The 72,089-nt window shown below is 36.3% G+C and overlaps 3 protein-coding genes and 1 pseudogene across 3 annotated transcripts; 2 read left to right on the top strand and 2 right to left on the bottom strand.

Moving 5' to 3' along the window:
* Window positions 1-23,350: 23,350 nt before the first annotated feature.
* Window positions 23,351-31,611, bottom strand: LOC143597371 (protein FAR1-RELATED SEQUENCE 5-like). The gene is made up of 5 exons (XM_077075887.1): window positions 31,578-31,611; window positions 25,267-26,074; window positions 24,910-25,168; window positions 24,252-24,821; window positions 23,351-24,111 (listed from the first exon to the last, which is right to left on the bottom strand). The coding sequence occupies exons 1-5, from the start codon at window positions 31,609-31,611 to the stop codon at window positions 23,473-23,475; spliced, it is 2,310 nt and encodes a 769-aa protein (XP_076932002.1). The 3' UTR covers window positions 23,351-23,472.
* A 1,093-nt stretch (window positions 31,612-32,704) lies between these two features.
* LOC143597372 (putative pentatricopeptide repeat-containing protein At3g15130) lies at window positions 32,705-35,494 on the bottom strand (annotated as a pseudogene).
* Window positions 35,495-39,207: 3,713 nt separating this feature from the next.
* Window positions 39,208-52,171, top strand: LOC143597374 (uncharacterized). Its single transcript, XM_077075889.1, has 34 exons — window positions 39,208-40,081; window positions 40,470-40,614; window positions 40,746-41,006; window positions 41,090-41,257; window positions 41,557-41,772; window positions 41,997-42,091; window positions 42,298-42,469; window positions 42,652-43,064; window positions 43,152-43,275; window positions 43,367-43,462; window positions 43,575-43,646; window positions 44,569-44,706; window positions 44,846-44,999; window positions 45,072-45,427; window positions 45,520-45,983; window positions 46,072-46,392; window positions 46,493-46,714; window positions 46,816-46,906; window positions 47,195-47,272; window positions 47,376-47,666; window positions 47,824-48,021; window positions 48,109-48,591; window positions 48,668-48,829; window positions 48,911-49,228; window positions 49,304-49,386; window positions 49,480-49,584; window positions 49,662-50,247; window positions 50,334-50,435; window positions 50,505-50,648; window positions 50,721-50,892; window positions 50,996-51,111; window positions 51,184-51,269; window positions 51,349-51,448; window positions 51,547-52,171. The coding sequence occupies exons 1-34, from the start codon at window positions 39,243-39,245 to the stop codon at window positions 51,610-51,612; spliced, it is 7,437 nt and encodes a 2,478-aa protein (XP_076932004.1). The 5' UTR covers window positions 39,208-39,242; the 3' UTR covers window positions 51,613-52,171.
* Window positions 52,172-53,833: 1,662 nt separating this feature from the next.
* Window positions 53,834-57,565, top strand: LOC143597370 (potassium channel KAT3-like). The gene is made up of 5 exons (XM_077075886.1): window positions 53,834-54,021; window positions 55,709-55,924; window positions 56,004-56,145; window positions 56,573-56,890; window positions 56,975-57,565. Exons 1-5 carry the CDS (start codon window positions 53,834-53,836, stop codon window positions 57,374-57,376), a joined length of 1,266 nt encoding a protein of 421 aa, XP_076932001.1. The 3' UTR covers window positions 57,377-57,565.
* The last annotated feature ends 14,524 nt before the right edge of the window (window positions 57,566-72,089 follow it).

Below are 72,089 nucleotides of genomic sequence, written 5' to 3'. Positions count from 1 at the left end.
AATTATACTACTTGGATAAAACATGGAGAAGCCGACACTAATATTCCAACTAATTATGTTAATAATATTGTGTTTGCCTCCACCTGCATTCCAACTAATTATGATAATAATACTGGGCTTGCTGACACCAACATTCCGACAGATGCCTGTGAAACTGTAGAAATGGTAAATGCTACAAAAGACAATTTCAAAGGCGACAAGAAGTATCAACAGTTTCTAGAACTACTTAATGACGCTGAGAAGCCCCTGTACAAAGGATGTCCTGACTTCACCAAGTTGTCTGCATTAGTACAACTACTCAACTTGAAGAGCAAGCACGGGGTATCTCATAAGTTCGTTGGTGAACTTCTGAAATTGTTGAAAAAGATGCTACCTAAAGATAACGAAATGGTAAATAATATGTATGAGGGCAAAAGGATAATGAAGGCAATGGGCTCAGGATACGAAAAGGTACATGTGTGTATCAACGACTGCATTATTTACTATAAGGATTACAAGGATTTGGAAGCATGTCCAGTTTGTAACAAGTCAAGGTGGAAGGTGGATGAGAAGACTAACAAAACTTACATAAACACGCCCGCTAAGGTACTGTGGTACTTTCCCATTATTCCACGATTCAAGCGCCTCTTTCAATCAAAGACCACAACAGAGAATTTAACATGGCATGCCACGAGTACCAATAAACCCGATGTTTTACGCCACCCATCAGATTCACCAGCATGGAAATCCATAGATGACAGGTACTCCGATACCATCGGAAGCGATCCAAGAAATCTTCGTCTAGGGATTTGCACTGATGGGGTCGACGTACATAGAGGCAACAGAAACCACAGTGCCTGGCCTGTTTTAGCAGTCATTTACAACCTTCCACCTTGGATGTGTATGAAAAGAAAGTTCATCATGCTTTCCTTATTAATATCCAGAGTGACACGAAACAATATTGATGTGTTTTTACAGCTTTTAATTGACGATATAGCATCTTTATTTGAGGTCGGGGAGACAACATATGATGCATATAAACAAGAAATGTTTACACTACGTGCAGTTTTGTTATGGATGATTAATGATTACCCTGCTCTTGGTACACTATGTGGTTGCCCTTACAGTGGATTCAAAGGTTGTGTAGTGTGTCGGGGCGACACTCAGCGTGTTCGACTTTATCACACAAAGAAGCAGAGTTATGCTGACCACATAAGGTATTTATCACATGACCACCCTTTCAGAAAACAAACAAAGACGTTCAACGGAAAAGAGGAGATGAGAACCGCTAAAGAGCCTATGACAGGGGACGAGATATACGACGAGGTCAAAAACATTAACAATGAGTGGGGAAAGGGATCTGAATCCCTAAGTGGGAGTAAGAGAAAAAGGGACAACACAACGCCGCAACCATATTGTAAGAAGTTCAACATATGGTACCAACGGCTCAGCTATTGGAAGTATTTACCTGTCCAACATTGTATTGATTTGATGCATGTTGAAAAGAATGTGGCAGAAAGTATTGTCGGGATGTTGCTGAACATTCCCGGTAGGACAAAAGACGGATTGGCAGCTAGAAAGGATTTGGAGTTTTTAGGGATTAAAAATGAGTTGCAACCAAAAGCAGAAGGCAACAATACAGAACTGCCTGCAGTATGCTTCACATTATCAGCACAAGAAAAAGACATGTTTCTTGAAACATTCTATAAACTGAAGGCTCCACTAGGGTATTATTCTAACTTCTCTAGTTTGGTGAATCTTAAAGAAAGGAAGCTACAAGGCCTTAAATCACATGATTATCACATCCTTATGCAACAGCATCTGCCCCTTGCAATACGGTCCATCATGCCAGAACCAATGAGAAATGCTATAATCAGGCTTTGTTTTTTTTCAAGTCAATTTGTAGCAAAGAAATCATTGTAGAAGAGCTTGATAAGATGCAGGAAGAGCAAATAGTTACACTGTGCATGCTGGAGAAGTACTTTCCTTTATCATTTTTTGATGTCATGGTTCACTTAACCGTGCACCTTGTCAGAGAGACAAAATTATGTGGGCCACCATGCTTTCGTTGGATGTATCCCTTTGAAATGTGTATGAAGGTTATCAAAGGGCATGTGCGAAACAAAACTTATCCAGAAGGGTGCATTGCTGAGTAGAACATTGCGGAAGAAACAATCGAGTTTCTGAGCGAATACCAAAAAAACATCAAGAGTATTGTTGGTATTCCACATGATAAAGGGGAGACAATTACTGTCACAGGCGCTAAATCAGTTGAAGTTTCTCCTGATCTCTTCAAGAGAGCACATTTCTATGTGATGCAGAATACTCTTGAAATAGCGTCGTATATCGAGTAAGTATTACTAACATATATACTCTAAATTATATATATATATATATATATATATATATATATATATATGGTGCAGTTACCATACGCTAATGCCTTAACGTACGGTAGATACGCGAGATGCTCAAAGGCAAAAAATAAAGGAAAAAACCTAAAACGCTCAGAAAACTTAAACGCTCATGTATATATATATATACATACATACATACATACATACATATATACATATATATATATATATATATTAGTTCAGAATATACCATACGTTAAGGCATTATCGTACAGTAACTGCACCCATATATGTGTGTGTATATATATATATATTAATTCATAATATATTATACTCCTACTTGCAGACAACACAAGACCTCTTTGAAAAACCAAATGCCTGGTAAACGACAAGCATTGCTGGAGAAGGAACATACTTTAAAGTTTGGTGACTGGTTACGCGACAAGGTAGATCAATTTATTAAGTCTCTATAATTTTCAAAAATCTTTTATAGAGAGACCTAATCCTTGTAATGAAATTCAGGTTGAAAGAGAGCTAGCGGGCTCCCCAGGTTCTAAATCGGAAACCGTAAAGTGGATTGCACACGGAGCACACCGCAACGTTTACAAATACGACTCATACGACATCAACGGTTTTGAATTTCGTACAAAATCTCATGATGGTAGAGTTTACCAAAACAGCGGGGTTGGTGTAGAGGCGGATGACATGCACATCAAAAAAGACGTGGTGACCTATGGGCAAAACTTTTATTTTGGGGTTTTGCAAGAGATATGGGTCCTAGATTATCATACTAAAAGAATTTCGGTCTTCATGTGCCAATGGGTTGACCGTAAACATGTCAAACATGTTATTCTTGGTTACACGTCGGTCGACCTAAACAAATTTGGCCACAAGGATGATCCGTTCATATTGGCCTCGCAAGCACACCAGGTGTTTTATGTTCAAGATCAGCTGGATAGAAAAATAATGTTGTCTTCATGACTCCACCCAAGAATTATAGGCATTCGTATGACGAGGTCCATGAGGAATTTAGTACGGTAACTTTCCCTCAGGAGGGTAATACATTACCACTTGTACAACCAAATCAACTGCTTCGTATTGAGTCCCCGGATGATTACTGGAGGCCCGGGAAAGAGCCTACAACTATTCGTAATGGAGATTGACACCGATGTCGGGGTTGTCGACCCAGCAGTTATGTTCGTTTGGCTAGTTAGATGTAAATATATGTTTAAATTTAGTTGTGATACACGATATCACCATTCTTTACTTTGTACTTATTAATTCAAACTAAAGAAATATTGGTTGTTTTTAATACTATTACTACTTATACAGGCCGGTTTGTTGAATTCATTTCATCTTCTGGCTATTTTGGTCAATTGGTGTCAAGTTCAAACATACATCATGTTACATCGATAAAAGTCACAATTGACTTGTAGTGTATTATAGTAAGATCAATAAAGTCATTACACTCATAACTGACTCGTACTATATCAAAGTTACATTAATACAAAGAAAGCCCAAAAATGCATCATGTTGTCTAGGGTGTTCATGGTTCGGTTGGAAATCGCGAAACCGCCTAAACCGGCCATCGGTGACAGTCATCATTTCTCGTCTGATGGTTTTGTTTCTTGCACAACCTCTATTTGGTTATGTTTCAACATACTTTCTAACAGCTGGTTTCCTGCAAAACATTATCAACTCATTTTATAAAAAAAAGACCATTATGCCCTTCTTTTCACTAACCTGCATACCAAAATTGTACCCTCCATACTCAGATCTTTGAACAAAACATCTGTGGGTCTTAGACTTTGAAGAAGCCTTTGAACAAATAAAATTCAGTTTTGAAAAACCCCTTCCAAACTCAATGCCACAAGTTGGTAAATGTTTTGTAAATACATCTGAGTTGCGGGTTATTTTAGCGGAAGACTTTGGTTGAATAAAATATTAATTTATTTGAAAAATTCTCGGATAATAAATACCCGGTGTTTGATTTATAAAGCTTTTTGAAATACCGTTTTCAATATTTTAATAATTAAAAAAAACTGAGCCATCATTACCTTGCGAGCATCTAACTCCATGAATGTCTTGCTACTTGTACTAATCTGTATTCCCTGAAATGTGGGGGAAAATACGTCAGCTATATGCTGGTGAACACGTATAACTCTATAAAACATTTGAATGACGATTATAATACAAACATAGTTTTTTTGACAAGCTCAGCGGAAGCATTTCTACTTCCGGTATACACTGCCCTACACACATAACGGTATTCCCCGAGCCAAACGACCCTGATCTGAGAACTGGTCTGATCGTTTAAGCTCGCGGCTTCATTGCCTTTGATTGATTGATTGACCTTTTACAGTTATGTTTGGATCCAGACACATGCGTATTCGGTCTGAGTTGATATTATTCTCTACTTTGTATTATAACGTTTTTATTCATTATATCATGTAGACATTGATTGACTAGTTAAGACAAACACTCGTTCGTCTCATTGAGTATGGATATTTTTTGACTGATTGAAAAGGTTTGAACGTATTCACCTGTGATTGTCTGTTCTGAATGATATGATGATTTCGTTTGAAACCTTGACTGTGAATGAATGATTGATTGACTGACTGATTGATTGATTGATTGATTGATTGACCTATAATAAAATAGGTATATAAATATCCGGATCGTCTCTTGACCCGGCTATAGACCTTTAGTCTGGTTTAAATAGCTTTAAACCTTGATTGATCATTTGTTTGATTTAGACCCGTAGTCTTTCTGTTTATTTACCAAATCATATGATGAGTTTCTTTTTCATGAAGAAACATCTATAATCTGTTTCTTCTTCAATAAGAAACATTCATTGATTGTTATGCATGTAAAATCTTATGTTTCTTACACATGAAGAAACAATGTTTTAACTATATTCTTTGTATACGAATGCTATGTTTCTTAATCGTGAAGAAACTATATTATCTTATGAATGTAAAACTGATGTTTCTTAATTGTAAATAAACACTAGTATAATCCTTTGTATGTTTAAAGCTTATGTAAACATATTTATGATCAAGGTTTGGGCTATACCCCTGACTATGGTCCAAGCCATATAATATAATAATAAAATAATGACTTAGGCAGAACCCCTACCTTACACGGGTATTCGGAGTCTGATTACTAAGATTGATTGAGCAGCACTTCTACTTTCTAATGCATACTAGAGCTTAGACTGTCGGAACCTTAGAGCTTGGCACGAACTTCAAGGTTGGCACGCAAAACGAGGCGACATATGTTGTTCGTCGTGTCGTGCACGTATTTCGAGATATAATGTCGGGTTATTTTGGGTGGCACGCACTTCGAGGTATCGTCGGTGTATGGCACGGATTACGAGGTGACGATTGTCAGGCCGGCACGGAAACCGAGGTAGTGAGAAAGTATAATTCTAGAGAGAGAGTGAAAAATGTGTGAGAAATGAATGAGCCGTAGCCCACCCCCCCCCCCCTTTATAGGCTGATTTTGGGTCCCATCGCAGTACGCGATGGGTCCTCTTCCTTGGCCGTCGCGTACCGCGATGCCACCATTTCTGCATGGGCGCCACGTGGCCTTCCCTGCTGCCACGTGTCACCAGAGGGTGATGTCACACCCCCATCTTAGGCCTAGGCGTGTGACTCGATAGTTGGTACCACTTTTGTATATAAATCAGAGTTACGATTGTTAGCGGAAGACTTTATAAAATATAAGGATTAAAGTTGTAAAATATTTACATTACAAAAGTCGAGACAAAAGTCTCGATTGTATTTACTTGTTTATAAGTTTAACAAACACATCATATTTTATATTCAAACAAAATTATCCGAGCCATCGGATTCTTGAGCCTTCGTCCCTTAGCTCTAATCTTGGTTACCTGCAAAATGTTATAAAATACGTCAGCAACGAATGCTGGTGAATATGCTGACGCAAAAACATTTTCTTTTACTTTGTTACCCCTCGAGGGTTACGCATACCTAGGCCCATCTTGGCTTAGGAATAACAAAGTTAAAACAATATCATTATAAACTCGAGACTCTACCTAGGTCACCCCAGCAAGACACCGCAGCGTCCCGACGTACTTAGGTACCATAAATATACACAAGGTCATTCTCACTCGAACATACTTTGGTTCGGCCCATCGTGGCTGGAGGTCGTGACCAGGCGTGGTGCGATGTGCCCACCGCATTTTACCACATATGTAAGGATCCAGACAAACATATACTACAGCCTGAGGGCTAGGCTTTTACTCTTATTCATAATGTTTTTAGAGACACTTAGTCTCATGTAAAGTTTAACACATAACACGTTTATTTATTTGAAAACAAGTTTCTAAAGTGGGGCGTATTCACCTTTGATCGGGATCGGTTTCCAACACCGTCCTTGCGTAATCTTTCTTGCTATCTCGCACCTATAGTACGAGTATAACTTTTATTAGTCGGATATACAATCTCGCTTAAGACCTTTAGTCTTATTATCTCGATGAACCTTTAGTTCATTTTTACTTTAAAACCTTTAGTTTTAAAAGCAACATTTATAAACCTTTAGTTTATTATAAAAACCCGACGTTTCTTCTTTTCTAAGAAACATATTCTTTTTCCTTTTATCATATAAGAATATCCTTATTACTTATATAATAATCATAACAAAGAATTATATATAATTCACACATATATATATATACACTCCCATATTTCTTTCTTTATTGCTTTTCTTTGTTATATTACTTTTCTTTTTATAAACATCGAGTATAATTCCGACTTAGGGCATTAAGCCTTTATAATATTTTATTATTATTTTAGTCGGGTAGTAAGCCTTACCTTTCCTCGGCTTAATATTTCCTAGATACTCAAGCAGCATTTCTACGCCGCTTAGTCTTTTCAACACTCGCTTTGATCACCACTTCACTTCGGCACGCTTCTCGAGACACCAACTTTTCACGGCACGCACTTCGAGATGATTGTCGGGACATCGGTACGGGATCACCTTCTTGATCGGAAAGTCGTCGGGGAGTGGTACGAATATCAAGGTATGGCACGTTTATCAAGGAATCGGGGCACGGTTTTCGAGGTGGATCGTTGGCACGAATTTCGAGGTGTAGTGAGAGAGTAGAGAGATGATTGTAAACTGATTTTGGGTGTGGTTTATGAAGACCCCGGACCTTGCTATTTATAGGAAAATCTAGTGTCCCGTCGCGTACCGCGCTTAGGCCCTGAGGACCCGTCGCGTACCGCGACGAGGTCTGATGACGCAAACAGGAGGTCTGCCACGTGTCGCCACGTGGCAGACGTTGGACGATATACCACGTGTGGCCACGTGTCGGGACACGTGGCGACCGTTGTGCCACATGTGGACACGTGGTGAAAAGGTGTCAGGCGTGTCAGGCCACGTCATCGCGGTGCGCGATGACGTAGGCTCAACAGCGATCGCGTACGTTGTTGACTTCTTCTAGAACGTCTGACCCAGTCCCATCGCGTACCACGATGGGGTTGTCATTTGTCCCGTTGCGTACTGCGATAGGACAAGAATTCAATTTTTTTTATTTTAGCCCTTGGAGTTTGGAAGTTGGCAGAATTGATCCCTAAACTTTGGAAGTTGACATTTTTGGCCCGAAATTTCCGTGATGTTACAGGTGACACGTGTCCCTGAGTCATCACGGGTCATCGCGTACCGCGATGGCCGTGTTCTTGGACTCATTGCATAGCGCGATAGGTCCCTATATACCAGTTTTCATTTTCGGTCCCCTTGTCTTTGATAGCTTGTCATTTCTAGGCCTAACTCCCATTGTCCAAAAATACTAAGGCGGCTCTCAAGTGGCTCGCGGCGATGCGAGCGTGCAAGTGCGCCATCAAAGCGCCACATTGCGCCCAAAGCCCGAGCCCGTGTGCGTGCGCGTCGGGTGCTTCGCACCCTCCGCTAGGACCACTGGGTGCATGCTAGACATATAAGAATATTATTATGGAAAATCTCTTCCTTATAAAGAGCTTCCATTTCTTTACCACTTTCCATGTGGGATGGGTTTTTAATTTCCTTATTTGTACCCATGTGGAATGCTTCCACTTTCTTACATCTTTCAATGTGGGATGGAATTTCCTTATTCCATATCCTTAACATAAGATAACTTTTTTGAATTTTCTCATTACTCATTAGAGAATAATTGATCCTTCAACTTTACTTAGTTGTTAAATTTTGACCAAAATTTTGGGGATGTTACAGTTGTTGAGTGTATAACTGCATACTACCTGTCAAAATGGTTTCCACACGCTTTGGAAACGCTCACAAGCTACTATATCTTGGAAATATATATCACGCTAGTAGTACGCTTTAAATAAACTATATCTTACTAGATAGGCAACAAATCAACTTAACTACATTAAATTACTGTCTCAACTACCAAAAATTAAATTTTAGGTCTATTTTGTTATTCAATCACACTAACATCTATTTTAAAGTTAATTAAAAAAACTACATCCAATACGCTTTACTTACACTTAAATAAAAATATAATAATAACATGCAGTTACTGTACGCTAATGCTTAATGTACATTAAAAACAAAGGCAAAAAACCTTAAACGTTCAGAAACCTTAAACGCAACATATGTCATTTGAAAAGACAACATAGTAGCCTGATTAAATATACACTAAAGTCTCAAGATATTATGAGTTCATTTCAATATTAATAAATAAATAAAGGTATATTTTATTAAAAATTACTTTGTAATTAAACTTTGGTTTTATTTCGATTCAAATACCTTTTAGTTAAATGTAGTATGTTAAATCGAAGTAATAAAGTTTATTCTACTAATTTCATTAATTAAGTATAATTAAAATAATATAGAGATAATTAAAATTGAACAGATTAATTTTAATTTTATTACATAGAAGTCATTCCCTAATTAAAATTTTATTAAAGACAAACGCTCAGCCAAACGCTCAAAAAATGGTCTTCGTGAAAAAAGTGAAAAATTGATCGATTAACCATCCAAAACTGTTTTTTTCGGAGAACAAATGATTGATTGGATATGTATATATTGACGATTCCGAGATGTTTGGATCTGATTTCATGGATCGATTCGTGAAAAAATAGATTCGTGTACGTTAATGTACGTTAAACGTTAAGGATTAGTGTATTGGATCTTTTCACTACAGTTAATAATAACATTTACAATAATAAAATTCACATAACATATTAATACCAAAATATAATAACATTTACAATAATAACATTTACATTAATATAGAAAACCAAATTACATAAAACTAACTCCTGGCATCTGATTGCATATCGGAATCTACATCGATATCCATCGGATTCGAGGCTTCTGGAGTCCTGCCATCAGATTCCGTATCTGAATCTACATCCGGATTCTCTTCTGGAGTATGAGAGGGCATGATCCTCTCGTACATGCCATCCGAGGTGTACGTGGAGTCCTTAAGCCTTTGGAGGCGAAGGTTCACCTGACTACGGAATGCCCCATAAACGGACACAGCCTTGAAGTCCTCCAAGTCGTTCAACTCAATGTACGCCACCTCGATTCCCGGAACTACCATATCAATGCTGAAATAATCAGCAGTCGTGTACCCAAGCCACCTAACCATTCGGTTAACTTGTTGGTACGTGAAGGTGTGAGGGTGGACATAGTCCACAAACCTCACCCATTGATTCTTCCGGACGGCGCCAGAAGAAAAGTGGAAACGAATGGTGAAAAATGTGGGGTCGTAGTAGATAAGGGCATGAGTACCGGGTTTACGTACGATCCATGAAGAAGCCATTATCGGAAATAAATCGGAAGTAGATTGTGATTGTGATTGTGGATTGTGATTATGATTGTGATTGTGATTGTGATTGTGGATTGTAACTAGTATTTAAACACCATCGGAACCCGGCGGTACATCTCCCTGTCAATTTGAAATTGGCGGCTCAAGAAACTGTAAAGGCAATGATGACGTCGCCACTCGTCAAATAAACGTGTGGCCATTAATTACATTTGGACACGCTTAAAAATATTTTAGTGTGACCATTTATCACCTATAGCCACACATAATAAGTGTATTTGTGACAATAAAAAACTTAGAAAAAATAAAACTAACTTACTCTTTGGTCACACAACCTCGTATAAGTGGCCATTAATTACATTTGGACACACTTAAAAATATTTAAGTGTGACCATTTATCACTTATAGCCACACATAATAAGTGTATCCGTGACAATAAAAAACTTATAAAAAGCAAAACTAAGATACTCTTTGGTCACACAACCTCGTATAAGTGGCCATTAATTACATTTGGACACACTTAAAAATATTTAAGTGTGACAATTTATCACTTATAGCCACACATAATAAGTGTATTCGTGACAATAAAAAACTTAGGAAAGGTATAAGTAAACTACTCTTTGGTCACACAACCTCGTATAAGTGGCCATATATTTTAAGCGTTTTAGCCACATTACTAATAAATACAATGGTTGTTCGTCATATTTCGCCATTTTATTAAAAATGTGGCTAGAAAATGTGACATTAGGTCACACAATGTAATATAAGTGGCTATATCTTTTATCTTTTAGACGCATCTCTTATCAATACAGTAGCCGTTTGTCACATTTGGCCACACTATTAAAACATGTGGCTAGTTAAATGTCATAGTTTGTGGCTAATGCATGTGTTTTTGGTCACATGTATCAAAGATCAAACAAACTATGACTGTAGGTCACATATCGCCACACGTTTTTATAATATGGCTAGTTTTTGTCACTGTTTTTCTCAAAGTGTGGCGAAAAGTGCCTGAGTAGGTATAGAATGGTCACATGAAGAATAATATGTGTGGCCAAAACATTCTAGAAGGTTTTCAAACATGGTCAAAGACCTTTTAGCCACACTTTGAAGCCGAAGTGTGGCAAATCGCCCAGACCACATGTGTGGCCGAAGGTCGATATTCACGTAGTGTATTTAGAACTGCGTTTATGAGTAAATCCAACGTCCAATGTAGGGCACCGTTACCGGGGCCTTACAAGTTGGTACCAGAGCAAAGTTCGAGAGATTTAAGCATCCTACATGCTTAGACTCGAGCAGAAAATGAGATTTAAGTAAGAAAAAGAAAGAAGATTCCAGTTCGAGATAGCCATGTGTCACTCAAGCAAGCTCAGTAACGGTAAAGTATATGGTTGAATAATGAATGTTAATGTTAGCTTAATTGCTAAAGAAAGGATATATGTATGTAAAGATATGATTTTTCTGATTGTTTGATTGATTAACTGTTTAAGAGTAGAACCAGCACAAATAGACTCATAAAGGGAAGTGTATAGGACACGAAAAGTAACGTGATCAGCTAATCACACATGGCAGGATTGAAGAGGCTGGCATCCGAAGATTGTCATGATGTTTTGAATGTTATAATTTATGTTATGTTTTAAAAGACAAATTATGGATATTTGTAACGAATGGTTGATGTTTTAAATTATTCCCGCGAAAGTTTTAATTAACTCTGATATTTAGAACTGCGTTTCTAAGCAAATCTAACGTCCAATGTAGGGCACCGGTACCGGGGCCATACAGTTAGGGTTTTAAAAATTTGAGTTATCTTTTTGTTTAACAAAACTTAAATGATTTCGAAAGGTTTTCGACCCGATTTCAATGTTAGGTATAAAAGAAATGTGTTTTATTAAAGTTTAAGAAAACGTAGATGTGTTCTAAAGGTTATTTAACCGATGTTAATTTTTAGGTTGTAAAAATTTGGGTCATCTTAAAGTTTTAAAAAACAGAATTGATTTTGAAAGATTTTTATACTTAACGGAAGGTTAACAAGACATAATATATGTTGTGTGGTTTAAATACTAAATTTTTAAACTAAGAGATACAGTTACAGTATTTCGTAATGAAAATGTAGTACTAAGATTATAAACTTTAGGTTTAAAAAATAGTAGGGATTTTTTATGGTTTAAGAAAAGTAAGATTATGTTTGAAGGTTTTTGAATAAGTCAGAAGGTTAAAAATTTATTAAAACATAAAAACAAACAACATACCATATCTGTTGGGGATTTGTTTCCTTGTTTTTGCTTATTATAAACTCAGATCATTGAGTTGTTGTTAAATTATTATTGAATAGTTTTTTGGATTAGCTAAGGAAAATGAGAGATAACACATCAAAGAAGAAGTACTTCGTAAATACAAAAGGAGTCGAAGCAGTTCGAAAAAGACAAGGAAGGAAATTGAAAACAGCTTAAGTAACCCAATCTATGTTAAAAGCTCGAAGACGAAAGGATGTGGCACCGGTGGGATTAAAGAAAAAGGTATTCAAGAGTTTAATGGTACAATAATTGAGTTTTTTGATGGAATTTAAAGCTTAGATAAGTGTTAGATTTAACTTTTTTTTTTTAATAATGTAGGGACTGTGAGAAGGGGATTTTGGAACACAGTTCGAAATCCAATTTTTATTGATTCAAGCAACCAGAAAAAGAGTCAAAACAAGGTGCGAAAAGAAAAGCAACAGAAACAAGATTCCGAAACAGGTAGAAACAGATATTATGAGTATATCTTTAAATTATGGAGTATTGGTTTGATGTGTTGTGTTTTGAAGCAGATTTTGCAGAAAGTGAAGAAGAGCAATCCGAAGAAATAAATGAACAAAGAAGCACTACTAAACGAGGGAGGGGAATGAAGTTGCACAAAAACATGCTTTCAGGTAAAATTTTAAGTTTCGTTGTAGTGTTAAATGTTTTAATTAATGGTATTCTAAATTGATGAAGATGAAATTTAGGTTGTTTGGAAAAAATAATGTAATAACATATGTTATTTATTAAGTAAAACATATGTTATTATTTGAAGAGTATTTTAGTTTAACAAATGGCTAAAAGTTAGAAGACAAAGTTCGAGGGTATAAAACAAAAAGAATGATAAAAAGGTTAAAAATGATAATCAAAAAAATCAAAATTAAGATGAGTTCAATAAACAAAACATTAAATATTAAAAAGGAAGGGAAAATGTTAACAAAGAATCTATTGAAAATATGGTAATAGTAAGTGGTTGATAATTTAAACAACAGATTCAGACAGTTAAGAGATTGACATAAAGAGGAAACGCAAGGCAGGGAAGAGAAAACAAACAAGTACCTGCTAGCATGTGAAGTCTAACAGATATTTTGTAAAATATGTGTCGGAAATTAAAATAAAAATAATGAACTTGTTAATACTAACAGGGTATGAGTCAATAGATTCTCAGGAGGAACACTCAGCCGGGGAGGACACAGGTATATTTTGTTAGCTATCAAATTATAAAAAAAAATTATGAAGGGTAGAAGAATTTTTGTTAAGAAGAACTAAATTTAATTACAAAACACGTGAGAGGGTCAAGTGGTCAAGGAAAAAGTTTTCGGGGAAACTAAAGAGAGATTGTAAAAAAGATAAGGCAGAAACGTCAGACGAAGAAAAGAAGGAAAGGTGGCACGGTATAAGGACTATGTCATCGTCGTCTCAGTTATGTATGTGCATAAAGGACTTAAGAAAGAATCAAAGGGAAGGAGTAAAGAAAATGGGTTTCGGGAGGATGCTACACTTTAATATTGACGGGATCCCAGCAAAGTTAGCACATTTTGTTGTTGACAGGTTTGATCCAGAAAAAATGACCATTGAGGTTGAGTCGGGGGTATTAAGGTAACCAAAAAGGCAATAAGGAGATTGTTTGGAATACCCTGTGAGGGTAAAAAATGAGAATATCAAGTATCGTGAAGAATATCACAACAGTGTGGCAGAATGGAGAGACGGATATCCAGGAATACATGTTGCCCCAACAGAAATTGTGGCAAAGATAAGGAAAGTTGAGGACAAAGATACGTTCATGTTCCGTCTTGAATTTTTAATGTTGTTCTTGTGCATTATGGGGACTGCAAAACTCAAGGAAGATGTAGAGAGGAAATATTGCACTACATAAGTAGAAAAACAAATTTCAAGAAAATCGATTGGGGTTCTTATGGTATGGAATGCTTGAAAACATGTAAGCTTGGATGTGAAAGATGTAATGTAAGCAAGTACTTCTGCAGGCCACTGACAGTTTTAACGGTAATTTGTTAGTTAATTTAATAATGTTTGAAAGTATTAACACATTAACTGGTAGGAAAATATTAACTCATTAATTTTGTTTAACACAGCTTTTATATGTTGAAAGCATGGACTTCAAAGAAGTGTGTTCAGATGAGAGTACGAACCCAATCAAGTTTTGGACTAAGGAGTTGCTGAGTTCAAGAGTTAGAAAAGAAAGGTTAGCTTGAGGATTCGGAGTCTGGGAGAAAAACAAAATAAGAAAATGGATAAAGGATGAGAAAGGTGACGATGAAGAAGTTTTGCAAGTAAGAAGTTACAACTTTATAACATATGTTATTTGTTAAATAAAACGTATGTTAATTTTTATTCTGTTTTTCTTGTAACAAAGGCTAAGGTGAATGAAGCAAAAGAGTGTCTTGAAGAGTTTGAGAGTGCAAAGAAACAAATGGATAAAATGTTAAGAAAGCTAGTAAAAAAGAAAATACAGTCGGACGAGTTTGGGGAACTTTGCAGCCGGTACAGAAGTGCATTAATGGTAAAGGTAGTTGATGGAACAAATGGTGATGAAGATAATACTGGTAAGTTAATTAATAATATTTTGGATGACCTAAACTGTGAAAGTAAGATATTACAAAAATAATTGATTCGCTTATAAATCAATACTAATATTGTTTTTTAAAACATTTGAATGAAAAAAAGAGTATTATGAGGAGGAAACATATGTCAAAGAAAAGGAAAATCTAGGAGACGCAACTGAAGTAAGCTTAGACAATGACCAAGAGGAGGATAATGTCAGCGGAGGTTCGTGAAAACGGAACAATAAACAAATTGAAAAAAAAATAGCTGATATATAAAGTCTTTCTCAAATAAATTTATTGCGGAAGATAAAAAAGGAGAGGATAAGGAAAGAGAAGAGGATGAGATGGGAGAGGATATGGAAAGCAAAAGGAAGATTGACGAAGAGGCAGAATTGGAAGACACGGAGAGCAAAGATGATGAACATGTTGATGAAGAAGACAAAGAAATTGGTTTGAGTGAAGACGAAAACATAGACGAGATGAATAGCTTTGAGAAATCAGAAGATGAAAGTAAGTAGTCATTCGTATTAAAGCATAAAAAACTTAAGGTCAAAAATACATATATGTAGGAGAACATGACGTGTCGCAAATACATATATGTAGGAGAACATGACATGTCCTATGTATGAAAAAATTGTGCCCAAGTGGAAAAAATGATACGGACAAAATGGAAGTGGAAGATTTGGATGTCAATGGAGATGATAAAACAACAAGAGATGAGAGTACTATGGATGATGATGATGATAGGTTGCCAGTAGATGAAACTGAAGACCAACAAAGGGGTAACAAAGGAAGAACAAAAAGGGGAGATGTCGTTAAACCAAAGACAGTTGGTAAGCCCAAAAAATACATAGTTGTTGGTTACATTTACAGTTTCACCTAATATGTATATCAATGTTGCAGATAATGAAAATTTTGAAACCGATGCACCGTATTTCAGTCTAGGGGTTTCACAAATTGGTAATAAAGTAGAATTATTTATTACTTACTTATTTTGAAAAAAGAGTAAATTAAAACGATATTACCAACATATTTGATGTGTTCCTTATGTGTTGCAGCAACACCAACAAAACTGATGATCTGGGGAATTATTCGGCTAAAAAAGAAAAGGAGATTGACAAAACAGGTATTCAAAAATATATTGTAGTAATGAAATAAATGTAAACTGTGATATTAAATATTTGTTTCCATTGTCGTAGACACACCAAAAAAGACAAAGAAAATTGTGGATGTACAAACACCGTCGCCGAAAAAAGTAACAGAGGAACAAAAAAAAGGTACTAAAACAAAGTGCATATGTTTCAAATGTGGATTAACAACCTAAAATGTTGTTATTGTATATGTGTGGTAGCAACACCGACAAAGAAAAATGTTGACATAGGAAGCTCATCAAATCAACCAGTCAAAGATGATCAAAGGAGAGGTATTAAAAAATCAGTTATAAAAAAAACTTTAGAAAAATCATTTTCATATGTTATTTTTTCAAGGAAAACATACGTTATATATTGTTGACAACGTGTGATATATGTAGTTGAGCCGATGAAAAAGGGAATAGATCCAAGCAAACTTACTTCTGAAATGGAAAAAAGAAGTCGAAATCGAAGGTAGGGGGAGTTGGAGGGAAAGCTGAAAAAATGTCAACAATGAGTGGGGTGTTGGATATTGAAAGCAAGAGAACGAATTTGGAAGATAGAATATAGGACTACGTGATGGTTGAGGACGGAAACAGTGAAGAAACAAATCGGTAAGTTACTACAAAATAGTGATTGGGTTATTGTGGTGTCCGTTTTACTAACTCCAATGTTAATGAATTACAGAAAATGGGGGCAGAAAATTGGAGGACTGCCATCGGAGTAAGTGCACTGTTAAAATGGGTTTTTTAATTGTGTTCTTTATTAGTTGAAAAAACATAACTACTAAAAATAGGTATTAACATGCATTAAAATAATATTCTCAACGAGTCATGGGCTGAAAGCGGATGTGGAGGTGATTAGGAGTTTGAACTACGAGCAGAGGATAGACAAGAACGTTGTAAACTTGTGGTCGGCAGTATTGAATGAGAACAAATCTTTCGAGACAGAAAAAACACCGAGAAGATACTTCCTAAACACAGAAGTTATGGTAAGTGTGTAATTGTTTTAAGGTATTTATTCCATATTGGTTTATTTTATAAATGTAAACAATACTTACTGATATGAAAACAGGATGAGGGGTTGATAGGGTCAGTGGAATCGGAGTAGAATGTGAGAGAAGCAAAGTTCGCCCAAAACATGTACATTTCAATGAGGTCAGATCTGAGTATATGTAGTTTCAAAAACATAGACTTGGTTTATTTCCCAGTCATGGAACACGATGAGTATTTTGTGGTGGTTTTCAATCTTAAAAAGCCGTCAATTTTCACAATTGACCACTTCCCAAACATGTTTCTGTTGGTAACAATACGGGACAATGACGTCTTCGAATTGAAAGACACCGCGTACAAACTGGTAAGAATCTAGTTAATTAAACAAAACATATGATAATTAATTTAGTAAAAATTAAACAAAAAATTGTAAATCTGTTAATTAATTTATTAACGTTTTATAGAAGAACATGTTTGTGAGATATTTGGAGTCATGGAATCATCCAAAGAGTCAGGAGATTAAGGGGAGTAACATTGAGAAAATTCAAGTAAAGTGGGCAATCACAAACCACACGACAGAAGGTGGAGTGATGTTGATTAGGCATATAGAGACTTTCATGGGAGAGGTAGAAAACTTTGAAGCCGGGTTTGCTAGACAAGGCATGAAGAAAAAAAGTCAGCTTAAAAGTTTAAGGAAAAAATATTATCAAAAATTGTTTTGTCCGACTTAAACACTCTTAAGAAAGAAGTATGGATGGAGGCAGGAGGTAAGTGAAAAAATCCCATGACTTCAGTATGCTTTTGATTAAACTTGTACATTTTGTTTTGTAAAACTTTAATTAAGGGTGTGGTAAGGTATTGTGGTCTCTGAACATGATTTAAGTAGGGGGTGTTGGTAGGGACAAAGACGTTACGGATGTGACGTCTGTTTTTGTGGTGTATTTTGTGTTTTAGAATATGACGGTGGAGACTATGATAGGTAGTAACTGTGGGCACCTTATGTTTATATCTTATGCTTTAATGGATGGTTTAATATGTAAATTGTGGAAAAAAAGTGTCTTTGGAAATAGATATTAGGTGCCTTCTTGTTGGACGATAAAGATTTAAAGTACAGTACAATACAGTACAAAAGTGTTGGATGTGACACTTCAGAGTGGTACTATAGTAAACCCCCTACGGGCGGTCGTCCGTCGTCGTAAAGTAGTCCCCGCGAAGCTTTGGGTGGAACACGTGGAACAGGAAACAACCTGTCATACAAATGTGGGGGGTGGGGAAAGGTAGACTTACTTTATTGAACACGTTAAGTGGTACAGAAGTAGTTAGTTAAACATGTGATAATTGACCAAAAGGTATGGTAGGTTGACCATACGATTTCGGTAAAACAAATTTTTTTGTTAAAATTCGAGTATGTTTATTTACCAAGAAAAAATGAACTCATATTTTTGTCAAAATTTTTTGTTAAAATTCGAGTATGTTTATTTACAGTAGAGAAAGTCTGACAAAAAAATTTGAGAAATTGGAAAAACTAGTTTGTTTGGATACACTTTGATTGTGGAAAAAGACTTTTATGTATACAATTAGTCAAGCCCTTTTGACGTTTTGGAAATGGTAAGTCAGTGTGATATCTATGTTAACATATGTTTTAAGGTATAATAAAACATATGTTATCACGCGGAACATATGTCTTTAATTAAAACATAACATATGTTAATCATGTTAAAATAAATTTATAAAAAATATGTTATCCAACGTAACATATGTTTTTAAATAGAACATAACATATGTTACCCATGTTACGAATAAGTTTTTTATAAGAAATAAAAAATCTTTCTACCTAACGTGACATGCTCTAGTTGAAAACAAAAAAAAATTCATCTAAAAAGTAATAGGTCATCCAACGAAAGTTGTAGTATCTAGTTGGTAAGATAAAGGTTTTTTTATACGGGATACCTTTTATGGTAAATAAATTTAAAAGTGTATTCGGATTCATTAAAGTTTAAAAAAAGATGAATGTATACTAACAGCTGGCATTTCAAAAATAAAATCTAAAAAATATAACCTACAAAAAAAAGAAATATTAAAAAAAAGATTCATTCTTATCCATGTTAAGTTAAAGGTTTTTTTTATACGGGATACCGTTTAAAGCATATTAAAAAAAGAACGACTGAAGTTACTAAAAAGTGTATTTTTAAAGTATATTGTAATAGGGACACTATTATAATATCTTGTACTTTAGGAAGTACTTAAAAATGTATTTTTATATAATCACAACCATGGGATATTACCCAAAATTCATTATATCTATTCTTCAACAGTGGCCCAGCTTGACATATTGTACTATCTTGTACTTTAAGAAGTTAGATAATATTATTTTTGAAGTTGGTATTCCTTGTAGGGTCACACTTACCTCGTTAACAGGTCTCCTACGTAGGATAAGACATGTCAAGTAAAGATAACCTACTATAGTAGGATAAGACAACAACACAACAACACGTATGTACGATGCACGTTAACCAGGAAAATTAACTTTGACATAACAACATCATTTTACAAGGGAACAGACTAGTCATTATAGTAAAGTTCTTTTGAAAAAGTAAACTGTGTAATTACCCCAACCAAACTAAAACTAAACTAAAAATAAGAGAAACAAAAACAACAAAAATAAAGTTAAAACAACAACAAGAATGTCCCTTTTGCGAATTTGACGTCGCAAAACTTTGACATCATCTTCAAACTTGTTTTTTGATTTCAACAACCCGGGGATGATTTGCTTTGAACCCACACATGGGCTGATCTAGCCAAACAAAATAACCACACTTGTTCTCCTGCAGTTTAAAAAACACAAAAACACAAGATAAAAAAATACAAAAATATAGTGTGTTTTACATAATTATGCAGACAAAAGACATAGTATACCAAATGAGGACATGAATAAAAACGGCGACCAGGATTCAAATCCGTCCAAGACGTACGTAAGGTGGCAACCTTATGGCAGTAGCAAACATACATATTGGTGAGTCTGAGTTTTGGAATGTGCTTTTTGATGGCAGCCGAGTAGAATGTGTTTTTTGGAATGTGCTTTTTGGATGGGTATTTAACAACTCCAACCCAGTGTGTGGAGAATAAAAATTTTATAATAATAAAAGAAAATAAATGCAATAGAATATGTTAGGAGGGAAAAGTAGATAGGTCAATTAATTTGTAGGGCCTTGGCTGTAAGGCCCCGTTACCGGTAGCCCTACTTTCGTGTTGGATTTACTCATAAACGCAGTTCTAATATCAGAGTTAATTAAAACATTCGCGGAATATAAAAGCTTTCATAAAACATTTCATAACAAAACACATCTTGTCTTAAAACAACATCTTGTCTTTCAAAATAAACAAAACATTAAACTTAAACGTCTTGAGTCTTCCGATGCCAGTCTCTTATTCAGTGCCACGTGTCTCCTCAAGCGAGCTGCCTCATCCTACTCACCTGCGTGCATACTAAAAGTCAGCTACGCTGAGTGAGTTCTAGTTAATCATACATTATACAATACACATAAACTTATATTCTTTCATTCATACTTTCATACTTTCATACTTTCTTTTGTATTAACTTGCTTTCATATCTTACGTTATAGAGAGCATTACGCCCTACATTCCTCGAATATTATTAGGGCTCGATACCCTCCTTCCTCGAGTATTATTAGGGCTCGGTACCCTCCTTCCTCGAGTATTATTAGGGCTCGGTACCCTCTTTCCTCGAGTATTATTAGGGCTCGGTACCCTATTTCCTCGATTATTAGTAGGGTTCGGTTCCCTAGTTCTCGAATATTAGTGGGTTCGATTCCCTCTTCGTTACCATACAACCATACATCATACCTCGAGTATTATTAGGGCCCGGTACCCTCTTCGTAACCATACAACAATACAACCGTCCTTTCCTTCTTTTATTAACTTTATCACATTCATACACATAAGTATACATATCATACTTACCTTATACAGAGCGTTACAACCTGACAGTACGTGCAATATCCGAAGATCGTTCACGTACCATCAAGCAATCATTCATGCATTTCACATTATTCACATAAGGCATACACTTATCTCTTAGGATAAGCGTATTAACAAACATATTGAGTATGCACACAGCCCCGAAAACATAACACATAAATGGGGCTAGAAACTCACCTGAATCCTGTTACGCTCTCCGTTAATAGTTATTCCCTTCTTGAGCTGTGCACGGCTAACTGTATAATATTTACACGTATCAATTAACTACTACTATTACTCATGTTGTATTTCTATCTTTATATGACCCACAACGAACGGGGGTCCGGGGGCAGCGCCCCTGGCAGCGGGGTCTAGGGGCGGCAACCTCTAGCAGGGTCCAAGGGGCAGAGCCCCTGGCTTCCATTAACTGTCTTAACACATTTTTCATTAGGTTTTTAATTTATTTTCTAATCGAACTTGACTTTAGGCGAAGTCAAACCTTAAGCGAACTTAGCTTTAGGCGAAGTTAAACCTTAAGCGAACTTAGCTTTAGGCGAAGTTAAACCTTAAGCGAACTTAGCTTTAGGCGAAGTTAAACCTTAAGCGAACTTAGCTTTAGGCGAAGTTAGCATTGAGCGAACTTAACTCAGGCGAAGTTAATTAGTTAGGCGAACTTGCTTGTAAGCGAACTTGCTTGCAGGCGAAGTTCGCTTGCAGGCGAAGTTACGCAGCAGCCGCCACTGTTCATCCTAAATCCCCAAAATCATCATCATTTTACCGAGAAATCCATGGGTATGGTATTTGACTAACCCGCGACCATTCCTATGGTCGTTTTTGGATAAGGTTTGACCCGAAAACACGTAACGTTTGGACCTTTAAGTTCAAAAACGTTCAATACTAGTTTAAGGGTTCATTTAATCGAGCCTTCTCCATTTTCGGGTTCATTACACTCGTATTTATCATCAAGTTTACAACTTTATGTTTCGTTTACACCCGATCTACTCTCGTTCTAAGTTTCAAGGCTAAACGTTAATAAAAACGTAATCTTTAAGATCAAAACGTACCTTTTCGTGTTTGTTTGGCTTAGTCACAGACCCTAGATCTTGTATTTATCTTGCGTATTGAAGGATCTATCAAGAATCTCGTTTACTTGGTCTTGGATCCCACTCTCGCTCTCGGCCGTATATAGGTGTAAGTATATGTGTGTGTTTTTGAGTGTGTAGAGATTAAGATGGATGAAATGAGGTTTAGGGTTTTATGGTGGTTTAGGGGGATATTTATATTCCCCAAGGCCCATGGACCTAAGGCCCATTATCCTTAACCCATCTTAATTAAATCCAAGTCCATGATCTTTTCCATATTAGAAGTTAGTTAATATAATTAAACGCACGACAATTTAAAGCAACTTTCTTTATTTATTATTAGAATATTTAGGATGTTACATTGGCACACCCCAATATAGTAAAGTAAGTAGTGATCAGACTTAATTCATGTGAAGTACTACAATTAAAAACAAGATACAATCTAAACATGGGAGAATGAAAAAAAACTACAACAACATAGTAAACATACATTTTCATTACGGACCACCTAATACATAGAGTACATAAAGTTAGATAGTTTCAACCATCTAAACTGAGGGTGTCACAAACTAACGAACAAAGTAGAAACGTTTGCAACAGTGACAGAAGTAAAAAGACGGTGTCGGGTACGGAAACAGAGTGGTGATATTAGGGAGGGGATTGTCAAAATCATAGTAAAACATCCATTCGTCATCATGATGTTGACCACAGGGACTTGAATTTCTTATGCAACTTTGCTCAACTTTGGGCCTCTCAACCTTCGGGGTTTTGTACTTAAATCTTCAACTTTAGGTTCAACGAAATTTGGGTGAATTTTGTAGGAAGGTAGGTTCTCTCTTTTGACCACAGGTTTATAGTGCATTCTGGAAGATGACTCTATTTTAATCTTAGAAAGAGGAACTAATATACGTCGAGGTGCAGGCGTGATAAAAATTGGAAAAAGGGATGTTGTAGAAAACAAGAGTTCAACTATCTTCTTCTCCTTTATATAATGAAAAAGGTGAGGGAGGTTAGATGAAGATTTGATGTGTTAATAAATATGGTGGTAAATGTAAGTCCAAAGGTCAAATGGTTGTTAAGTCCCAAACATTGGTTATGTCCTTCCTTTTTTAATAAATTTATTAAAAAAAAGTAACAAAAAAGGGAGTTGAAAAAAACAAAAAAATAAAATAAAACGGAATAACCATTAAACAAACTTGCAAATGTCATACATGATCCTTAGGTAGTAATTAAGAAAGAGCATGCTAAAAGATTATAACAAAATAAGAATCAAAAACTAACATGCCTTCCTATGAAATTTATTTATTAACCTCACCATGAACTACCTAAACATTGTCACTACTTACTGGCTCTGCCAAAGACTTTTTCTTCTTGTTCTTGGGATTTAAAGGACAATTACGAGAATCATGATGAACATGCTCACCACAAGTACGACATAACCTTGCGACTTTACCTGCCTTCTCGACAATTTTCTCCGACTCACCCATCACTCGACGAACCTTGCCACATCCTTTTGTCCGAACAGCATCCCGATTCTCAATAAAATCATCACCTTCGTTGACATTCCCAATAATTTCTTCAAAAACAGATTCGTTGTCATCTACGACATCTGCATTTCTATAACTTTTTTCAAAGAACAAAGACTTTAATTCTTTTATCTTCATAGCAAAAGAGTTTAGACCTTCAGAGTCAACCCTCAACATGTCAACACACTGACTTACCATCTCCAAAATCTCAAAACGTAAAAAACTTTGAGGATTGGAATCCACACTAAAACGATTTGAAATTGAGAAAACACTTCTAGGTAGAACATCCCGTTTCCACCTATCACGTACATACTTCAAGGGGATCTTATCAAATTTTTTAATTCTATAAACACAAAACACATGGCGGCATAAAAAACCAATACGAGTGAATTCCATACAAGAATAAGAGGCCGAGTTGTCAGCAGGATCAAAGTTAACCTGTAGGATAAAAATAAAATGTATGATTATAACATATGTTAACGTAGACTTCACTTATAACATATGTTTTTAGGTAAACGTATAACATATGTTAACAACAAAAATTATGTTAAAGTGACCAAACTTGATCCTTAACGTACCAGAAAAACGTTGGTTATGTCCTTCCTTTTATCCAAGTGAGTCACGGAATATAAAACATGAGCATCAACGGATTCAGTATTTGTAACATAACAACAATACTTCCCTTTCATTATCTCCTTTCTAACGTCATTAAAGATGGTTTGAGTGTACAACTCAAATGCATGTTTCTCTATTTCTTCACCAGTAGTACTTTTAAATGAAACAGATGAAGTCTTGTACTCACAACTTCTATGAGAGTAACGTTGACTGTATAGTCTAGACTCCATACATAGCATAAATTGGACAAGAGTGTTAGCACTAGTTGAGTTGACTTTAAATGTTGCATTAGAGCTTTCACAACAAGATGTAGTCTTCATCAAACAACAACAAGGGATCTTTCTAAAATAAGCAGGAACCCAACGATCACGGATCTCAAACATATCATTCAACCACTCGTTGTCTTGTAAACCAAACTTCTCAATAAGATAGTGCCATCTGGGCTCAAATGTATCATGGGTGATAAACATATTCCAAACCAAACGATGTATTCTAGAATGAACGTTAGTATTCTCAATAACATCACCAGATACCTAATGTAAAAAGAAACAAAAACATATCAAAAAAACAAAACACGGATATCATCAAAAAAGTCAACGGTCAAATTTAAAAGATAATAACCTTGGCCTGAAATTTCTTCATTATGTGCCACATGCAAAGCCTATGACGTGACTCAGAAAATACCTGGACTATTGCTTGCCGCATAGAAGGATCCTGATCACTTAAAACTAGCTTGGGTTGTTGGCCATGACAATTAAGAAAGGATTGAAGCAACCATTTGTAAGAGTCAATAGTCTCACTACTGATCAAGGCAGCTCCAAAAGTAACACATTTTTTGTGGTGATCTACGCCAGTAAAAGAAACAAATATCATTTTGTACCTGGAAAAGTAAAATTTCTTAACACTTAAAACATATGTTTTAAAGATAAAGGTACATAATATAAGTGAAAAAACAAAACGTGAAATCAAAGGCCTAACCTATTAGTCTGATAGGTGGCATCAAAAGCCAAAACGTGACCAAAAGTTTTAAAATTCAATTTGGATATCTCATCAGCCCAAAAGATAGATCTTAACTTGCCATTTTCAACTATAAAATCAAAAAAGAATTCGGGGAAACACTCATAACGATCTTTCAATCGGTCAATAAATAATTGTGAATCCCTATCACCTATGAAAATCCTCATTCCATTATAAAAGTTCTTGAAATCATTAGGTGTACCTCTAACGTTATGATAACCACCCTTTATTGAGACAAGTAAACGATGAGCAACAGTAGGACCAACTCTATTTAAACTCATCTGGTGGATAAATTTTTTGATTAAGAATGAAAGCTTTCTAGATATCTTAGTCAAGTCACGGTTAAAAGTGTCAACAAGACAATGATTGTGATCTTCTACAAACATAGACAAAATAAAGTTACATGTTTCATGACAAAATGAAACACCTACGTGAGCCTTGCAATCAGTTACGGTAAATGTCTTTTGCCTGACATACATTGATGGTTCAGACATGGAATCAAAGGAACGTTTGCTTTGGGGGGTACCGTACTTATTACACCTCAAATACTTGTGTGTAACGACATCTTTCCATTTATTAGTCTGGCCTTTGCGAATTGAAAAACCAGATTCTTCAGTGTACTTATAATACATAGTAACAATATCTTCCCATGATTTAAAAATAGTGCCTTCAACAGGTTTTAAATTGTTATCAGTCTTTGGACGCCCAAACTTCGAACCATTAGGAGAATAATAAACATAATAGACATCCTCTTCTTGAAGAATTGTTGGTTCTATGGAAACAGGAGATACCACAATAGTTTGGCCTAAGGATGTTTGGTTGCTAAAGACATTCTCTAAAAAAAATAAAAAAATCATTTAAATATAGTAGACATATGGAAAAATAATGCTTCAAAAATAAAAGATTTTAAGTTATAAAAGCATGGAATAAAAGCATTAAAACAAATGGAACCCTTAAAACAAAACCATTTATAAAACAAATGGATTAGAGGTCCCTGGATTAGAGTACTAAAAACTAGACTTACAACAATAATATGACTTAATGAAGTACTACCTTGACTGGTGGGACTAATTAAGTGGTTCAGGAAAGTATTTGAAGTAGACTAATCAAAAGGTATGCTAAAAACTTGACTGCTTGGAGTAGTTAATGTGATATCATCATTGTAGCCGGCTGGAACATCCATCACAATAAAGGAAGAGTGCGTGAAGGAAGGTGGATAACATTAATGGTGAGTCTTAAAATTGTGTTTATAGAAGAAGAAGTAAACAAATATAAGGGAGAAGTATGAAATGACATTCTAGTGAACTATGAAAAGACAAGAAAGTATAAGAAAATATAAAAAGATATTCCAACTACAATAAAATAAATAAAAAAATGGGGTGGGGTACAAAGGGGGACTTCACTCAAAGTGTTTGTAGAAATAAATAATATGTGTCATCAACCAAACTCACACCAACATCTCATTCAGATTTCAAGTAATACATTTTACTCTACCACAACACAAAAAAATATACAAAAAATGTATCCCGCCCCAAGTACACCTCCAGAGGATGTTATTGAAAACAAAAGATTTTTTGCACTAAATCCTACTAACAATGTGGTTGACCCGGCTAACCAGCAAGTAGAAACTGGAATCGTGCAAGTTGAACCGAATGGTGGGGTTAACAATCAGCCACAAGTACACGGGAACCCACATGAAGACGATCACCCTCCACCTCCACCTCCACCTCCTCCTCCTACTCTCCGACCCACACAAATAGTACCTGATTGGGCGGAAGGGTACGTAACAGACTCCGGGGCGGAATACGAACCACCAATCCACTCTCCTCCACCTCCAAAACCAGAACCAGATGGTTACGAGTCTGAACCCGACCCCTTTTACGATGTTAGTGATTCTGACGAGTCATGGGACTACTACAATTGGGGGAGAAAATAAGTTGTGTAATGTTTAATTATGTTGTATTTTTATTTTAGGTTTACCGTTTAATTATTTTTAAGTTAGTGTAGGTTGAATGTTTAATGTAAGTTTGTTTAATTATGTAGAAGAATAGTTTAATGTTTAATTAAGTTTAATGATGTAACTCGACTCAAAGTTTGGTCTGTTTTATAATTTGGTAGCCTGGTTTTACATTAAACCACAATTACCAAATAATTAAATCTCCAAAAATAGATACAATCTACCATAACGAGAAAAAACATAAAACAATATACAAAAAGGTCATATGTTAATAAGCGTGCTAAAACATATGTTAATATGTAGAAGACATATGTTATCATTTGAAGGACAAGTCAAAACATAATAAAAACATAAGTTATCAAGTTATCATAATATAAATGTCATACAACATATAAAGACCATACTAGCAAAATGTGACAGTAGATAGGGGAATACAGAAAAATAAAAAAAAACAACAAAGAACTAGAAACGAGCACCAGATTAAAACTACAAAATACAAAAGACTAAAACAAACAAGCATTCCTCACCCATAAAATCTTTAGGTGATATATCAGGATTGTAATGACCAAAAAGGTTATAAGGTACTAGGACTGACTAAAGCACACTGCCAGAATAAGCATTCCTCACCACCCATCAAACTTGGATAAGAGTGATAATCATCACATAAAAAACAAAAACAAAATTCTTGGGGATCAGGAATTGGAGAACCATATATAACCGAAGTTGTAACTTCATTAGAAACTTGATAAACATCGAGATGGTTGACTGCGGTGATCGGATTAACTTGATGAACAACTGGAGCAAGGTCAACAGCTATAGGTACGCCAGGTGTTGGATTAACTTGATGAACAACTTAAACAACGTCAACAGCTATAGGTACGCTAAGTGTTGGATTAACTTGATGAACAACATGAAAAACATCAAAGCACACGAGGGGGTCAACACTGGAATGATGAATATCTAAAGAATCAAATGCTGTTAGTTGATGTTCTTTCTTTGAAGGAGAAAAGGCTGAAAAATCTAAGAATCGCTTTGCTTTGGGAGACATACTTGAAAACCGGTAACCTGGAAGGTATCAAATTGAAATTTTCTGATGATGTTAAGATATATGAAAGGATATAAAATTGGTGATTTGACAAGATGAAAATATTGAAGCACGGAACACAAAAAGACTAAAATACCCTTATACTTAACAATTAAATATATCCAGTGAACACATGGCAACACCACAACCACTCATTTGAGTTTCCAGGGTTTTCTTAACTGGAATAGGTTTTCTTTTTATATTTTTCCTATATATATTGGTATGTTTGAGTCTATCTATATCGTCTTTATTTGAATTGGTTAGAAAGGCGAATAGAATTCGATGGCTTTACTTCACACACATATATATATATATATATATATTATCACTATTTTAATTCAATATACTTCTTTTTTATTCATAACTAACGTGATAGGTTCAAATCTATATGTAAAAGATTTTATGTGAAACCCTTTTTTCTTTCTAAAACAAAAAGGTAACAGTTTTAGAGTTTGGAGTTTGGACAATCTTAGATGCTCAAGAATCAAGATGGCATCGTTCAACGACGTTTTGTTGGCTGAGGTAGCTTTGGTTTAGAGTTCTAAATGGTCCACTCTTCCACGTGTTCAAGAGCATAAATAGCGTTGAAGGCTTCACACACCCAAGTTAAGCATGATGGTGGGTCTAGCCTCATATTATTTCAAGTTTCAACCATCCATTTGAATATTGATAGATACTTTAAATGCTTATAAAACTATAATATTAGTTTCTTATATATTTAAATGGAATATATTTCTTAAAAAAGCAATCTTTATTTTGTTTTTTCATTTAATATTTAATATAATAATTAATATTTCCTTATATTTTATTTATTTTTTAATTTAAATCTTTTGTTATCATAAAATGTATTCAAAATGTTCAAAACCGCGAAAGTCTTCGAGTAAATTCAAATTAATAAAGAAATTTCATCAACTTATATTTTATTTATTTTTTAATTTAAATCTATTGTTATCATAAAATGTATTCAAAATGTTCAAAACCGCGAAAGTCTTCGAGTAAATTCAAATTAATAAAGAAATTTCATCAAGTCTAGTGGGAGAAGTTTTCAAGTCAGCATTACCTTACTTGATTAAACCAAACGTATTAAAAGTAGCCTGTTAATCATTAGGCACAGGGTTTCACCTCTAATGTGACACCAGTTTACAACACATATTTCTATGGGTGAATACATTGTAGATTAAGGTGTTGTTTGTTTTTTGAAGATAAAAATTGTTTGCAATCTAATTTCATCTGATTTAATGTCTGCAATTGAAGATGTGGTCTGAAAGTCTGCAATCTGAAAATATAATACTGTTTGTTTTATAAACTGGAAATCGTCTGCATAAGCTGAAAACTAATTACCTATCATATATATTACAGTAGATAAAAGTCATTTAACGTTTGTAGACTGCTAAAATAATTGGTAGTGGTATACGAACTATGGAAGTGGGTGGTGGTAGGCGATTGTGGTAGGCGGTGAACGGTGGGTGGTGGTGATGGACGGTTGTGGTGGTGGGTGGTGGACGGTGATGGTGGCCGACAATGGGTGCTGGTGGTGACGAACGGTGGTGGTGGGTGGTGGACTATGGTGGTGGTGGATGGTTGTGGCGGGTGGTGGTGGTGGTGGCAGCGGACGGTGGGTGGTGGCAGGTGGTGGTGGCGATGGACGGTGGGTGGTGGTGGATGGTGGTGGTAGTGGACGGTGGTTGTGGTCGACGGGGGTGGTGGTGGTGATGGACGGTGGTGGTGGTGGGTGGTTGACGGTGGTGGTGGCGGACGGTGGGTGGTGGTGGTGGTGGAAGTGGTGATTGGTGGTGGTGGCGGCAGACGGTGGGTGGTGGTGGACGGTGGTGGTGGGTGGTGGTGGCGACGGAAGGTGGTGGTGGGTGGTGGCGGCGGTGGACGGTGGATGGTGGGTGGTGGCGGAGGCGGACGGTGGATGGTGATGGTGGTGGCGGACGGTGAGTGGTGGTGGTGTTGGACATTGGGTGTTGGTACTTGGTATGATGTTAAGTAGTGTGAAGAAGTGTGAAGATGGTGAAAAAATCTTACTTTTTAAGAACATAAAAGCAGTTTTTAGATTTTTTTTTTTTTAAAAAACAAACAGTCTTCAAAAGCTTATGTCTGCACGTCCGCAGACATAGGCTCCTTACAGATCTTATAAGCAAAAACAAACACAACCTAAGTGATTCATCTTCTCTTATTTAACTTTCATTATATTTATTTATTATTCTTCAGCTTTAAGACCCCTAATATGCATGTCTTGTATGTATTAGTTTTACTGCAGACCATATAATTTCATGTATTACACAAATTCAAAAGCATCATGGGATAAAAGAGCATTGCCCATTGCTTAAGTTACTATGTTCAACACTTGTAAGTTTTAACCTATGTACTTCATAAATATAACCATCATATAACATATGTGAAGGGTAAAAAACATTCATTCTCTAAAGCTTATAGGACATTTGATGTACAAACAAAATTCACCATGTGAATCGTGATGATAGCTTAATCACTTTTCTGTTGTGATGGTCTTGCTAACAAAAACTCCTAAGATTACATGCAAATTGCAAAGTCAGTCCTGAGATTATCTACATGACAATGAAATTATCTAAGGGTTGTGATCAATTAGTGTAGTTAGAATATATGGTTTCGTCACCCTATTCCATTTTCAATAACCATTAGCAGTAGAAACTAGAAAGGGATCATGACTCACGGACCATAATATGTTTCACCAATGTATATATTTATTTTCTTCCTTTTTGTGTTATCTTCAACTAGTTGGGAAATATAATGTGTATATGTATTTCACCAATGCATTAAAGATCTTAATTTTAATATCTTTGATCACTTAGAATCTTTTTTAAGAACCGGTTTGGTGAACCCCTTTGTATAAACTATCAAGGGTCTTGTTTAAATTATGTTTGCCTTTGGTATATGGAGTATGCATCGTTTGAAAATGAGTATAAAAAGGGAGGATCAGATTTAAACGTACATGTAAAGCAATATTATATTATTGGGATTTACCAATTATTTATTTTCGTACTACGTTTAACAATACTAAAAAATCAAAAAAAGAAAGAAAAATTATTATGTTGACAATCATTGCATAATCAAACTAAAAGTATTACAAGGATATGATATTATAAATTCTAATCAATGATGTTATTCGTGCGTGATTTGATATTTTAAATTAAAGTTCAAAGTTTATTTGAAAAGATGATCCGTACTATATAAATCGTATTTAATCTAAGCATTGACTAAACGTACACTTTATACTCATTATACTTATACCCTCTATTGACGTGACTTAACTTTACATATAAACAAACGTTTGATTTTTCTTTTAAATTATACCATTGAAAACAAACTTTTTCATTGTGATACGCGTTTTATTACATTATTTAAAAAAATAAGTTTAAGACCAAGTGTTGCGGGTGAGGAAGGTGCTCCACCCACCTACCACATCACCCATTAACCCACGAGGCCTCTACAGTAAGTCAGTAACGTCCAATAGGCTCAAAAAGTGGGGTCCATCCTTATTTCAGTCAATCATCTATTTTTTTAATATCTAGTTAAACCGCAACACTCTTGTTAAAAGGTTGGTTAGTTAAAGCTCACTACTGCCTACGTGGTTGTGACATAATATTTTAACTAACCAAACCACAAACAAGATATGACACATGAGCGTGTCGACGGGGCCGACCCAACAGTAGAGGCAGCCCAAGCAAGGGCTTTGGGCCACCTATTTTCTAAGACCCCAAAAAAAAAGACCATATCTATCTGAACTTCTATATTATAGGCTATGAATTAATAAATATGTTTAGCCCATGCAAATAGAATTTTCATCGAAAATGATATGTTTTTTTTTTTACTTATTTTTAGGATGTGAGTCGTTTGACTATTCAAAATCCAAAATCAATATCCATAATCATCTTTCCTTTCTTTAGAATTTTTATCACCTTTAGTGTGAATGCTCATTTTTAGTTTTACATACCATAGATAGCCCATGCCCCTTTGTGTTATTTTATATATAGTAAACATATCTATGGTAACAAATAACTTCGACTTTTAAAACCATTACACTAATACTTAAGTCGTTATTATGAAAACTGCTACTACAAAGGCTACACTTGCAGATGAAAACTGTTATTATGATAAATCGTATTTTGTATCAATTACAATATGTTAGCAATTTTAAACGTCTAACAATCCAATTTTAAACGCACAACCATATACGGTAAAAAAATAACACTTTTTTGCACGCAAAGGCAATAACGAAGCTAAGTAAAAAAGAGTCCCCAATTTTTCATTCGCTTTAGGCCTCCAAAAAGGTTTGGCCGGTACTTCGTATCGAATAATTCACAGTAGTGTATCAAAATATAAAAACACAAGTACAGGGAACTCAACATTTATTTATGTATAATCTTAAACCAAACAGGGCTTGATCCATTCTGCATTCCTTAAGCTAACCGAACCAATAAAGAAAATAAAGTGGATTGAAATAGTCAAATGCAGATGATGACTTTTGCCCTTTATCCATTCTGAAGGTTGCTAAATGTATCATAATGCAGTGATAAGTATCCCCATGAAGAAGACAGCTTAAAGTGAAATGACAATGATACCCTCACAATGCAAATCCAGTAATAAAATTTAAACTGATTAATGATTCAACACCACATTCTATCACCTTTATGCCATTATTTTTGCTGGTCTCATGAAAAAGCTATCAGCAAACTTGCCCATGTATTCAATGGTGTCAATCGTTGCAGGGCAGGTTGCATCTGGTTCTGGATCATCACAGATAACAAGACACCCGGCATCTTGATCCTGCAAGCCTTTTGCCCACATCATCTGTGTCGGTTTCTTTTCCAACATCACCAATAATCACCACAAGAACACTCCCCATTTTCAAATTTATGAAATCTATTTGCATCTCTTACCAAAAACACTTTCTTTGATATCTTTGACAAACCCTTTATAAACTCGTGACAATCTCCACACACTCTTAGGTTTTTAAAAATCCGAATCAACCTCCTCTCGTCGTTCTCGTCATGAACCAAAACGATCCCGATCGCCAACTTTTCACTATGAACCCTCAAGCTCTCTTCCCTTGATTCCTCCTCCACATCATGCAATGAAAACCGCACTTCATAAGCATAATGCACTTCTTCCTTCAATCTTTTCTCAATTTCCTTCAACTTTTCATGGATTCTTGGTGTTAATGGATGTCTTTCATCTCCGTTGTAGAAAAAGTGGATCGCTTTATCAACCTCTACCCAACTTTGACCACCAACTTTCTTTAGCCCTTTGACTTTGACCGACTTTCTAACACGTTCACTTTCTTTCCAGAAGCCAGCATTCGCATATATACTTGACATCATCACATAGTTTACAACACTTACATCATCCATTTTTAAAAGTGTTTCACCTACTTCACGCCCCATCTCTAAATCCCCGTGTACTTTGCAAGCACTAAGCAAAGTTGGCAAAATACCTGAATTAGGCTTCACGGGCATGTTCTTGATAAGATCTCTAGCCTCTTTCAAACGACCCGATCTACCGAGGAGGTCAACCATGCAAGCATAATGTTCCACGTTCGGTTTGATAGTAGGGTCGTTGCATAATCTAGAAAAATATTTGTTACTCTCGTCAACTAACCCAGAGTGACTACAAGCCGAGAGTATAGCCAAGTAAGTCACTTCATCGGGGGCAAGATTCTCCAACAACATGTTCTCAAAGATGTTAGCAGCTTCTTTCCCCAAGCCAGGTTTTCCGTAACCTGTTATCATGACCGTCCAAGATATCACATTCCATTTGGGCATTTCGTAGAACACCTTATCCGCGTCTTCTATTAAACCACACTTAAGATACATATCCATAACTGAATTTGACACCGACGTGTCTAGACCAAACTGGACCTTTTTCATGTACCCGTGCATTTGTTTCCCTTGTTCAAGAAGAGCAAAATCAGCAAAAACCGCCATCACACTTGAGAGAACAAACGCGTCAACCGGGATATTGCTCTTCCTAAGCGCCGCGTACGACTCCATAGCCTTTGATAAATTCTCATTTTGAGCATAGCCTACAACCAGTGTTGTCCAAGATATCACACTCTTCCTTTCTACTAAATCAAACACCTTTTGTGCCTCAAATAAACACCCACATTTTGCATACAAATCTATAAGCGAACCCGCAACAATTGTTTGCTTTGACAACTGAAACCCTGTAGAAATCAAAAAACCATGTATTTGCTTCCCGGCCCACAATTCCCCTATACCCGCACAAGCTTTTAAACTGCTCGTATAAGTAAACTTATCCGGAAATTTCCCTTCTGTCCGCATTTCTTTAAACAAAACCAAAGATTTATTACCACTATGTCTACCCGCATACGCTGCTATCATTGCATTCCAAGCTATCAAGCTTCTCTCAGGCATTTCATCGAACACCTGGCCCGCATCATCAACTCTCCCGCATTTTGAATACATATCAATCATCGAATTCCCCACCACATTAAACCATTCAAACCCACTTTTACAACACCATCCATGAATCTGCATACCATTTTCACAAACACCCAAAAAGCCACAAGCTTTAAAACTGGTAGAGAAAGTGAACTCATTTGGTTTAACAACTTTTTTTTTTTTAATAAATATTGATCCTTTTATATATAACACAAACCGAACTACATCTGGATAATGGGTAAGCGAGCAACAAGCTGCGCCGCTATCCCCCTTTTGAATCGCAAAGCCTATTCTACTAAATATAAATCCTTGGTTCCTCGGGCTCTGCGAGTCACTATGGACCACCTTTTGCACCCGCTCCAAGAAGCGAACCGCCTCGGGAGCTAGGGATCCAAAAGCGAGCAACAACAGACTTTGCCATTCTACATAACAGCATTAACGAGCTTCTGGCATCACCCAGATTCAAATACCCACACATAAGAGACGTCCAAGTAACGTTTCTTTGAAGCATTCCGTCGAACACCTTGTGTGCAGTCTCACACCTGCCGCATTTTCTGTACATGTCTATGAGGTCGTTGTTTATCATCATGTCAAACCTGTAACCCATCTTTAGAGCTGCAGTGTGGACCTGCAAGCCTTGATATAGAAGCAGGTTCTTTGAGCAGACTCGAAGAGCTGAGCAAACATTTGCCTCTCGTTCATTGTGAAAATAACCTTACATAAAATCAAACGGTTGCCGGTTGGTAATAATTTAAAAAGTTGAACATCAATGTAATGTTCGTATAGGGGGGTTGGTAGTTCAAAAACAGAACAGGAAACCGAAATCAAGTTTAATTTTGGTTTCGGTTTTTTTTTTTTTTTTTTTTTGATTGAAAAAACCGAATGGTAATCATTGGTCGAATGTAGTGAATGACAACTTAAATAACCAATGTTTATTATTCGGTTTTGAATATGAAAATCAAACGTGAATGTATTATTACTTATTAGTGTTCTAAAGTGAGATTTACTAGGTTTATCAAGCTTCGTTTTAATGATTTGTAACAAAATAAATAAATAACTAAACAATAAAAAAAATTAATATGGTGATCAGTGGCGGACCCAGGATTTTTTTCCACTGGGGTCCCCTTTTTTCGGTGTTCAGATTTTCACAACCAAAGGTTAAACTTTTCGGGTCGGACATCGCTCGGGTCGGGTTGGGACAGGACGATGAAAACATAACGAAATACAATATCATAACAAATATATATGTAAATAACTCACAGATTTTAAGTCAGCCCTAAAATTGAAGTTTCGAACTTTATTTTTAATGATCCTTGCTTAGTTAGCCCTAAAATTCAAGTTTTAAACTTTATTATCAATGTTCCTTGTATAATTAGCTCAAAAATTCACGTTATAAAATGCTCTATATCATATTATGTAGTGTTGAAGTAACTAATTTCTTACAAAATTAACAAATTAGACAGCAGCCACGTAGTTTTCATTTGGATTTTAAAAAAATGAAAGATTTGGATTGAACCAGAATTGAATTCATTTGGATTTTAAAAAAATGAAAGATTTGGATTGAACCAGAATTACAAAATTAACAAATTAGACAACAGCCACATAGTTTTCATTTGGATTTTAAAAAAATGAAAGATTTGGATTGAACCAAAATTGAACACAGGACCTCTTGGTTATTAAACAAAAGGATTTACCACTACACCAGTGTTTCTTTTAACATTATGGGGTCAAACTAATTTTTCTTATGGGGTCCTTGCAAAATTTAATATGCCGAATCTATTAATTTTTTAAAAAAGATTGGTGTCCGGGGACCCCGACCCACTCCATGTGGGTCCGCCCCTGATGATGATGCAGATTTAAAATTGCGAGCTTCACACCCAAGGTATATGTGTTGCAATAAGAAAATTATGTGAAAGATGGTAACCAAGGGCGAAGTATAGTTAGGGCCTGTGTGGACCCAACCCCCATGTTTTATTGCGCAGTAGTGTAAATTACTCGTTTTCATCTTAAATTTTTTATACGTAGTATAAATTTAGCCGTTTTCGATCGAAAATTTGAGCCCCCCGCATTTGTGAATTTTTAATACATTTTGAGTCTCACCCGATATCTTCGTCTAAGCTTCGCCACTGATGATGACATGATATGGTATCACTCTTGAACTAATTGTTGGAGTTTACACTTGATGATACGCTGTATGTAGTAGATTTACTGATAAATGTATAATTACATGATTAAGTGAGACTCATTAAACATTGTAGCTAACTTTACACACCCATATTAAACATTTTTATATGAGCATGTGAACAAGGGCGGACCCACATAGACTGGGTCGGGGTCCCCAGACCCTAATCTTTTTTTTAAAATGTAGACGATCCGGTATATAAATTTTTTCAATGATCCCATAAGAATTATTAGCTGGACCCCATATTTAATGGCAAGGCTGATGTAGTTGTAAATCATGTTACTTGCCAACAAATTGGTCACAAGTTCAAGCATTATAGAACCCGTTTTTTCATATTTTATTAATTAAAATGAAAACTACAGATTATGCTTGTTTATGCTTGTTTATTGGGTAGTTTAGTAAAGTATAATTGCTTAAGTCTAGTTTTTGGATGGTAATTGACTGTATTTTTATTTATTTATTTTTTTATTTTTATTTTATTTTATTTTACTAATTCTTCTTAAAGTATTTGCATTTTTTGTTCAACAGAGCAACTTATGACAAGCTAATTGTTCCTGCAGGATATGCATTTTTGTTCCTGCATATGCATTGTTATGCAATTTTTGTTGTCATTCTTTTCTTATGTTCTTTATGATCAATAGAATAAATTTAAGTTTGAAATATATTAATGCATGTTCAAATGGTGCCATGTATTCTTTGTGTGCTATGAATTTGAATTCAAAATTTGTGACTTAGTTTCTTAAAACTTGATTTTTATGGCTAATTACACAATGATCATTAAAAATAAAGTTTAAAACATGAATTTTAGGACTAACTTAGAATTTGTGACCTAGTTTGTTTAGTTATATTTTCATCATCCCGACCCGACCCAAAAGGCGACCGACCCAAACATTTTAACATTGGTTTGTGAAAAATCTAAAAAACAAAAAACATAGGACCCATAGGGAAAAAAATCTGAGTCCACCACTACATGTGAAATAACTTGCTAAGTTGTGAAAATTGAGAAATTATCTTATGTTTTAAATTTAGGTTGTGCATGGATATAAGTATATAACATCAACACTATAGCCCTACAATGAATTATCATATGCTTAGGTTGATAAGTGTGATACGGCGCATTTTGCATCTAAAGAAAAATGAGACTTTTAGGTATCCTGGTCTTATGGTGGATACATCCTATGTCGTATTTTTCTTTTGTTTCAAAAAGTAAAGTATGTATCATTTTGGTTTACTGATTATGAATATCTACTTTGAGGTTATATATCTCACGTCACTAATTCAACCATCTTATTTTGTATATAAATCCTTAAATTCAATTCGTAATCATTCTTTTTACCATTTCTTTGTATACTTAATTAAACTTATAAAAGGGTATAATGACACACGTGTTACAAAATAATAATCAAACCAAGAATAAATACCGTCTTCACACGTGTCACAAACAATAGTCACACGCGTATAAGAGTATCTTAGATACTGATCACGTAAGCATCGTCTTCACACGTGTTCGCATTAATGAATCATTTAAATGAAAATTGCAATCTCATTTTTCAAAAACAATCTTAAAAAAATTAAAATTAAATGAATTCATACCTTTATACACTTGACAAAAACTTAGGCCCCGTTTGTTTTTTTAGAGATTTAAGTCTGAATCTGAATACCACATCTGAATGTTAAGAGGTGGTTCAAATGTTTGAAATCTGAATCATTAAGAGGTGGAGGCTAGAGACGAAACTCTAGTCGTCGGAGATGGAGCCTAGTCTCCGGGTTAGAAGTTAATGGAGGCCGGAGACAAACGTATGTTATTTTGGGTTAAGAGGTTTTCAGACCCACTAAAAGCTCTTACTGGTTCAGATGCTATTAAGACGCTGAACCTCTTAATGCTAGAAAAAAAACAAACAACCCCACGTCTGATTACGTCTGACCGAATCGGACGTTTTCCTCTATTCAGAGAAAAGAGGCAGAAACAAACAGTGCCTTAATACTTACTCGTTTTTCCTAATTTGCCAATTAACATATAAAACAAAGCAAAGGTTGTTATTACTTATTACATTGCAGGTTTTCATGAGTAATATTATTATTAGGTTACATATTTTACTAATAAAAAATTATCCGTATTTGATGCAGTAACTACTAGTATCGCTAACTATATAACCCCAATTCAATATTCTTCTTCTTTCTTCAACTGTATCGCTCATCCTTAAAATATACAATTATATACACCATCAATCAATCCAGTTAAGAACTTGTAGATGAATCCATAGCTCCATGGATTCAGACGCAGGTATGGAATCCGACCTGCTATCTCGTCTCGCAGCTAATCATCTGTTTCTAGGTCAAATCGAACCGTTCAGAGCTTCAATCATCGCTCTACGATCTCGAAACCCTGACCTAGCTCGCTCAATTCTTCAAACGGTTGTTTCTAATGGCGGCCGTTACGATACTATCCTGTTTGGTACTAGTTGTTCTCCGGCTTTGTTAACTTATATGTCTACTCTAGAATTACTTCAGTTTAGTGACTGTACATCCAGAGTCTGGAGCTTTGATTCTGCCGTGTTGCGTTTGCGTGCCGAATTTGTGTTGTATGTTCAGATTGTTGTGTCTAGGGTTTTGGAAAGTAAGGGGGATAGTGAGTTAGGTGTTAATGCTGCTGAAGAGTGTTTAAGAGTGTTGGATAAGATTTTGGAAGTAGGTTTCGAGAGGTTAAGGCCGGATTTAATTGAATCGGAAACGAGAGAGAGTGAGGGAGAGGGGAGTTCTGGTGGTGGTGTGGATATCGAAGAAGGGGAATTGATGTGTTTAAGAGGAGTGATTTTGGGAAATGATGTTATTTTTGAGGCGTTGTGTGAGAATATAGAAAAACAGGTTGGATGGGTTCAAGGGGATGATGATGGTGGTGGTGATGATTCGGGTTTGGTTGGGTCTCCTGCTGTTCGAGAAGAGGGTAGAGATGAGGATTTTAAGGTTTTTAAATTGATACAAAGATGTGTTCAGATGGTGCATTTGGAGGCCGTGAAGGAGTGCTTGAAGGAGGGTGACGTTAATGGAGCACTGTCTCATATTCAGTTTCTTCGTTTCGACTACGGGGTGGATGAAGCTGATTACCGGTATGCATGAGCCATGTGGCAGTTTATTTTAAGATTGACCTCCAGATTTACAGTTTTTATGTACGTCAATACAATTTGGATTTATGCACCTTGCTAGATGTTTTCATACTCTTCTTAGTTATGACACTGCAAAAATGCTAAACATGGTCAAATATTGTATCTCACTGAGCTATAAGTTATATCGACTCACCATTTATATATAAAGCCTTAGTTAACTCAAACTTGGATAGCACCTCAGTTAGTTCATAGCTCTTAGTATGCTGATATATCTTGGCTCAGTTCTTTTTCTTCCATTTCACAGCAATGATAACTTAAATAAGTAGTAGTCTTTATCAACTTACTTTTTTGTTGGTTATTTATTTGTTATTGTCTTGTGATGTTGAAATAGCATGGTTTTGCAAGATCTCCTTAAGAGGGTTTTCTCAGGAATGGTAGCCTATGATGACACTTGGCTTGCTACTCGAAGTAAACTCTTGTCAGTATATGAGAAAGCACTTTCATCAAAATCCTCTAGTCTTGTTCACATGATACAGGTATGAGGCTGGTTTCTACATCTATGTGTTACAGGCTTGCTTTAATAATCACACGCATTTCTACAATACATTTGTTTGCATACATGCCATGCACATAAATGATGTGTAATTACATCATGTGCCTTTTGCAGTCCATTCAGGAGGAATTGCTCTCTGATGAGATAGAGTCACATAAAGTTTCAAATGGCAATCAGATTCCACCTCCTCTTGCACGGCTTTTAATTCAACAAATGACACCTGGTGACCAAACATCATCATTGAAGTTGGCAGTCTCTGCATGCATGAGAGACATGTATCATTATGCTCGTATCTCAGGACTGCATGTACTTCAATGTGTAATGGATGTTGCTCTTTCTGCTGTAAAGAGGGAACAACTTCAAGAAGCTAGCAATGTATGCAAAATTCTTCAAACTCATAGTTTGTGTTAAGACCAAATCATTCTAATCTGGTTTTATGGCATTGTATTTTTATATAGATTCTTTCATTGTACCCACAACTTCAACCTCTTGTGGCTGTTATGGGCTGGGATCTTTTGCCTGGTAAAACAGATGTGAGAAGGAAGTTGATGCAACTTTTGTGGACTAGCAAGTCGCAAATTCTCAGGCTCGAAGAATCTTCTCTCTATGGTAATAAATCAGATGAGGTATTGTTTTCATTTCCAAATTTAATCACACAAACATATATATTTATAGGGGAAAGTTAACGTACAAATGAAGTTAACGTGCTAAACGTGAAAATCAAGTAGAGTAATTTTATATACAAGTAGAGTAATTATGTAATTAATCTACTTGTATATATGATTACTCTACTTGATTCTCAAATTTAGCACGCTAATTTCTTTTGTATTTGATCCAAACCCTATATTTATATATATGTATATAGATATATTCTTGCTTTGATATGGAATAGTTGGTATCGAGTATAACTTGTTAAGTTTGACAGGTGTCCTCTGTTGAACATCTTTGTGACTTTCTATGTTACCAGCTTGATCTGGCTTCTTTTGTTGCATGTGTCAATTCTGGACAATCATGGAGTCTGAAATCATCATTACTCTTGTCTGGAAAAGGGCATACGGAGCTTGAAAACCAAGATTTGCAGTTGGACCCGTTTGTTGAAAACCTAGTTTTAGAAAGATTATCGATCCATAGTCCCCTTCGAGTGAGTTTGTAAACTTTATTGTTTTCATAGCACTTTTTTTCCCTGAATTTTACATTTTTCTTCATGAAATTATATATGTACATCAATATGCAACGAGTTATTCATTTCGCTTTCACATTAGGTCAAAATTACTTGTGAGCTTTCGGATATATCTGGTCCAATAATTTAAAACTCTTATTGTAATTGTTTGATGAGGTGTTAGTTTACTTATCTTTTTTGTACAGGTTTTGTTTGATGTAGTTCCAGACATAAGATTTCAAGATGCTATCGAGTTATTTAGCATGCAACCAATAACATCTAATTTAGCAGCCTGGAAGAGGTAGCGCCCAATTTCTTATATGGTTTAGTAAACTGAGTGTCTGCCTCAACATTTTAGGGAGTATCATTCTCATACAATGTACTTGTTATTTCAGTTAACTATTTGTGTATATGGTAGTTGAATCATAGTGATAGTGTATGCTCAATCTCTACATTCGAAGCCTATGATATCTTTGTTTGCTTTATGGTTTTGCTTTTCATTCATAGGGTGAAAGATGTTGAACTAATGCACATGCGTTATGCGATGGAGTCTGCTGTTCTTGCTCTTGGATCTATGCGTAATAGCAAGAATAATGAAGTGAAAAGCTACCAAATGGCACTTTGTTACTTGAAAGACCTCAAGATTCACTTGGAGGCTATCAACAATATTCCACGCAAGGTTATTTATTTGTCCCCTTTTCCGTTTAATTGAAAAACGGCAATATTGCAGGCCAATTCACCTTGACTATATTCTACATACTGAATATGTTTTAACCCAAGCTGACCTGTGACCCAGCCCACCCATCTGCCATCTCTAATTTTCACAACCCAGGCTAATTATAACCCTTTTCAATGCTGCAGATAATGATGGTGAACATAATCATCTCACTTCTGCATATGGACGATCTCTCTAGAAACGTATCATCATTTCCACTACCTACCACACATCCTGACACTAGTGAGGAAAATGGTGGTCCCTGTACTAATGAAGACAGCAATAATATGGTCATATCATTCACAGGGCGGCTTCTTAATATATTGAGGCAAAATTTGCCATCATCTGTTACTGATCAGGAGATTGCAAATGATGGAAATGTCCCTACTGATGGAAAACAAGCTCTAGAATGGAGAATTTCAAAGGCAAAGTCTTTCATTGAAGATTGGGAATGGCGGTTATCTATCTTACAAAGTCTTCTTCCATTGTCCGACCGCCAGTGGAAGTGGGAAGAGGCATCAACCGTGTTACGTGCCGCCCCATCCAAGCTGCTGAATCTGTGAGTTTGTGTATAGATAATTGAGAGATTGTTTATACCATTTTATATACAAGCTTGACCATAGTTTATTGCTTTATTATTATTCAGTTGCATGCAGAGGGCAAAGTATGACATTGGCGAAGAGGCCGTTAACCGTTTTTCCCTACCTCCAGAAGATAAAGCAACTCTTGAACTTGCCGAATGGGTGGATGGAGCCTTTAAGAAAGCATCTGTATGTACCTAACCTCTTAGTGGATATTAGTCGCCACTGTTTTTAAGTTTTTAAGTTTATGCAAAAAGGCTATATATTTGTGATTTGCTAGGCTGCGGATGCTGTTTCTCGGGCTGCAGATGGAACTTCTGTGGTCCAAGAATTAGATTTTTCTACTCTTCGTGCTCAGTTAGGTCCTCTAAGTGCGGTATGATATTTTCCTTCTGTCATCTCTATCTCATTTTCTGTTTCTTTGTTTTAAAGTGGATACATTTTGTTAAATGCCATGTGAGAGCTTACATTTTTATGTTTCTTGCCAGACTCTTTTATGTATCGATGTAGCTGTAGCATCTTCAAGATCTTCAACTTTGTCCCAGAAGCTTCTAGATCAGGCAAGTGAAAATTACTTCTTCCGTTCTACAAAAGAATAGTTGTAGGCATTATAATCCAACCGCAGGGGCAGATCTAAGGCATGTGTAGGGTGGGCCGGTGCCCACCGTCTGCCTGCCGGAGTGCCGTGTTTCTAGGTATGCGTTAGTATATAACGGGTCAATGGTTAGTGAGTGCCCACCGTCCAAGGACAAAATCAACCCTCTCAAATTACTCTCTGTAGACATAGAACTAGAGACTAAAAAAAGATTGAAATTATGCAGGGGTATTCCGGTGGTGTGCTCAGTCACTGATATCGTTTAAAAAAGTGTTCGAAGAAGATGACCTAATTGATTTATGATATATTGGGCCTTTTCTAATTCACAGCCCAATATGTTGTCTAGATTAAAAATACATTGACTTGGTCAAAGAAAAAACAAGTAAACTCTAGTTAATTTAGTATTACCACACTGACTGAAACTGCAAATCTTATTCCTAGACTAGATAGCATGGAAATTATCATTAGGGAATTTGATGAGTGTTTAATAAGAAAGTAGCTTTGGATATAATTTTATTTGTTAGATTATCTAACTTACTTTACATATAATATGAAATGTGTATTTTAACTTTTAAAGGGTGATATGCAAAAAAATTAAGTTACTAGCTTATGTGCCCCGGAAACTCATTCTGCTATGGGTTTTTAGAATGGCTGGCCGACCCTGTTCTCTTTGACCAGCCTCATTTTTTTTACTAGATCCATTTGTGCCCCCCCGTAGCGAAAATTTCTGGATCCGCCTCTGATCCAACCTACTACTCTTAAAACACATTTATTACTTCTGCTTTCTTTTAAATGCTTATTAGAATCATATGATGCTTGTCGTAATCAATGGCATCAATGCATAGGTTTTGCAATGATACATTGAATTAATAAATGTGATGGTACAGGCTCAAGTTATGCTGGCAGAGATCTATCCTGGTCGTGCTCCTAAGATGGGTGCTACTTATTGGGATCAAATTTATGAAATTTCAATTATTTCAGTTGCCAAACGTCTTCTTAAACGTCTTCAAGAATTGTTGGAACAGGTCGGTATTCTCTATATGTTTTCTTAATCACAAGATGTTTATTATACTGTTTTATAGTTTAATGTTAAGCAACATGATTTATATACAGACCTTTTAGTATAAGGAATACCTTATTTACATGATATGATTACATTTTTAGGAGAAGTTTCCGGTACTTCAGGCTCTTTTAACAGGAGACCTAATAAATACTTCATCAAAAGATTTCCAAAGGCAAGGACATAGGGAGCGTGCTCTTGCTATGTTACATCAAATGATTGAAGATGCTCACATGGGAAAACGACAGTTTCTTAGTGGTAACCTCTTTGTTCCAAGCAGTGTAACTTATTAATAGGAGTTACATAGTTTGATTCTTTGATCATTTTTAGGTAAGCTTCATAATCTTGCGAGAGCTATTGCTGACGAAGAAAATGATAGAGAATCCAGGAGGGCAGAGAGTTTGTATCATGATAAAGATGGTTTGAATCATGACAAAAATGGTGTTCTAGGGCTTGGATTGAGACCCGTGAGTCAACCATCATCAGGTGGTGAAAAGTCAGTTGCTTCAACATCATATGATGTTAAAGATGCTGAAAAAAGAATATATGGCCCGTTGACTTCTAAAGCTACAACATATCTTTCCCAATTTATCCTCCATATCGCAGCAATTGGTGACATTGTTGATGGCACAGATACTACTCATGACTTCAATTATTTCTCTCTCATCTATGAATGGCCTAAAGATGTATTGTTACATTTCCCTGTCTTTCCGTCTCTTTCTAATTCTCTTAATGATTTTTCCAATTTATGTTTCCTTTTTTTAATGTTTGTTTACAGCTGTTGACTCGTTTAGTGTTTGACCGGGGTAGCACTGATGCAGCCGCAAAGGTGGCAGAAATTATGTCTGCTGATTTTGTACATGAAGTGATTTCTGCATGTGTGCCCCCAATATATCCACCTAGGTCTGGTCATGGCTGGGCAGACATTGCAGTAATTCCCACATGCCCTAAAAGTAATTCAGAATGTAAAGTTCTTTCACCTACTTCAAAAGAAGCCAAACCGAGTTCTTATTGTCCATCCTCTGCCACACCTGGAGTTCCCCTGTACCCTCTACAGTTAGACGTGGTAAAGCATCTCGTGAAACTCTCCCCTGTTAGAGCTGTGTTAGCATGTGTTTTCGGGAGTTGTATATTATACGGTGGGGGTGACTCAACCATATCAAACACTTTAAATGAGGGCTCAGTGATGAAACGCGACGCTGACAGATTATTCTTTGAGTTTGCACTGGATCAATCAGAGAGGTTACATGTTTATTCATTTATACTGAATTAATTTAGTTTGTTAGTGTTTTTTATGTAATGACATTTAACCTTCTGTCTTAACGAGCAGATTTCCAACCTTGAATCGATGGATACAAATGCAAACTAATCTTCATCGAGTTTCAGAGGTTGCTGTAACTGCTGAACACACGTTTAATGATGGAAGTGAAGCAAAAACTTCTGTAAAGCGTTTTCGTGAGCACGATAGTGATTCTGATTTAGAACATGATGATCTGGCAGCAGGCCCCACCATATCTGTTCTTCCCGAAACCACAAATGAAAGTGGGATCTGGAAAGATTCTCCCAAGTCAGAAAGTGTTGAAACTGATACAACAGTCTTCCTTTCTTTTGGATGGGAAAACGAAAAGCCATATGAAAAGGCTGTTGAAAGGTACACATGTTTTTTTTTGGTGTATGTTTTTATATTAATACTGTAGTATTGTCTAAACTTCTTGGTGTTGCTCACTCCATATCATTTATGATAATTTTAGATTGATAGAAGAAGGAAAGTTAATGGATGCTCTTGCTCTTTCTGATCGATGCTTACGCGATGGTGCTTCGGATCATTTACTCAAATTATTAATTGAACGTGAAGAGGAAGATCATGCTGTTTATAATCGATCTGGTCATTCGACTTTTAGGATACCAAGTTATAGCTGGCAGTATTGCTTAAGGTTGAAAGATAAACAACTTGCAGCAAAACTTGCCCTCAAGTATGTATACTGGAATTGTTTTTTAATTCTTATGCTTGAAAAGTAATTGGTATTAGAACTAGAGAAAGTTTCTGATTCGTAAATGTTTTCTTGCATTGCAGATATTTGCATAGATGGGAGTTAGATGCTGCTTTGGATGTTCTCACCATGTGCCACTGTCACTTGCTGGAAAATGATCCTTTTAAAAATGAGGTTTTTATTACCAACTCATGCTATATAAGTTGTAAAGATGGCAATTATGAATAATAGGTTTACAGGGGTTGTGTTTTATCTCCAATGGGTCAAATAAAAATATAGCTAAAAGGGGAATGAATTGAAAGTCACCCAAAGTTTATTTTAATGCATACATCTAACATCCTCCTAAACCACTTTATTCAAAGATTTAGATTTTTATTGAAAAAAGTGTTAGTTACTTTATAAAAGATTTTAATAAAATGGACAAAAAGTCTCACACATGCGTGTTATGTGTACTTTGTACAGGTTGTTCAAAGGAGACAAGCTTTAATGCGATACAGTCATATACTATCTGCAGATGAGCGTTACAATAGCTGGCAAGAGGTTAAATACTTAATAAAAAAATCTACGATATGTTAAAACTGTTAATAATTATTCTTGTTAATTGCTAACTACCATTTGTGATCCACTTTTATTGATACATTAGGTTGAGGCTGAGTGTAAGGAAGATCCCGAGGGTCTAGCCCTTAGGTTAGCTGAAAAGGGAGCTGTTTCTGCTGCTTTAGAAGTTGCTGAAAGTGCAGGGTTATCAATAGAACTTCGTAGAGAACTTCAGGGTCGTCAACTTGTAAAACTTCTGACAGCGGACCCAATAACTGGTGGTGGGCCTGCTGAAGCTTCACGGTTTCTGTCTTCTCTGAGTGATTCAAAAGATGCTCTCCCAGTTGCGATGGGAGCAATGCAGCAATTGCCCAACCTTCGATCCAAACAATTGCTTGTAAGTAGACGGTGCAAAATGGGTGGGTTGGATTGGGTAATGAATCACAACTGGGTCAGGTCAAAACAGCAGTTTTAAAGCTGGACAAACAACTCGGGTTGGGTTTATACCTTCTTTGTTTTTCCGTTATTAAGTATATGTTTGTTTCTGTGTGAAGGTTCATTTTTTCTTGAAAAGAAAAGACAACAACTTAACCGAACCTGGGCTTTCCCGCCTTAATTTGTGGGCCCTAGGTCTTCGTGTGTTGGCGGTCCTGCCTTTATCATGGCAACACAGATGCTCTTCATTGCATGAGCATCCTCAACTGATTGTTGAAGTTTTGCTGATGCGTAAACAACTGCAATCTGCTTCTATGGTACCTTAAACAACAAGATCTCCCTTTATATATAATAATCACATACCAATGTTACATAACATTTGGTGTTAATTAATTTGTTTTCAGATACTTAAAGAATTCCCATCACTAAGAGACAACAATAAAATCCTCACATATGCTGCTAAAGCAATTTCAGTTACCATAAGCCCACCTCGACGTGAGTCACGGATACAAGTTTCAGGCCCCAAAACAAAGCAAAAATCAGGAACCCCTACACGCTCGTCTTTTTCTAATAGTTTAAGTAACTTCCAAAAGGAGGCTCGCAGGGCTTTCTCTTGGAACCCAAGAAATAGTGCAGAGAAAACCACTCCTAAAGAAGTTCAGAGGAAAAGAAAAGGGTTGGGACTTGCACAAACGGATAGAGCTACCTGGGAAGCAATGGCTGGGATTCAAGAAGATCGCGTTTCATCATACACAATGGATGGTCAAGATCGTCTTCCTTCAGTTTCTATTGCTGATCAGTGGATGCTCACTGGTGATATAAATAAAGACGAAGCTGTTCGGTCTTCTCATCACTATGAAAGTGCACCCGATATCATTCTCTTCAAGGTACACATAATTTAATATATAAAATAACTTATTAACATGTAACGTGTTCACTAATGGAATTTTGTACATTATACAGGAACTGCTTTCTCTATGCTCAGATGAGAGTTCATCAGCAAAAGGTGCTTTGGATTTATGTGTTAATCAAATGAGAAATGTGTTAAGTCATCAACATTTGCCTGAAAACGCATCAATGGAAACTATTGGTCGAGCTTATCATGCTACTGAGACATTTGTTCAGGTATCCATGGTTTCTTTTAATGATTAAATGATTATACATAGCTATATATGAACTAATAGCAAGCTTGTTTGGTGTATACAGGGGCTTCTATATGCTAAATCTCAAGTTAGAAAGCTTGAGGTTTCTGGTTATACTGACAGAAATAAAGACATTGAAGACGCATCCTCTGACGCAGGCAGCTCTAGTGTTGGTAGTCAGTCAACTGATGAGCTGTCTGAAGTCCTTTCACAAGCTGACATGTGGCTCAGGCGAGCTGAGCTGTTGCAAAGTCTTTTGGGATATGGAATTGCTGCTTCTCTTGATGATATTGCTGACAAAGAATCATCTGCACGATTGCGTGATCGATTAATTCTTGAAGAACGATATAGCATGGCTGTGTATACTTGTAAAAAGTGTAAGGTATGTATGATATATACCCATATTCCAATTTTAATTTCAGTTTTTCTGTTATCTAATGTAATAATTCTTTGTAAGATTGATGCATTTGCTGTATGGAATGCGTGGGGACTTGCTTTAATTCGAATGGAACACTATGCTCAAGCTCGTGTCAAATTCAAGTATGTTAACCTCAGATTCTTTCGCAGATCTATACTTGTAAAACCTTTCTGTATCAAGTTCTTTGATTATAAATTGCTTATTATTGTTCACAGGCAAGCACTTCAATTGTATAAAGATGACCCTGCACCAGTTATTCAAGATATTATTAATACAATTGAAGGAGGTCCGCCAGCAGACGTGTCATCTGTCCGTTCCATGTAATTAAGGCTACCAACTTAATGCTATTAAGATCATATTATTAAGATTATATTACTAACTTCAATTTATGCTGAAGGTACGAGCATTTGGCTAAAAGTGCACCTGCAATTTTGGATGATTCTCTTTCTGCCGATTCATATCTTAATGTTTTATACATGCCATCTACATTTCCACGATCTGAGAGATCCAGAAGATTACAAGCTTCAGATGGTAATTCTGTTAATATTTCAGAATTTGAAGACGTTCCACGCAGCAACCTGGATTCCATTAGATACCTTGAATGTGTCAACTATTTGCAAGAATTTACACGCAAGGACTTGCTTGATTTTATGTTTAAGCATGGCCATTACAAGGATGCCTGCATGCTGTTTTTTCCTGAAAACGACGTTCCTTCGCCACCTCAACAACTGCAACCTGCCATGTCATCATCGACCCCACAGAAACCAGATCCACTTGTAACTGATTATGGAACAATTGATGATTTGTGCGATCTGTGCATTGGTTATGGAGCCATGTCTGTTTTAGAGGAAGTAATGGCTTCTAGAATGTCATCCACAGAAACAGTTGATGTGGCGGTGAGGCAGTACACATCAGCTGCACTTAACCGCATTTGTGTGTTCTGTGAAACTTATAAGCATTTCAACTACCTTTACAGATTCCAAGTAATTCCTATGTTCTGTTGAGTTCAATCTGTCAAAACATATAATTCCCTACTAATCATATCTTTAATTGTATATTAATGATTCAGGTGATAGGTCAGGATCATGTGGCTGCTGGACTTTGTTGTATCCAGTTATTTGTGAATTCATCTGCCCTGGATGAAGCTATAAAACACTTGGAAAATGCAAAGGTAACGGACACTTTTTTGAATCAATAATTACATCCTGTGTGCTTAATTACCTTACTTTTGCGTGTGAAGATGCATTTTGATGAAGCATTGACAGCAAGATCTAAAACTGGTGGCTCAACTAAAGTTGTCACCAAGGGTATTCGTGGAAAAAGCGCATCACAAAAACTTACAGAAGAAGGATTAGTGAAGTTTTCTGCCCGAGTTGCCATGCAGGTAGTTTGTTGTACGATTTTGTGTCTTGCCACGTATGCATTTTGATACATGCTAACATGTTCTTGATGGCAGGTGGATGTTATAAAATCCTTTAATGTTACAGATGGACCCCAATGGAAATACTCTCTTTTCGGAAATCCAAATGATCCAGAAACTTTTAAGAGGAGATGCGTGGTAGCAGAAACTCTTGTTGAGAAGAACTTTGATCTAGCTTTCCAAGTGATTTATGAGTTCAATCTTTCTGGTAACAACTGCATCACGAGTCATACCATTCAATTCAGTCTCACTAGTATTTTAAATAAATTAGTTACAATATTCTTATTCTCTGAATGAATGTGCAAATCCAGCTGTTGATATATATGCTGGTGTGGCGGCATCACTTGCTGATAGAAAGAGAGGTGGTCAGTTAACTGAGTTTTTTAGAAATATTAAGGGCACAATTGAAGATGAAGATTGGGACCAGGTAATTAATCATGAGTCTGCTCCTATAATAGCTCACATGATTAAGATAGCATAAATTGATGTTTGGATGCAGGTTTTGGGAGCGGCTATTAATGTATACGCCAACAAACATAAGGAACGCCCTGATCGTCTTATTGACATGCTAACTAGCAGCCACAGGTTAAATTTTCATACACTAAATACCATTTACCTGAAAATAAATCTTGTTCTAAGAATCTAATACATTATTGGAATTCAGGAAGGTTTTGGCTTGTGTGGTGTGTGGTCGCCTTAAAAGTGCTTTCCAGATTGCTTCTAGAAGTGGAAGCGTGGCTGATGTTCAGTATGTTGCACATCAGGTATGCATTTTTCATGTTAATGTTTGGTAACAAATTCTATAAATTTGTATGAAAATATGCATGTTAAACTAAGCTAATAACACGGATGAATGTTGCAGGCGTTACATGCAAATGCACTTCCAGTGCTTGATATGTGCAAACAATGGTTGGCTCAGTACATGTGAAGTGTGGCCCACCAACCCCGAAAGCCGGTTTTATTAGGTTTGTAAAGTCCAATGCACATTTTATAGCATTTGGCAATCAAGGGAAAAAAAGGTTTGTGTTTGTGCAGAAGAGAAGCTAGAAGAGGTGTATATATCATTCGGACTGTTTGTGAATTTTCAACACCATGATGTAAGTTTTGCCTTCATTTTGATCTGTAGGTGAAGGGTAGATAATATTTTGACTTTTTGGTGTCAAAATTTACTACATTTTGAAAAAATAAAAGTTGTTTTGCTTTGGTAAACATTCATTTACAGAAACTATCTGTGGCTGGTTTTAAATTGAATTTTTTAGATGACTTTCTTGAGGTCAAACATGTCTCTAGAAACTAGACTTTATGATGCTTGTGCTTTTTATTACGTGATTATTGATTTTCCATGAAAAGTAAATAGACTTTTGGGAACAATATAATCGACGCGACCATGCGTAGTACACATGTATTAAAAAATCTACAATAATTGAGAAATAAATTTTAATTAAAGAAAATTGTTCAACACCTAGAAATTCAGTGTCAACGCTGATAAGGGTTGACAATTAAGACATTATTGATATGTTAACTGCTGAAGAAAGAAACAACTTGTTTGTAAAATATGTAGTAATCTTATGATAATCTTTTTTAAGTTTCATCTATTGGAAATTATTCAATTGCAAAAGGCGAAAGTGTATCTTATTATCGTTTTTAGAGCATCATGCTATGCACGGCCAAATTACCGAGTGACACTTTTTAAGTAATTAAATGTGACACCTATAAAAAGTTACCAGCAAAAAAACAAATACTGATGCAATTATTAATTAACCTTCCCCTAAAATACTTATGTAGAATGAATTTTTTAGGCTCGTATGCAAGTTTGGTTTTTATGCTTATAAAGTATGTAGTATTTAATAAAAAAACAAAATAATCAACATATCTAAGTACTAACCTTCTCTTAGCTATTTGTTATGCTATTCTAGAATGTTATGCCGAACTATACACGTAAAAATGTGGTTTTAGAGCCGAACGTCTCGATGAAAGCAAGCTCCTCTAAATTAATATGAGTACAATAAGTATTCTTAAAAAAATATTATTTCATATCGCATTTAAAACAAAGTTCCCAAATGCCTAGTAGCAGCCTCGACTTTGTAACACAAGCTTGCTAATTCGACTCTGATTTGGTGATGGAATTAGAAACTTTTATGAAGAAAGGAAACTCGTTAAGCTAAAATAGGTTGGGTCAAGACATGCCGACTAAAAATTAGAAACCGTCAAACTACATTAACAAACAAACAAACACAATAAACCAATCCCAACAAACTAAAATTAAATGAAGAAGCTAGAAGACGAAATATATCATATTATTCCTGTTGTGGTGGACCGTGCATAAAAGACCAAATTGTGCCCCCTTATGCCCTGCAATGGCTTCCTTTTTTCACAAATCTGACTCGACTTTATGTGTCAACCTGATTAACCTGTTTAAGACACGTATAAAACATGTAAGCTGTCCAGTTAAATTGGTTATAAGTCGACATGTCACGTTTAAGACTACAATTTTTAAGTTTTGCAAATAATTATGTGTATTATAATAAAACATAGTTTGCAACTTTTGTAAGTTTTATTATTATGACGTTAAGTTAAGCGTGGCTTATAATTTCCTAACCTTGTGTCAACAAGTCGTGTCAATAATTCTATTAGACGTGTCGGATCATTCATTTAGTTGAATTTCTTATATTTAATCAATTAATCATAATCATATTAAATGTGTGGTGTGATCCATGTTATTGAACCGAGTACATTTAATTTGGTTAAATGTGTTCGTGTTTGGATTCAACAGTTTTGTTAACACATCATGAATAAAAAACCGACACGGAGCATAAATCGATGATTCAATTCGGTTACAGGATTAAAATGACTTAGAAAAAAGAACAATGAATTTAATTGATCATTCATGTATGGAAAAGATTGGTCAAACTGGAAATACATTAATATTTGTGGAAGGTCATAAAAATCATTAAAATTATCCCCCATGAAGTAAGCAACAGTTTAAATCTTGTATTTCCAAAAACAGAAAGTCAAATCTTCCAATGTTAACTATATTATCTTTCCTAACGTGGTGCATCTTTCAAATACATTTTATAAATATAGTTAAAACAACTATATATATCATAACAAACTTAAACAAAACTACAAGTTCCAACTACTAACCAGAGATGGGAGAGATGTTATCGGAGACTCGATCACCGATGCCGTTGTTGTATAGGCGTCATTCAAGCAGGGATGTGTTGAAGAACTTGGCTTCTGTCTCGAGTAGCCTTTTGCCGGCATTTGGAACACTCGTTGGTGAAGATTCTCCGCATCTAAACAAATATGTCATTGCACCTTATGACCGTAGATATCGGTACGTTTTCAAAATTTGTGTAAGATTTTTCATTAATGGAAAAGGCAATTTTATTAAATAAAAAAATAAATAAAAAGGAATGCATAAATGAGATCTGATTTAAGGTGGGCCAAAAAGATTCGTTGTATTAGCGGCTACAAAAACTTGTGATCCATAACCTTCAAGGGGTGGTATAGTGGCCTCTTGAAGACCCTCTGACAAGCACAAGTTGTGATTTAACTGATCTCGTTTTGTTAGTAAGATATTGAGCGTCCCATTGAGTTTTTGGATGAACATATTTTTTATGGTTAAAAAAGGATAATCGAATCTTTTAGTTCTATTCAATTTACAAATGATATTGCGACTTGTGAGCCTCTTCCTATGCTTCTATTTGAATCGTAAAATGTTTTAACCTGTGGAGGTCTCGGACTCTTGTGGAGTTGTGGGTCCTATTAAACTGGTTTTGGGTGAGCCATGTTACTTTTGATGAGCCCAATTGCTTTTAGATGGACCAAAGTAGTCACCTTTGTCTGTTATTGGCCCAGAGTAAATGGGCCTGGTGATTGGTTTTTACATAGTAAAAGTTTGGTGAGCCGAATTACATCCGCGTAGAGGTGTACAAAATCAGTTTTAAACCCAAATTGAACCGATTTAGTCAACGGCTGGTCAAAACCGGCCTGACTCAAACCGGTTCGGTTTATAAACCTGTTTAGAAGCAAGATAGACCGGCCTGGTCACGTCAGTTAGGTTCGGTTAAAACCGGTTTGGTAGATTTTAAGAAGAACCGGTCTTGAAACTGGCGGTTTGGGTTGGTTTGGGAACCAGTTTTTTTTACACCTCTACATCAGAGTATCCGATTATCCGAGATTAAATATGCTTGGTGAAAAGAAAGAATAATAATAATAATAATAATAATAATAATAATAATAATAATAATAATAATAATAAGTCTATCATCAATCACTCACTTGTGGCTTAGTGGTAGGAGGCTTGAATTCTCCAATGGAGACCCAAGTTCGAATTCCACTTCTGTTACTTTTAGGGATATTGGCAATGAACGATTTGAGTTATGCTTTGTGCAAAGGTTATCAGTTCGAACCCAGAGCCCACCCGGGTTTTTGTCCCACCGCGTGTTACGCCAGAAAATTCTGCTCTTGTTGTGGCACAACGGCTGTCAAGTGGCATTCGGCATTATGGTCCAAAGGAACGCTCAAGCCAAACTTTGAAGTCAGCGTGGGCCCGGTGCTCTTCAAATTTAAATTATACGATAGTCTAAATACAAAAAAGTCGTTCAAAACAAAAGTAATACTGTAATCGTATAACACGTGGAATTTCGGGCTATAAAGCTCGATCAAATTGTTAATTTGCTATATTGAGCCTTTATATGTCTATTTTTTTTTGTCATATAATTTAGGGTGTTTATAGTGGTGGTTTTCAATTGTAAACAAAAATCAAATCGTTGACTATAAAAACCAAACTAAACCGTTAGTAACATTTGGCTTTATAATTTAGGCATATTTGAAAAAAAATAAGAAATTTAAGGATCTCAAATGCTAAAAAAATGAGAAATAATATATACCAAAACAGTCCATATATGATATAAATATTACACGTCAAATAACCAAATCACCTACCAATCTGATTCGAGCAAAATAAGAAACCACACCAAGTTAAGAGTTCAAACTTAGTCTAAAACTGTTGCATGTAGGTGGTGGCAAGCTTTTCTAGTCTTATTAGTAACATACTCGCCATGGTCATCGCCTTTCGAGCTAGCTTTCAAAAAAGGCGCAGCAGGCCTTCTCATGTACATTGATCTTGTAGTCGACTTGTTCTTCACCATCGATATCATCTTAACGTTCTTCGTCGCATACTTAGACAAGACAACATATCTCCTAGTCGACGACCACAAAAAGATCGCCACACGGTAATAATATATAACTCCACACATTGATTAATTGTATGTCTCATAGAAACCATAAATCTAAATGATGTTTAAATGTTAGGTATGTCACACACATGATGTTCCCGATGGATATCGCCTCCACGTTGCCATTTCAATCCATCTACCGCCTCTTCACTGGAAAACTCCACAACGGACAGATCTTCGGGTTCCTCAATCTTCTTCGATTGTGGCGGCTACGGCGTGTTAGCGCACTTTTCTCGAGATTAGAGAAAGATACTAGATTCAGCTATTTTTGGACACGTTACATTAAATTAATATGTGTACGTGTTGGCTTTACTTATCTTGCGGATTAGTAAATGGTTTTGGAGTTAGCTAAGTACTCTTAACGTTTTTCGAAGTTCGTGTACTTCTAGGAACTTAGCAAGTTCGCTTGGATGTCAAGCGAACTGTATAGAGTTTGGTGTAAAACAATAAGTGACACGTTAAATTTGGTAAAAACTCTATGGAGTTACTTTTCATCCAAAGGAACTTGTGGAGTTCGCTTGCCACACCAGCGAACTCTAAAAATAACATTATTAGAACTTGCACAAGTTCGCTTACATGGACAACAGACCGCGTATATGAACATTAGAGCATGAATTAAAATGACTCTTCATTTTCAATCTATAGGTTACGCTATTCGCGGTGCACTCCGCTGGATGCTTTTACTACTGGATCGCCACCAATCACCACCACACGGCGGACACATGGATTGGATCAATCATTCAAGATTTTGAAGATAGAAGCATTTGGTTAGGCTACACATACTCATTGTATTGGTCTATTGTCACCCTTACAACTGTCGGCTATGGCGACTTACACGCTGTCAACACGGGAGAAAAAGTGTTTAGCATCTTCTACATGATTTTCAACATCGGTCTCACATCCTATCTCATCGGAAACATGACCAACTTAATCGTTCATAGCGCTGTTAGAACCTTTGTGATGGTAAATGACTAAATTCCATACTAATCATCTATGGTTTCTATTAATATTCACGCGTTTTTAATTCGAATTTTTTCGTACAAAAAGAGGGATTCGATCAATGAGATCTTAAGGTATGCAAGCAAGAACAGATTACCAGAAGGTTTAAAACAACAAATGCTGGCACATATGCAACTTAAGTTCAAGACAGCTGAGTTGCAACAAGAAGAAGTTCTTGAGGATTTACTTAAGGCGATCAGATCGAGCATCGCTCAACATCTTTTTAGAACCTGCGTGGAGAAAACGTATCTTTTTAAAGGGGTTTCAGATGATCTAAGCAGCCAACTTGTTACAGATTTGAAAGCTGAATACTTTCCACCTAAAGTTGAAGTTATACTGCAAAATGAGATACCGACTGATTTCTATATTATAGTTTCCGGATCCATGGTAACTATATTTGAATATTATTTTCTTGAATTCATGTTCTGTGTGTTCTTGATTCTATTCTAATGGTGTACTGATGCAGGAGGTCCTAACACATCGGAACGGAATGGAACATGTACGAATTTCCCCCTAGTTAATCTGTGATGTCGATCGATTACATTTGTTCCGTCTCATGCCAATTAATTATTTGTGGTGTCCAAAGTTGCATAATATAGATGATATTACACCCCCTTAGATATTTTGCACATTGAGCATTATGTTTAATAATGCTATGCAAGTAGAAAGTTATATGAACTAATATACCATCAGGATATGTATAAAATTGTCTTATTTACACAGATAAGATCTTAGTAAGCAATAAGTAGAGATAAACTAACAAATCTATCAGACGGTAGTATAACATATAGACTAACAGCTTGTGAATGACACTAGAAAGTTATGTCTAATTAACTGTTTAGAAAAAGATTTAAAACATGAAAACTCAAATGGTTAAATCTTCTTAAAGAAGATATTTTAGTGATTTTAAACTTGAATATTATGTACTACTATTCATCATTTCGTTAAGGATTATGCCATAGACGGTCAAGCTTTGAACTTTTTTGGTCAAAAAGGCCGTCATTATTAAAGTATTGTTTTGTTTCTTTAGTTCTTGGCAAGTCTAGGACCGATGGACATATTTGGTGAAATCGGTGTATTCTTCAACATTCCACAACCGTTCACGGTAAGAAGCAAGAAACTTTCTCAGGTAGTTCGAATAAGCCATAGTCACTTCAAGGAACTGGTGCAGCCACTTAACCGTGACGGAAAGACAATCATGTCCAATTTCATTCAGGTTTTTGCTTCTTAACATTTTTTTTTGGTAAAATTCTTGCAAATATCCAACTAAACATGTTGTTTTCCGGTTTTTCAGTACTTGAAGCACTTGAATAAGGAGGTGCAAGACGAGATAACGTTCTTAACCGACCATCTTCGTGACTTGAATATTGAGGTTTATTATTCTTCATCCGTAAAACATACAAGAAACTAATATGAATCTGCTGTTATGTTACAAACGGCTAATGTTGAAAACTCGCAGCAAGTGGCAACGTTTGACGAATCAGAAAACCATGACACATGGAATAATGATCAAGAATGTAATAAAGTTTGTGATCTACAAGACTACAATACAATTAATGCCACTGGCTTGTTGAAAGTATAAACGTACATTATTAAGAACGAATTAGTGTTATGATTTGCAGTAGCAACGCCTTCAAGATCATTTCCATTGAGGGTGATAATTCATGGACATAAACCAAATGAGGAAAGAACAGACACCGGAAAAGTAGTCCAACTGCCAGAATCGATGGCCGAGCTATTGGAGTTAGCAGGTATAATATGTTTTAAAACAAATATAACAATGGAAGTCTCGTCAGGTATCGTGTATTATTGATCAAATATGAATACATTATACGGTAAGGATAATTACAAAGGAAATCTAATCAACCCGTATATTATATCTATAGTCTACTAGTTATGGTAAATTATTATAACAATTCCTAACTGACATATTTACATATAGTATATGATATTAGTTAGCTTTTAAACTGATGGTGATGTGTATACGCAGAGAAGAAACTGGGGAAAAGCGGAACTGCAATTCTCATGGAGGATGGGTCTCAAGTGGAAGATCATGATGCTTTAAGAGACAATGATCACTTGTTTATATTTTGACAAGATATTTTGAGTGATTGTATTATAAAAAGATGTAACACACTTATATTTTGGGTCACTATATGGACAAATGTTACATAATGAAATTATTTTTAGATTTTGTTACAACTATTTTCCAAAAACTTGGATCAAAATATTGATTAGCATGTTGCGTGTTGTTATTTGCGCATCCAGTGTTTTTATCTTGGTACTATTCTTCGAAACTGTTCGACAACTTAGTGTTTTCCCTAGTGTCGGATATATGTATCACACATAAAATCATCCCTCTAATATATTGCATAGATCTCTCTCATCATAAATTTGTGTGTATATTAGCATATATTATGTATGGGCGAACCTTTTTATAACATATACTCCATTCGTCCCATTTTAAATGTCATGGGACCTAAAACACACAAATTAAGAAATGTTTGATCATTTTATTTTATGAGCTGTAAAATGACAATAATGTTCTTTAAGTTATTATGACACAATTGGAAATTGAATTTAGTATATGTAATAGTAAGGACACAATTGAAAATTGAATTTATATGTATATAAATGACATTTAAATTAGGACAACCGAAAATAGAAAAATGAACATTTAAAATGAGACGGGGATTATGAAACAGTTTTAATTTGCAATGTCACTAGATCTCGTGGACAGCTAGTTTATATTTGATAAAGAACATTGGTTAATTCAACCTTAAGTATATAATATAATATAAGTATAATAATAATTAGCACGTTACATTCAAGCGTGCGGTAGGCCCCACACGGCATAGATGGTGGTGCAAGTAACTATAAAAGTTGTGTGAAAACAGAAAAAGGATCTGAGAAGGAGAACCGTTGGATGAGTGGGAGAATCTATGAATAAGAACCGTTGTTTCATGCAGGCATCTGCATTCTCATAGACCTATGTTGATAGGGACAAACCCGGTTTAAAACTTAAAATCGGTTTGTGTTGCACCAGTTTTGTTTAGTCAATAAAAGTCAAAACCGGTTTAAAATTGGTTTCGGTTCGGGTTGAAACCGGTTTCTTAATCAGGTTACGATCAGTTTCAGTTCGGGTTTTGAACGGTTTCGGTTCGGTTTTTGACTGGTTTCGGTTCGGTTAATCGGTTTTGGTAGAGAAAATTACAAAGTGGTTCCAAACCTATGGTTTCAATCGGTTTCAAACCGATTTCTACATAGTCGGTTTAAAAAAGTTTCGGTTTCATTCGATTTTTGGGTCGGTTTGGGGAACCGGTTTATTTGCCCATCTCTAGACCCATGCGGCTATGCATTACTTGATCGGCACCCTTTTATGTTCCGTGGCAACTTATTCATCAGATAAAAGTTTTTATGATATATGATCGATTATCGTTTTGAATTTCTCTTTTAGTTGCTAAACCAAGCTATGGTTGTACCATATTAATTTAGTAAGACTATTCATTATGAAAGGCTTTAAAACCCCACCACATTGTTGCGTGCGAACTAGGGGCTTTAAAGCCCCTCCAATATGTTGTCCCTTTATGGTTCGAAATCCCTTTATCGTCCCGTTATATATGTATGTGCGTATGAGAAAGAGAGAGAGTGAAAAGTAGAGTGACCCCATCAAAACACACTTTACTGCAAGTCTTCACAATATCTCCCCCCTCCCCCCCCCCCCTTTGGTGTTCGTGTTCACCCGGAAACGCCCCTTTACCGCCCATAACGAGGAGTCTAATGAACTGTGTTGATACCAACCGCATTCTCGTCGTTATGTGTTTTAAGTTTAGCTGGTTTGTCTGTAAAAAATGAAAAAAATTATTCAAAATTTGAATGAGACAAATGAAGTGTGAATGCAGTTTTTTATTAAAAGATGCAGGAAAAATAACTAAATAAGTGCTGACAAAAAAGGGTAGAGAGTTGCAGACTTAACAGTGGATTAAAGGAGTACAACAAGAGCATTCATGATTGAATTTGAGTATACTTTTATTATTATATATATTAAAAAGTGGATTGAATCATCCTCACAAATTTACTATTCCATTTACTATTTAATTTTTAAATATTTTATTAATTCCATAAGTAATAATATATTTCCTTCATTTTACTTTTTTTTTCCAACTAATTAAAACATATAACAAACTATAATTTTAAACACTAAACTTGAACAAGGGTCGGCTTTACATATTTTATTTGTCAGTTAACAATTTTGTTAGAGTTGGTTTTCATATGTTTTATAGTTCGTATTCACAATGGCTGAAACTTTTTTCATGATTTAAAAATATTCTATCATCGTATGGTTTTATAATCATGTTTTAATGTTTATACCTTACCTTTAAAATATTTATTTTGGTTTACTAATTCATGTTTACGAATTTGTGTTGGCACCACTCATACTAACCGAATTTGTGTTGGCACCACTGTAACGTGTCGGTTTTTTTGGTTCTACATATGATGATTTGTTGTATTTGGCATTGACGGTTTATTTCTTTTGTTTGGTTTCGATGTCGTAACTTGACACAGAATGACTTTGCGTCGACTTGCAACGAGTTTATGGTTTAACGTTTTCACTTATGTTTCTTTGTCAATTTAACGGTCCTGACACGTAGCGCGGGATCCTAATCCTAGTTTGTTTTTAAAAAATAAACCACTCACCTATTTTTTATAAGATACGATATAATATTATGTGGTGTAAATGAGTTTTAGCTTAATTGATATTGGAAATAAAAGAAAGATTTTAGCCGGAGATTACAAGATCTCAACTTCATATCTAATCCCAATCGGTTTCTACCGCAGTGGGCTTTCGGTCGACGAGTTTTCCTGTAAACAGTAGATGGTAGGCTTAGGCTACATAATGTCGTCTCTGATCATAAACGTATGAGGTCGTCTTTTGATATTGGGTTAACGGTAGTCAGGCCTTATTCATTGGACGTTTAAAAAAAAATAATGACATAAACATATCAAAAACAAAAATATTGGAAACAAAACAAGGTGACTAAAAACTAGAGTGTAATTGAGTCGAGTCAAGTCAAGCTCAGGCTCTTACTTGAGGCCTGGTCATTTAATGCTTTAATTCTAAAGCTCGAGCCTGGTTTGTGATTAGTTTGTCAAGGTCAAGCTAGGCGTGTTTGTTAATTATTTAATTATTTTATTTGTAGAATTCTTTAATTACTTACAGTGGGGAAAGTTAACGTACAAATGAAATTAACATGTTAATTGTGAGAATCAATTAGAGTAATTACATATACATGTAGAATAATTATGTAATTACATCATAAAGTAGTTACATAATTACTCTATGATGTAATTACATATACAGGTAGAATAATTATGTAATGACATACTGGTGAATAAGCTGACACATAAATATTTTATTTACTTAATCACCCATCGAGACATAACTTTGGTATCGGCCCATCGTGGCTTAGGAATAATCAAGTTAAAAACTAAATCACAATTATAAACTTAAGCTCAACTCGAAAACCACTCAGCAAACACCGCAATTTTCGAGGTTACTTAGCTACCATCTATATACACATGGTTACCCTCTCTCGGGCATAACTTAGGTCCGACCCGTCATGACGGAGGCATAACCAGGTGTGGTATGAAAGGATCTAGACAAACGTACATGGCGGTCTGAGGGCTAGCGATTAATTTTGTTCATAATGTTTTAGAGATATGTAATCTCATATAATAAATTTAAATGACTCGATTAAACTAGTTAAAAGTTTGGAGTGTATTCATATTTTAAAATGATCAGTGATGTGTTATAAACAGTCAATTAAATATTAACTAAATTAACAAGTAATAAAAACTAGACTTAAGACTCAACTACACAAAACACCGGCAAGTGAACCAATCAATTGTACTAAAGCTAAGTAAGTCCGGAATATCGAACCCACAGGACTCTATAAATTACGTTAATTAACTAATTAGACTCGACTTACGACACGACTATTTGTTATTAATGTTTAAAGGGGGGTTTAAACTAAGATTAAGCTAAAAAAATAAATAAACAAGTGAACAAGAAAACAAGCAATTAATCACGAGATCGAAACCAATCAGAGAAGGAATCTACCTAGGTAAGAATCCCATGTATCAACAATCATCAAGCAATGGACAAATAACATGATTATGGAAACTGATTTCTAAACGTATTCATCTAACAAAACCCTAAGGACCCTTGACTGAATCAAGCGAAATCCCAAAGAACAATTATTAGATTATTAAGCAATCAATATTATTGATTTCCGCAAAGTCGTCAATTAGGGTTAATTAATAGTATCTTAGGCAAGCAATCTTACGAAACACTAATGTAACATCCCGAAATTTTTATATTGATAAATAAAAGAAAGTTATGTTTAGTAATTTCACGTTTTAGTTATTTAATGTCGAGTAAGGAACGGGTCTTGGGCTTAGTTATTTTATGAACTCGGCCTGTCTCGACCCGTAGGAAGCCAACCCGAGCCTAACCAAACCCGTAGTATATAAACGAAAGTTCTTGACACTTCCACCATTTTCACCATCTTCCTTCACTTACACCCACACAAACACTCTCATTTCTAGAGAGAGAAGCTAGAGAGAGAAAGTTCTCAAATCACAAATCCGAGTCCACAATCTTGTTCCTAATCGTTTTTGGTAAGTCCCTCTCGAAAATCATCCGTTTTCATAACCATTTTCGAGCTCAAATCGAGCAAAAACTCCCTATTTTCGTAACTTGAGTTTTCGGGTCAAAAACCGCCTTGTTTTGATGTCAAAATGCAAGCTTTTGTGTTTAAAAGTACAAGGAATCGATAGCCCTTTCAATCCCGAGCATTTCCATGTCAAAAACTTCGATTTTGGGTCAAAAATCTGGAAAATCTGGAAAACCCGTGGGTTTCTCCGTCGCCAGCTTGAAGGAGTCGAACCAGACTCATTCGATCGAACCAGTCGATCGAATCAGTCCATTCGATCGAATGCGTAGATCGAACAAGTCCAGTCGACCGAATAGGGAAGCAACCGAATGGTCTCCAACTCATTCGATCGAATGAGTTTTGTATTCGATCGAATGAGTGTTGTATTCGATCGAACGTGTTCCTATTCGATCGAACGTGTTCCTGTTTGATCGAACGTGTTGTATTCGATCGAACGTGTTGTATTCGATCGAACGTGTTCCTATTCGATCGAACGTGTTCCTATTCGATCGAATCAAGCCAGAACCAAGTTGTTTCCAAGTTCGCCTAAGGTTTAACTTCGCCTGAAGCGAAGTTCGTTTTTAAAATGAATTAAAAACCTAATGGGAAATGTGTTAAGGCAGTTATTGAAAACGAGTAGTAGTAGTTAATTGATATGTGTAAATATTATACAGTTAGCCGAGCCCAGTTAAAGAAAGGAATTACAATCAACGGAGAACGTAACCGTATTCAGGTGAGTTTCTAGCCCCATTTCCTTGTTATGTTTTCGGGGCTGTGTGCATACTCGATGTGAAGTGTGAATCCACTTACTTTAAGTGGTAAGTGTATGCTATAGATGTTATATGAGGTATATATTTATAATGCTTGTCGGTACGTGAACGATCTTCGGATATTGCACGTATCGCCAAGGATAGCGATTGCCAAGTGGTTGATAGTGTGTAGGAATGATGTGATGTGACTTGTTCACTACGTAAATACTAAACTAATATGAGTGTGACCAAGGCAGGTTGAGGTAGAGTGTGTTAGAGGTAGCAGGAGTCTAGTAAGGGTGTTAGTGGCATAGCGTGAGTGCGTGATAGGGAAAGCCTATACGTGCCTTCGTTATTAAGTGGCATAGCGTGAGTGCGTGATAGGGAAAGCCTATACGTGCCTTCGTTATTAAGTGGCATAGCGTGAGTGCGTGATAGGGAAAGCCTATACGTGCCTTCGCTATTAAGTGGCATAGCGTGAGGGCGTGATAGGGAAAGCCTATACGTGCCTTCGTTATTAAGTGGCATAGCGTGAGTGCGTGATAGGGAAAGCCTATACGTGCCGTTGTAATTAAGTGGCTAAGCTGTAGGGGTAATTAAGTGGTTAACAGTGGCATGTTAGACAGTGGACTATGTGTCTTCGGATACGTATATATATATTGTATGAAGTGGTTGTATGATAAGTTGCTTGATTAACTAGAACTCACTCAGCGTAGCTGACTTTTAGTATGCACGCAGGTGAGCTGATTACAGAGTTAGCATGAGGACGACACACGGCATGGATTGAACGGCTGGCATCTGAAGAAAGAAGTAAAGATGTTTTAAATATAAAGTTTTGTGTTATGGTATCAAAGAAAAAGTTTAACGTTTTGTAACAAATGATTGATGTTTTATATTCCGCGAAAAGTTTTAATAAACTCTGATTGAAGAACTGTGTTTATGAGTAAATCCGACGCTAAAGTAGGGCTACCGGGTTCGGGGCCTTACAAGTTGGTATCAGAGCATAAGTTCGAGAGATTTAAGCATCCTACATGCTTAGACTCGAACAGAAAATGGGATTTAAGTAAGAAAGGAAAGAAGATGCCAGTTCAAGAATGCCATGTGTCGCTCAAGCAAGATCAGTAAAGGTAAGGTGTATGATTAAATGATATATGTTAATGAGAAAAGAAAGATATGTGAACGTTAGGGATAGGAATAATTGATTGTTTGATTTGACAAACTGCTTATGTAGAACCAGCACAAATGGACTCATAAAGGGAAGTGTATAGGACACGGAAAGTAACGTGATCAGCTAATCACAACTGGCCACTGTTATTACCTGTTAGCCTTACTATCCTTGTACTAGATAGATCCTTGAGTGATGATGTTTGTGTTTTCCCTTTTAGATTACGATGGCTGGAGCTGGAGAATTTGTTGAAACTGGGGGTCGCACTGGGCGTCGTGGCAGGCCTCGTCTTGTCCGGCAACCCTCGGTGGAAGAAGCTTCCCACACCGAAGATGAAGGAAGCGCAGCTGGAGGAGACCAGAACAACAACGAAGAAGTTCAACTTAGCCCTGCAGTTCAAGCAGCCATTGTTCAAGCTGTAGTTGCTGCTGTGAAGAACCTGAATCCCGAAGGGTCTGCTGGAAGCCGTGAACGAACCGTTGAAGGGGCAGGTGGTAATAATAGAGAGAATGACGAGAGGGAAAGGGATAACTCGAGTGAGGTAAAGTCTGTGAAAGATGATGAAAGGAAGAGGGGCCGAGGCGGTTGCAACTATAAGTCCTTCAAAGGTTGTGACCCGCCTAAGTTGACTGGTTTGGGAGACGCAATCGCTACTCTTCAGTGGATAACCGCCATGGATAAGGTTATCCGCATTAGCGAGTGTCGTCCTGACCAAGCAGTGGGTTATGCCACTCAGTCATTTGAAGATGAGGCCATGTACTGGTGGGAAACGGTCGAACAAAGGAAGACCCGAGAGGAGATTAAGGCCATGAGGTGGGATGACCTTAAGGAGTTAGTGATGAAAAGGTTCTGTGCTGATGCTGAGGTTGAGAGGGCCGAGATGAAGTTTCTGAATCTAAAGGCGGACAAGATGACACATCGTGAGTACACCACTGAATTCAACCGCATGTCTAGGTTGGTACCTGACATGGTGAACACCGAGGCGAAACGGATCAAGTGCTACGTTAGAGGACTTCCCCAGAAGGTCCGCATGTTGGTCAGGGCCAACAAACCTGTTACCTTTGAGTCTGCGGTCGAGTTGGCGGAGATAGTCTATGATGATCTGGCGGCGGATGATGTGGGAGTGGAAGATGAGGGAAAAGGGAAAGGAACTAAAAGAGCTGGGGATATCGTGGAACATGCAGGGAGAAGGACACAGAAGATGGCAGGGAGTGGAGCATGTAAGGTGTGTGGAAAGATGCACTTGGGGGAATGCAAGGCTGGTCCAAACCAGTGCTACCGATGTGGGAGGGAGGGGCACCTCTCCCGTGAATGCACCGAGGACCAGAAGTGTTATAGGTGTGGTAAGTCAGGTCACATAGCTAGGGAGTGTAGAGAAGCCGTGGCAGTGAGGGAAGGAAGAGGAAACGCGTGAAGGGATGGTCTATTAGCTGCTGAGGAGGTTGCAGGAGAATAAGTGGCATGTCACAGTTGTTTTATGTTTAGTAGTTAAAGAGTGTTTTATGTTACAGTTGAACCTATGTTGTTTAGCAAGCTTGAATGATTTCCTTTTATGTTATGAAGTACTTGTGACTTCCTGTGCTTTAGTATGAACGATCTATGAATTTAACTTGAATGCATGTTGGTTATAATAAATAGTTGTGTGATGGTAAAGCGTGTAAATATAAGAAGTTTTCCGTTTATAGGGAATAAGTTAGGTTTCGGGGGCGAAACCTCTTTAAGGAGGGAAGACTTGTAACATCCCGAAATTTTTATATTGATAAATAAAAGAAAGTTATGTTTAGTAATTTCACGTTTTAGTTATTTAATGTCGAGTAAGGAACGGGTCTTGGGCTTAGTTATTTTATGAACTCGGCCTGTCTCGACCCGTAGGAAGCCAACCCGAGCCTAACCAAACCCGTAGTATATAAACGAAAGTTCTTGACACTTCCACCATTTTCACCATCTTCCTTCACTTACACCCACACAAACACTCTCATTTCTAGAGAGAGAAGCTAGAGAGAGAAAGTTCTCAAATCACAAATCCGAGTCCACAATCTTGTTCCTAATCGTTTTTGGTAAGTCCCTCTCGAAAATCATCCGTTTTCATAACCATTTTCGAGCTCAAATCGAGCAAAAACTCCCTATTTTCGTAACTTGAGTTTTCGGGTCAAAAACCGCCTTGTTTTGATGTCAAAATGCAAGCTTTTGTGTTTAAAAGTACAAGGAATCGATAGCCCTTTCAATCCCGAGCATTTCCATGTCAAAAACTTCGATTTTGGGTCAAAAATCTGGAAAATCTGGAAAACCCGTGGGTTTCTCCGTCGCCAGCTTGAAGGAGTCGAACCAGACTCATTCGATCGAACCAGTCGATCGAATCAGTCCATTCGATCGAATGCGTAGATCGAACAAGTCCAGTCGACCGAATAGGGAAGCAACCGAATGGTCTCCAACTCATTCGATCGAATGAGTTTTGTATTCGATCGAATGAGTGTTGTATTCGATCGAACGTGTTCCTATTCGATCGAACGTGTTCCTGTTTGATCGAACGTGTTGTATTCGATCGAACGTGTTGTATTCGATCGAACGTGTTCCTATTCGATCGAACGTGTTCCTATTCGATCGAATCAAGCCAGAACCAAGTTGTTTCCAAGTTCGCCTAAGGTTTAACTTCGCCTGAAGCGAAGTTCGTTTTTAAAATGAATTAAAAACCTAATGGGAAATGTGTTAAGGCAGTTATTGAAAACGAGTAGTAGTAGTTAATTGATATGTGTAAATATTATACAGTTAGCCGAGCCCAGTTAAAGAAAGGAATTACAATCAACGGAGAACGTAACCGTATTCAGGTGAGTTTCTAGCCCCATTTCCTTGTTATGTTTTCGGGGCTGTGTGCATACTCGATGTGAAGTGTGAATCCACTTACTTTAAGTGGTAAGTGTATGCTATAGATGTTATATGAGGTATATATTTATAATGCTTGTCGGTACGTGAACGATCTTCGGATATTGCACGTATCGCCAAGGATAGCGATTGCCAAGTGGTTGATAGTGTGTAGGAATGATGTGATGTGACTTGTTCACTACGTAAATACTAAACTAATATGAGTGTGACCAAGGCAGGTTGAGGTAGAGTGTGTTAGAGGTAGCAGGAGTCTAGTAAGGGTGTTAGTGGCATAGCGTGAGTGCGTGATAGGGAAAGCCTATACGTGCCTTCGTTATTAAGTGGCATAGCGTGAGTGCGTGATAGGGAAAGCCTATACGTGCCTTCGTTATTAAGTGGCATAGCGTGAGTGCGTGATAGGGAAAGCCTATACGTGCCTTCGCTATTAAGTGGCATAGCGTGAGGGCGTGATAGGGAAAGCCTATACGTGCCTTCGTTATTAAGTGGCATAGCGTGAGTGCGTGATAGGGAAAGCCTATACGTGCCGTTGTAATTAAGTGGCTAAGCTGTAGGGGTAATTAAGTGGTTAACAGTGGCATGTTAGACAGTGGACTATGTGTCTTCGGATACGTATATATATATTGTATGAAGTGGTTGTATGATAAGTTGCTTGATTAACTAGAACTCACTCAGCGTAGCTGACTTTTAGTATGCACGCAGGTGAGCTGATTACAGAGTTAGCATGAGGACGACACACGGCATGGATTGAACGGCTGGCATCTGAAGAAAGAAGTAAAGATGTTTTAAATATAAAGTTTTGTGTTATGGTATCAAAGAAAAAGTTTAACGTTTTGTAACAAATGATTGATGTTTTATATTCCGCGAAAAGTTTTAATAAACTCTGATTGAAGAACTGTGTTTATGAGTAAATCCGACGCTAAAGTAGGGCTACCGGGTTCGGGGCCTTACAACTAAACCCTAGATAACTTGATAAGCTAACATGACATCATGAACATGGATCAACACAATAAGCAAGAATATTGTCACTACTATCCTAGCATGCAATTGACCAAGACACATGAACAACTCCTCACTTTACAACTATTGGAATTTAGCAAAACATTCAAAATCCTAATTAACGATTAATAAGATTCTATGATCTAATAGGCCTATTCAACCATAATAATCAAAACACCAAGTAATGATTAAACATAAACCCTAATATCTAAAGAACACAATCAATAGAAAGCAAGATCCATGTGAAGCAATAATTAATAATCAACCAAGACAATAAACATTCATATGCATCATGTAAACAAAATCAAGTCTTTTACTATTAAATCAACAAAACCATAATCAAAACATAAGTCCAAAGCAAGAATCAAGTCTCAAACATGTTCATCAAACCTAGGTAGACATGAAGTCTAGCCTAGAATCATTATTAAAAACAATCCTAAACGAGTCTTAAAAACAAAGAGGAAAGACATCAAGAATAATGAACAAGGAACGAAAGTTAGAGCGATAAAACCCTTTGCGATTGATCCTTGAACACCCGGATGAAAGCTTGATGATCCTCCTTGATTCCTAGCCTCAAAACCTTCACAAACCCTTGGAAAATCGGCTCCAAGAATGCTTAACTCGGCTAGGTTTGCAAGAGATGTTTATATAAGCGAGTAACGGGCTTGGACTTGCAAAGATGGCTGACCAGGGAGCCCTAGGCGCCGCGCGAAGGCATATTGCCTTTTGCCTTAGCGCGGCGCGGCTTGCTTTTTTTTGCTGACCAGAAGGCCTAGGCGCCCCGCGACCGCCTTGGCCCTTTGCCTTCGCGGGGCGCAGCGCCCATATGAGTAGCCTACGAATTTTTGCTTGTTATTTGTTATAAAATCATCTTAGATCTCTTTCTTGAACATAAGTAACGTTAAGAACCTTCTAGATCATCTTTTCCTTGACTTTCAAACCACCATCTACATGAATACAAATCGAAACGCTAAGTGGAATAATCATGTAGTCATTAACGAACAAAACGAACTCAAACTTCACATGAAAAGATAGAAAGAATTAAGGCTTAACATTCAAGACACCAAACGATATAAAACATGTAAATATATGAAATACTTGACTCAAAACCTAAATTAATAAAAGATAAACCAAAACACGAACTAAAACAAACTCAAAATATTAAATAAACATAACTTTACAAGGGATCCAAGATGTATAAATAGACGTATATCAATCAGCTTCACTTCACTGATCGTGTTGTCTTTCTTGCTATCTCGGACCTATAGTACGAGTATAACAATTTGTTATTACTAGATCAATAACCTAACTTTAGGCCTTTTGTCCATTTTGTATAATTTTTTCCTGATTTATATTTTTTTTTCCGAACCTTTAGTTCAAAACATCTTTTCTTTATTTACTATATTCGAACCTCTAGTTCGATCATTTGTATTTCTAAATACTACGTTTCTTCTTCTTAAATAAACGTATACTTTATTTATTTATTGTTTAAGAATATCTAAATACTATTCTCATTATTAACAAAAAAATATTTTATAACAATACGCTTATTTATATTTTCCTTGATTATATTTTCTTTGTTTATTCTCGAGGTATCGAGTATAAGCCTATTTTAATATTATAATAATAATATTTTACTCGGGCAGAACCCCTACCTTGTTTGGCTTATAATTTCCTAGACTCTCAGGCAACACTTCCACGCTTGCATGTTAATTGAGGAAATCTTGATCAACACCTCTTGCACGTAAATCGAGGTACACCGGTCTTCGGGATTTGTTGGCACGTACTTCGAGGCAGGGTGTTGGTTCGTCTTGGATGGCACATATTTCGAGAAAACGTTGATTTTAGGCACGGAAAACGAGGTGCGTCGGGTCAGGACACGCTTTATGAGGTTGTGATGATGAAATGGGATGGCTTGAGGCCCTATTTATAAAACTGATCAGCCGACCCATCGAGATACGCGATGGGTTTTGAAAATGATCCATTGCGTATCGCGATGGATCTGGCGGCAAATTTGGGAATAAAATATTCCATCGCAATATGCGATGGGCCCTTGGTAGGCCATCGCGTATCGCGATTAGCCTAGTCGCGTCATCAGTAGCTTTGCCACGTGACCTGACACGTTGTGCCACGTGGTGTGACACGCGTCTTGGGTTGTCAAACCACATCATCGCGATATGCGATGACGTAGGAACTTGGGGTGATCACGTATCGCGACACCGCCCATTTTGGGATTCTGTGACGTACCCATCGCGATACGTGATGGGTTGTCTTTTGATCTATCGCGTATTGCAATGGGTCAAGAGATCAGATTTTTAATTTTCAGTCCTTGACTTTGAATACTTGGTGTTTTTGGATCGAAAATTTCACGATGTTACATGTTATATTTAGTTCGGCATTGTGTTAAATGTTACGACATATTGTGTCTTTTTTTATTTATCATCGTGTAGTTTGTTTATTTTCGACATTGTGTCTTTTTTCTTGACATTGTATCTTTTCGTCAGTTTTTTTTTATTTTGGAATGAGAATGGCGGGGTAAACATGTTGGTTTTTTAATTTTTTTTTCGTTTTATATTTATATTTTGAGTTATGATTTTTTAATTATTGTTTTTGAATTTTTGTTGAGCGGTTTTTTTTGTTGCCACAAATTTTTCTCA

The sequence above is a fragment of the Bidens hawaiensis genome, unplaced genomic scaffold (genome assembly GCF_021521415.1).
Source record: "Bidens hawaiensis isolate Kalapana, Puna unplaced genomic scaffold, B.hawaiensis_p1.1 tig00048170_1, whole genome shotgun sequence".
NCBI lineage: Eukaryota > Viridiplantae > Streptophyta > Magnoliopsida > Asterales > Asteraceae > Bidens > Bidens hawaiensis.
The sequence above is the reverse complement of the archived record's forward strand: the minus strand, read 5'-3'. Positions and strand labels throughout refer to the sequence as shown.

Coding starts and splice junctions, on each gene's coding strand:
- LOC143597374 (XM_077075889.1), top strand. CDS start 39,243: ATGGATTCAGACGCAGGTATGGAATCCGACCTGCTATCTCGTCTCGCA. Junction 50,436..50,504: donor AACACTTGGAAAATGCAAAG/GTAACGGACACT, acceptor TTGCGTGTGAAG/ATGCATTTTGATGAAGCATT. Junction 51,449..51,546: donor TTCAGTATGTTGCACATCAG/GTATGCATTTTT, acceptor TGAATGTTGCAG/GCGTTACATGCAAATGCACT.
- LOC143597370 (XM_077075886.1), top strand. CDS start 53,834: ATGGGAGAGATGTTATCGGAGACTCGATCACCGATGCCGTTGTTGTAT. Junction 55,925..56,003: donor CACAAAAAGATCGCCACACG/GTAATAATATAT, acceptor TTTAAATGTTAG/GTATGTCACACACATGATGT. Junction 56,146..56,572: donor GATTGTGGCGGCTACGGCGT/GTTAGCGCACTT, acceptor TTCAATCTATAG/GTTACGCTATTCGCGGTGCA.
- LOC143597371 (XM_077075887.1), bottom strand. CDS start 31,611: ATGAGTATAAAGTGTACGTTTAGTCAATGCTTAG. Junction 26,075..31,577: donor TACGTTTAGTCAATGCTTAG/ATTAAATACGAT, acceptor TTTCCATAGAAC/CAACAATTCTTCAAGAAGAG. Junction 25,169..25,266: donor GCCACCTATCAGACTAATAG/GTTAGGCCTTTG, acceptor TTACTTTTCCAG/GTACAAAATGATATTTGTTT.